At 40.2% G+C, this 72,089-nt stretch overlaps 2 protein-coding genes across 5 annotated transcripts; one reads left to right on the top strand and one right to left on the bottom strand.

Moving 5' to 3' along the window:
• The first annotated feature begins 395 nt into the window (after positions 1-395).
• usp9 (ubiquitin specific peptidase 9) lies at positions 396-33,674 on the top strand. 4 transcript variants are annotated; one of them, XM_083890400.1, is made up of 47 exons: positions 396-522; positions 5,533-5,807; positions 6,965-7,110; positions 7,563-7,642; positions 8,290-8,402; positions 9,543-9,761; positions 10,456-10,571; positions 10,681-10,932; positions 11,019-11,154; positions 11,249-11,401; positions 11,606-11,710; positions 11,873-12,079; positions 12,172-12,308; positions 12,857-12,895; positions 14,107-14,240; positions 14,353-14,443; positions 15,214-15,327; positions 15,434-15,662; positions 15,940-16,035; positions 16,135-16,346; positions 17,795-18,035; positions 18,268-18,417; positions 18,673-18,793; positions 18,898-19,028; positions 19,250-19,528; positions 19,658-19,783; positions 19,940-20,077; positions 20,353-20,519; positions 20,651-20,759; positions 20,854-21,000; positions 21,117-21,263; positions 21,359-21,566; positions 21,658-21,878; positions 23,064-23,251; positions 23,334-23,507; positions 23,580-23,721; positions 23,828-24,584; positions 26,023-26,146; positions 26,231-26,456; positions 26,576-26,705; positions 26,843-27,028; positions 27,322-27,631; positions 27,772-27,928; positions 28,465-28,677; positions 29,336-29,365; positions 30,664-30,762; positions 31,466-33,674. In XM_083890400.1, the coding sequence occupies exons 2-47, from the start codon at positions 5,700-5,702 to the stop codon at positions 31,748-31,750; spliced, it is 7,893 nt and encodes a 2,630-aa protein (XP_083746526.1). In that variant the 5' UTR covers positions 396-522; positions 5,533-5,699; the 3' UTR covers positions 31,751-33,674. The 4 variants fall into 4 exon arrangements, with proteins under 4 accessions (XP_083746526.1, XP_083746525.1, XP_083746528.1 ...); XM_083890399.1 differs by having other exon boundaries at positions 494-642; XM_083890401.1 differs by lacking the exon at positions 396-522 and adding an exon at positions 711-732.
• A 2,989-nt stretch (positions 33,675-36,663) lies between these two features.
• On the bottom strand, positions 36,664-39,616 carry rpl8 (ribosomal protein L8). The gene is made up of 6 exons (XM_083890113.1): positions 39,567-39,616; positions 38,879-39,017; positions 38,633-38,774; positions 37,518-37,736; positions 37,317-37,432; positions 36,664-36,862 (listed from the first exon to the last, which is right to left on the bottom strand). The coding sequence occupies exons 2-6, from the start codon at positions 39,014-39,016 to the stop codon at positions 36,704-36,706; spliced, it is 774 nt and encodes a 257-aa protein (XP_083746239.1). The 5' UTR covers position 39,017; positions 39,567-39,616; the 3' UTR covers positions 36,664-36,703.
• Between the last annotated feature and the right edge of the window lie 32,473 nt (positions 39,617-72,089).

A 72,089-nucleotide genomic window follows, 5' to 3' on the forward strand; every position in this document is an offset into this window, starting at 1 on the left:
ATACACAGACATTGCATGTTATCGGCTAAATTCACATGCTCCAGTTTTGTCGTTCTCCATTAATGTTTATGACAACTCCGTACGACAGGAGGCGCTATAGTCAGACGTGCTCAGTTGCTCCGCCTTTCCTCCATTTGGCTTTCACTAAACTCCGGATCGCGATGAGTGCTGGAGCCGGAGTCACTTATCCGAATTTAAAGGGGTTTTATGCCTTTCCATTCAGCGGCGGTTGTGTTTTCCGAACTGCGCTCGGCTGCGGCGCAAATTAGCACACAGACAACGGCAGACCGCTGGAGTTCATACTGTCGCCCGGCCTGTTTTTTTACTGAGCAGCATTTATGCCCGACTGCGCTTCCGCCATGTTGAACCGAATCAAGTTGTGAGTGACTGCTGGGACCTGAAGTGACAAGCCCTAGAAATCGAACTAGACAGGGTTAGGGGGGCTGTTACCGCGCCGGTGACGCAGGAAAAACACCCAAAAGCAAGAGGGAAACCGTAGGAATTAGACCCTGTTAGTAACAGGTTCGTATGTACTCCGAAACTGTCAGCGACAAAGGCCACGTTTATGTAACATACGACGACACCGTCGTTCAATGCTGGACGTAGCCCGTGAATAGAGGAGGAAGTCATATCAAATTCCTGGTGAGTTGTTAGCCAACTAGCTCGGTACGCTGGTTGGTGATTGTTAGCCGACTGCTGCTAGTCTTAGCGTCAGCTGGTGGTGGATGAAAGGTAACATAACTGCATTTGTCTCGCTTTTGTCATTCGGCCACTAACTGGGTTATCTCCGGTAGCAGATGTTCGTTTAGATTGTATCGGTGTCAACGCCAGCAAAGTGCAATTGTCGATCTTATCAATACGTGATGTTTCATTAGCTCACCCCGCTAGATTCCCCCGAAGCCAAGATAGCTACGCTAGCTAGCGAACCCGCAGATTGTCCTCGGCGCTGTATACGGACAGCAGAGGAACATTTCCTTCAAACGTATCATGTTTACAAGTTATTGAAATGTACTTGCACTCTCATCGTGGTAATTAATATGTACAATTACAGTGGGTTCATTGAAATCACATGGCTGTTAACAGTTTTTTCCAACTCAGGCTTATAATATTTTGCTTGCAATGTTGTTGGGAGTTAAGTTATATGTCACCGTTAGATGTTACAGGTCAGGTAAATTCCAGGAAATAGACGACTCCCCTGTCATTAACACATTTAATGCAGTCGTCAATAGCCAGCTATGTTATCTTATTCCGGACGCTGGGAATGCCGCAGAGCAACATTAGAAGCCTAATCACAATGTGTTAGATTTATAAATGGGAAATTTATTTAGCAGTCAATTCAATTCTGCAAACCCCTGGTCAAAATACAATCTTTGGCTCAATGTACGTTCGGGCACTTTAGCTAGCGGCTACCCAACTACTGCTGTTTATCTGAATTGCTCCTTGTTAGCACAGTGCATTGTCGTCATAGGTCGTTCATAATAACGCCGGATAGCGTAGTGATCGATTAAACGTGACTTTTAATTATACGTCAACTTCTCCGTGTGCTTAACTTAGTCAGTTTGACTACCCAAGCTTTGTTGGGCAAGTGAAACGTCAGGCCCGACTGAATAATGAGGCCTGCGTGTCTCGGCGTAGTGGGCTTTGGACGAGGCCTTCACTGCTCTGCTGTCTGGGCGGATCGCCTTGTAGGCTAACATAATGTTGGTTGCCGCAGCTAGCTAGCTGCTTATGATAACTGAGTAAACCAACTGTTAATGACCGAAAAGGTGATGTGTGCGTTGATGGTTACGTAATGTCACGGTGTCCTGCATTTTGGTCATGCAATATCTTGATAGTTAAAATGGTTGGTTCTTGGCAACACAGTATGAGATGAGCACCGTCTATAAACTGGTGTCTAACACACAACGTCAAGGTTCCGAAGCCGGTTCAGTCCAAAAGGCCGCAGTTGTACCTAGCGCAATTTTTGTTTTAATGGATTCTGTTGTTACCGCGTACGTGTAAGATTTTTACGCTGCTTATCAGACATAACATGTTTTCGGTGCGTCATGAAAATAATCCACCCTTTCCCCCATCTAGATGTCGGTTAGTGAGTTAGTGGTTTTACTTTTGGTTACATCGAATACACTGTGACATTTCGTTCATTGGAAGCTGAAGACCGTTTTAATAATGGCTGTAATGCACCGTTTGTACTGACAGCTGCGGCCTTAATTGCTGAAGCTGAAAATAAGTGTCACTGTACACCTGTAAAATAGGAAACATACTGGTTTCACTACCCTTTAGATACACAACACTCCATCTGCTGAAAAAGCTAATTACTTCACCAAATTCTCATAAAAAATCTTATGCATACTCACTAAATAGTGATTTGATGACCAAAAGACACTAAATTGTATTTTGTGTGAACTTGCAGTTGCCTTGCAAAACAGACTGATGCCTTAAGCTGCAACAATCATGTTTGTCATCCAAAGCGGTCGAAAATGAGCAATTGCTTTTCAGTAAGTTTTTATTGTTGTGTTTTGGGCTATCTGTATTGCACATTTGCATATTCATCAACCACTCTACTTCAGGTCTGGTGTTATTCAGTCAGCTGTTGATTTGGTCAACTCTTAAAAATGATGGGCAGAAATGCAAATGGTCTGTTTATAAATTAGTATACATTTAAGTAATATACTCGTAAACCCCTGTCCTCTGACGCTTGGTTGGATTTTATAATGTGATTGTTGGCTTGACTGAAGCTTGTGTTTGTCATTGCGTATGTGTTGATTTTTCTATTGTGTTTAAAAAAACAAACAAACAACCCTTCTAGTTGTATTGTATATTTAATTGTTAAAAGTAGCATCTTATTGTCTTCAGCACAACAATCACTGGGGAGGTTTCTGGAGGAGTCTGGTGTCAATGCCAATCTCTGAAAGTAATGTTATCCTTTCCCTCCTCGATTTGAAAAGTTTTAGCACCAACTCGACACCCAGGTGTTAAGTTTAATGATTGAAATCAATTTGCAGCTTCCTGTAAATCACATTTTTCCACATTGTTTGTTTTATTGTTGTCCAAAGGTAAGCTTTGGACTTTGGAAGTATCACAAACGCAAACAATTTTCTATATTGATTTTCTGATGATGGTATAGCATTTTATCATAGCTGTGTATCCACGTGTCTGTTATTGCATTTTGATATGTTGCGTCTGTGACGTTTGTTTTATTTCTTCACTCTTTTGGACACAAACTGAAGTATGCAGCCTTTATATTGATTTGCAGGAAGAAGCTACTTTAAAAGAGATATAGTTTTCAGGTTTGCTGTTGGTCAGTGCTGAATTGACTGGCTGTATTCACCTGTTGTCATGTTGACATTTAAAGGGCAGTTTTTGGGTTTTCTTGGTTTTAATGCTTCATCCCCATTGGTTGTAATTACGTTGCAATTGTTAATTAGGAACAGCAAGACTTCACTGAAGTGAGGTCAGGCAGTGCATTTGGACAATCGGTCAACCTCTTTTATTTATCTACTAATTGATTTTGGATGATTTGTTTTTGATTTTCTTTTCTTTATCTGGCTGTCATTTAGACAAAATGTGACCATTTTAATTTGTTTTACAAAATTTGAAAATCAGTATTTAAGTTTTACCTGTTGTTGCTTTACATATCTAATGATTCAGTCTGATGCTCAATACAGATGCACAGTACAGTCAGTGCTTGCAGTTTATTTATTATCAATTATTAATTGATATAGGGTTCCAGATCAGTTTTTTGTATCGGATGATACCCAAGACTCAAATATCATTTGGACTGAAACGTTTGGATTAATTTATCCCTTGTCCTCCCCCTTTGTTGAAATAGATAACAAAAAAAACATTTGTTTCCTTTAAATAACATTGCTTCGCTTTTGATTGGCAAAGCTGGTTTCATTTTCCGAGATCTACACCCTTACAACATAGTAGAAAATGAAGGCTGAAATGTATGATTACAAGTGGGCCAAGGTATGTCATACCCTCTCATAACTTAAAGATAAGGATAATTGTGCAGGTTCAGCTTAAATAAATGTAAATTTTGCTATTGGATTTGCTTGTGTTTACATTGTCTTTTTCCAGATACAAAAGCTCCCTAATCTTGCGAACACTTAACTCTGATTTCATGACAACAGCAGAATAGACCCTCAAATTAGCAGCTCTATGTAGTGAATCAATTTTCAATCGGAAATCGTTTTGAATCAAACATTGATTTTAATCAATCCTTGATCCAAGGAATTTAATCGTGAGATTCACACCTCTAGTAGATGTGGTTTCATTATCCAGTTCTCATCAGTTACTTTTGCAAGTTCAAATTTGTGATTGAAAATGATGGACAAAATGCCAAAACTGAGTCACGGATTCAGCAAAGAGATCATGCAGTTTTTGACCAAGCAGAATCACATAATATGCATTAGCAATTATTTTTATTTATTAAGTAGTGTTTCCGTGTATGTATGTTCACATCCTGCCTCAACAGATTTGACATGGTATTCAGTGGAATTTGAATTGACTTTGGAAAACCAGTGACATGGTTTTAGAGCATAATGTTTCGTGTTAATGGTCTTGGGTTGCAGTTATGAAAATGTGTCGGCACTGAAATTGAAACAAAAATACTGATGATGTCATCCAGTTTTCACATCTGCTGTGACAAAAATATAGTTGGACTTAAGATAAGGGCAGCTTTATTATTGTAAGGCTAGAGGTGCCACTAGCCACTGCAGTGTCTTCATGTTGATCATTTACTTTGTCTTGGGATGTAGATGAGATGTAGAAATATCTGTTGGGGTCTTTTTAAATTTCTGTCTATTGTTGCCCTTTCACACAGCAGCTGCAGGTAGCACAGACCCATAGATAGTCATTGCGAGAGGCATGAGACGGGTTTAGTCTAGGGGTGGCGCTAGTTTACAGGATGCAAGAGGCAGGTCATAAACTTGCCAACTCAATCTGTCAATGCTGCTGGCATTTACCTGCTGTTTTCACACATTGGGTCAATTGGACATTACACTGACTACAAGGCAGCTGGCAGGCTAAAGAAGTCCTGTAACGTTCACTTTGGGTATATTTGTTCACACATGCTGATCTTACTCAAAAGTTTTAGTGAATGTTGGGGTTGCAGTACATTTTGAAACCAGCTTTAGCTGTATAATTCTTGACCTTTGAGACGTATTCATGTTAATTAGCATGTCAGTGCAAGGGCCACATCTAGAATTGTAAATGTAAAACTAGAGGGAGCACCTATGGAGTGCAAGCCTCTGCCAAGGGTGCTCAATTTCCCCACATTGTCTATAGGGAAACATGGCCAAAAACTTGACCTCTTTGCCAGAATTAATAATGCAGTTGCTTACCTTATTAGGGTGTCTTTAGTTTTGTGTTTTGGTAGGTTGAAAGGGAATGTGGTTTGCTAAGAAGCAGAGCCCAATTCGTAATTAGTTATTTTCATTGATAATGTATGTTATATTATTCATCATCGTGTTCTAAGGAACTTAATGACCAACTGATAATTCTGACCTTTACCCCTCCTCCTGTTTCTAGGTTATGCAATGGTCTCAGCAGCACATCCAGATCTCCAGGTGCTTGTGTCCCTCTCTTGTGTGTTCGGGCTCTCTTCCCTCTGCTGTACAGCTGAGGTGGCTGTGATTTCCCACCTGGCCAGCGCTCCCTAAGAGGCCAAGATTGCCAAGATCTGCCCTGTGGCGAACATGACGGCCACCACGCGTGGCTCTCCGGTGGGGGGCAATGACAGTCAGGGCCAGGGCCAGGGCCAGGCACCTGATGCTCAGAGCCAACCCCCACTGCCACAGAACCAGGTCAGCATCATCTTTCCAGCACCCACCACATCTTTATTCATTTTCCTTGAATATTTAATTCTTTCCTAATGTATTTGTTTTAAGATCAGTTACCATAGCTGACATCTGCATTCTTTTAATTAAATGAGAAAGGACAGGGTTCCTCAAACCATCTCTATTTTTGTTATATTCTACAATCCAGCACAGTTTTTGCAGATATACTGCTCATACCTAACTGCACACAGGTGCTCAAGGGGATGAAAAGGGAGGGGAGGAGGCAGCGGAAAAGCAGAAAGAAAGAGAGTGAAGGAGAAGCATCAATGAACAGAGCCTCTTGAGTGATGGATAAAGGGTGTGTGTGTTTGTGTGTGCATATGCAGGCCTGTGTTGGTTAGAGATGAGCCGTGGTAAGACGTGAGAGGCAAGCTGCCTATGTAGGTCAGCCAAGCAGAAGGAGCCACACACCCCCACATTTCATATCTCTCATTTTATGCATCTCTTTTGAATATCTGTAACTGTCTTTACTCTCCCATACACGGCTGCTAAGGCCACCATTGATGTTCAAGAGGAGATGAGCATTTAAGAGAGACATGGTTACAATGATGCCTAAAATACATTCATAAATGCACTTTGTCTGTGTTTTATTTTATTTTTTTTACCCTCTGGCATCCATAATTTCTGTGTGACGGCAGTTTCCGAAATACTCCCACATACTGACACTTTTAAACAACCATGTCAACAGTTTCTTCTTGTTTATCCCAGCCACATGGAGAGGAAAAGAGCATTACTCTGTCTACACAAAGTTATGAGGCTTTGTTTTGGGCATTTCAGGAGAGACACCTGCTCTTTATACCAGCATGTATACACAGTTCATGATAAGAACAATAGAAACCCTAACCCCCACACAATTGTAAGCCTGACACCTTCACCAGCACACATGGCTCTAGTAACAAGTGTATTGCAATATAATTGCCTGGCTACAGTACATTTTGTCAACTTTTTTGACACATTCTTTTGAGTGTAGTTAGTTTTCTTGCAGCTCAAGTGAAAAATGGTGTATGATGTCTGTTTTTTTAAGGTCGTTTTAATACCTGGTCTTACATACTTTTATTGGTATATTTCAATAGTGTGATGCAGCTGCATAGATTCTCTGATTTTGATTATCTGTGATTTTCCAGACATCATCTCCTAACTCATCTAATGAGAACTCCCCAGTAAGTCCACCAGATGAACCGGGTCAGGGGGACGGGACCCCTCAGCTGGAAGAGGAGGAGCCCGCTTTCCCTCACACTGACCTAGCCAAGTTGGATGACATGATCAACAGGTATTTTCTCACACAAAATCTCATATTTTTAGGCATTGCACTTCTGCATTTTCCAGTGGAAAATGGCAAGAATTGCTCAATAAATTTGTTCAGCAGTATTGGGGTTGCAAAATGGCTGTTAATCAGTTCAGGCTGAGTTGCTTGACAGTGGATATTCAGCTTAATATGGACTAATTTATCTTTAAGATGGATGATTTTGTTCAAACTGAAGTCCGTTTTTGGATAATGTCCTACAGTTTAATTAATTTAATTAAATCTTCTCTCTATGTTACATTAATTACTTTCCTCCCCTTTATTTCCAAGACATTTTACTCAGATGTGTTGTCAGGGTGCCTGATATACAGAATTTGTTACCTTTTTTAAAGTTCTGTTCTCATGTTTTTGGACCGTTATTTCTGTGTGAAAGGTACACACAATTTTTTAAATTCCTTTGCTTTTTTTTTTTCTTGTAGGCCTCGTTGGGTTGTTCCAGTTTTGCCAAAAGGAGAGTTAGAAGTTCTCTTGGAAGCTGCTATAGACCTGAGTAAAAAAGGTAAGATTCTGCAGTTAATAAGTACAATATCTGTGATGTTATCTGTATTGTAATCATCACCGTTTAGAGTGAATTTGGCAAAAAAAAAAGGCAACCATTTTTCAGGCCTCTTTCTAACTTTGGGTGAAAGGAACTAAATCTTTTTTAACAAACTGGCCTGTGCATGTGACCGCCATCGACATGCTTCACCCACAATATACATTTTATTGACAATATCAGTGTCTTGTGGATCTGTAAAGACAGCTTTTAACATGATTGATTACATTTAAATATCACTGCATCCAGTGCCAGCTGTTGTTATGCTCTTGGGATGCCAATCAAAAAGAATGTGTGGATAAGAGTGGACAGTACACAAAGACAAATAGCCTGTAGCCCCCCCCCCCACACACACACACACACGACCCTCTGCTCCCCATCACCCAAGGCATTTAGGGAATGTCTCTGCCCTGATCAGGATCACTCTGTATATAATTGTGTGCTTCTAGCAATGTAAATTGCCTTGAACGGTGCTGTATAAATATGCTTGCCTTGCATTTAGCTTTGTAGCTAAATGTTTTTTTTAGGTTTATACCAAAGAGTGTCTGTCATTTTACAGTGTAGCTTATTGTATGTGTATGGTATTTAATAGGGGATGTCTTTCTTTGCAGGACTGGATGTGAAATGTGAGGCATGTCAGAGGTTTTTCCGTGATGGTCTGACCATCTCTTTCACAAAGATCCTGACAGACGAGGCAGTCAGTGGCTGGAAATTCGAAATTCATGTGAGTCTTCATTTTTGCCATTTTACATATAATAACAATGGCTTCTGAAGGCCAAAGCATCCCTTAAATGTTATACTTGCCGGGCTGGTTGTGTCAGCATTTAATACCAGATGATGTAAATGTTGATTAAAAAAAAAAAAAATACATTTTCAGTTTTGGAAAAGCCTTGCTCAACATAGGATAGCAATGGTTGGAATGTGGCCCTGCTTTCTGTTCCAACAGAGCCTCATTACTACTATTCAATGGTCATCTTAGCTGTATTTGTTGTTTTGACATCTTTATTATCTTTTATCTTTATTTTTGTTGTTTTGACATCTCTTATCTAATTCATTGCATGCATTCTTCAAACCACCTGGAATTTGAGTTATTTGTTAAGTTTGTGTTGTGCTAAGGAAAAGAGTCAACAGAACCTCTGATCAATGACCTGTTAGTTAGAAGCAGCCAAGGCTGTCTTGTTGTGCTATATTAACAAGATTGAGCTCTAGAACCTTTTCATGATACACCACTTTGTCACTAAACTTCAAATAAGGTTGACTTGTGTTGATGAAATCTTATATATTTTTTTTAATTATTAATTAATATAATTATTATTTAACCTCACATTTTACTGTCTATTGCTCTTCAGTGCTATTGTCGGTAATGATTTGAAAATGGTAGGAAAGAAAAATCCTTCTGGAAATCTCATGAGTCAGTCTCATTGATATGTGGTAACCTCAGACCTGCAAACCACTCAAGCCATGCAAGAGGAGCAGCTGATGGCATTTTAGTAATAATGGTAGTGAGATGGTCTTGTGTGTTTCCACCATTTAAAATGAGATCGCATTAAAGGCAATTGCAACTAAATTGATTACAACTGCCTCATCATATTTTTTTCTGACAGCCCTAATGCACCAGATGAGAATGATCATTACATGTGACACACACCTGACTTTGGTTTTGATGCTTAAATTTTAAGGTTTTCAATCAGTTTACCACAACAGCCACTCAGCAGGAAATGAGTTCCCTTTTATAGAACCAGTAATGGATCAGTGTTTCCCTGTTTGGCCAGTTGGCCTTTGAATTCTTAGTGCTTTTATTTCACTGTCTCTCTTGTCATCTAATTGTTAACATTTGTGTTCCCAAAAAATCCCTGCTCCTCAGAGGTGTATCATTAATAACACACACCGGTTGGTGGAGTTGTGTGTGGCCAAGCTCTCTCAGGACTGGTTCCCGCTACTGGAGCTTCTGGCCATGGCCACCAACCCTCACTGCAAGTTCCACATCTACAATGGCACACGGCCCTCTGAGACCGTACCTGCTGGAGCCCAGCTGGCTGACGATGAGCTCTTTGCCCGACCACCAGACCCACGATCTCCTAAGGTGAATGCCTGACCAACCCCCTTTTTTAAGTTAATGTCTCTTCCCATTATTTAAACTTTGCAAGTTTTAATTTTTCTTTGTGCATAATGTTATTTACCAATTTTATTATGTTTCTTGACGATTATTTTGCTGTGTTGAAAATAAACAATCATCTTTAGAAGGGAAGAATCCTCAGAAACGAGGCCGTTCTGGAGGAGAGTCATCTCATCTTTCTTCCTTGTTGTCAAAATCCATAGAATTGGCATTTTAGTTTTACCCTGGAGGCCGTTTTGAGGCAAAGACGGCCCTCTGTGTAGTAGTCTGGTATTGAAACATGTGGAACTTACAGTCCATTAGACACTTAGTGCTCGTGTCAGAAAGCAGATTGTATGAAAGAGAAGGTGGATGCACCAGGGAATAGGAATCGTATAATGAAAGTGTGAGGAATAAAGCGTGGGCGTAGGGTCAGTGTGAACACTGCTGCTGCTCTGGTTGCCTGTCTGCCTTTGTTGGCAGGGGGCCAATAACTACTAAGGGTTCCTTAGTAGTTTACTGCAGTGCAAACTACTAAGCCTCACATTATTTAGTGGCTAAAAAAAAGAGCATTCTTAAGTCCCTCCCCGATGACCTAGTGCCTCATGCCCTGATGAGACAAGAGTGATCTGAATGTTCTTTTTACTTGTTAAATGTTTTTTCTGTCGTTTTCTATTCACAGGGCTGGTTGGTGGATTTAATAAACAAATTTGGCACGTTAAACGGGTTTCAAATATTGCACGATCGCTTCATGAGCGGCCAAGCACTGAACGTCCAGATCATCGCTGCACTTATCAAGTGAGATTGTTGTCCCTGTTCTACACCATGTTAATGGGCTTTCCTTTACATTTTGTGGTCAGTGGTACGCAATGGTTAGTTGGTTGATTTTTCGTTCCCTTTTTTGCAGGCCTTTTGGCCAGTGTTATGAGTTCCTCACATTGCACACGGTAAAGAAGTACTTCCTTCCAGTCATTGAGATGGTTCCTCAGTTTCTGGAAAATCTAACGGATGAGGAGCTGAAGAAAGAGGCCAAGAATGAAGCCAAAAATGACGCACTGTCCATGATAATCAAGTCTCTGAAAAATCTGGCGTCTCGTGTACCAGGGCAGGAGGAGACCGTGAAGAATTTAGAGATTTTTAGGTTAAAAATGATTCTTAGGTGAGTGGAAATTAAATCATGTCTTCATTTGAATTACATTTGAGTCATCAAAGTTTTTTAAGTTAACACTCAATTTCTTTCACTAGGTTATTGCAAATTTCTTCTTTTAACGGAAAAATGAATGCACTAAATGAAGTTAACAAGGTGATCTCCAGTGTGTCTTACTACACTCATCGACATAACCCAGAAGAGGAGGAGTGGCTGACTGCAGAGCGCATGGCGGTAAACTTACCACAGCTCTATATTTTTGTACTCCAATATGAAACACTCTTTCTTTAGAATCAACTTCTCTCTGTGTTGCTTCATACTATCTAAGGAATGGATCCAGCAGAACCACATCCTATCCATTGTGCTCAGGGACAGTTTGCACCAGCCACAGTATGTCGAGAAACTGGAGAAGATCCTTCGCTTCGTTATCAAAGAGAAAGCTCTTACAATGCAGGATCTGGACAACATCTGGGCTGCACAGGTACACTGATATTGACAAGAGTTTGAAAAGCGCCTGTAAAGCTGTTACTTTAAAATTTAACAATGCAGTGTTAAATGAGATTCAAAATCTAATAAATGAAAACGAGAACATCCACATAACTTGCATGTCAAGTCAGAGTTTACTTTTCTGTAACTGACACAGTGCAAATAACCAAACAGTGTTGTTGTTGTTGTCCATATACAGGCTGGTAAGCATGAGGCTATTGTGAAGAATGTACATGACCTCCTGGCCAAGCTAGCATGGGACTTCTCACCTGAGCAGCTTGATCACCTTTTTGACTGCTTCAAGGCAAGTAAACGCATATAATCGAGCCAATCACATATTATGATACACTGAATCTTTCCGTTCAGTTCTGAGTTAATGAAATTTCAATTGGATTTTTAAATCACAACAGCATACTGTTGTAGCATTAAACTTTAACCTCTGGACTTGGCTTTCCCTACTGTGCAGGCGAGCTGGACCAATGCCAGCAAAAAGCAGCGAGAAAAGCTGCTGGAACTTATCCGACGCTTAGCTGAGGATGATAAGGATGGTGTGATGGCTCACAAAGTCCTTAACCTGCTGTGGAACCTGGCACACAGTGATGATGTACCTGTAGACATCATGGACCAGGCTCTTAGTGCTCACATCAAGATATTGGATTACAGTTGCTCACAGGTACTTACAGGGGTGATTTAGGTAGTTGTCATGCAAAATAACTGACAAAAAGCCGTTTAAACAAATGATTGATGTTGAATTTTCACTCACAGGACCGAGACACTCAGAAAATTCAGTGGATAGATCGCTTCATAGAGGAGCTGCGAACCAATGATAAATGGGTGATCCCTGCCCTGAAGCAAATCAGAGAAATATGTAGCCTCTTTGGAGAAGCGCCTCAAAACCTTAGGTAAGGCCATGATGAAAATCCATTCACTGCATTGCAAAAACAAGTTGTTAGTATTTTCTTTTTTGCATTTTCACAAGAGCTTAGACATGTCAATTATAATGCTTTGTGCCCAACACGTTAAGTTCCCTTAATGTTTGATGTCGACTTGAACATCAATTAACCATCAGTACTAATCAACCAGGTTGAGCATTACACCATATATTTCCAAAATGTTTCCAACTGATATTAAACACTAAACCAAACTTTGCTCTCAACCAGCACACTTTGTCTATTCCAGTATTTTCCAATAGCACATCATACTCTCTTTGGTCATGAGACCTTATAAATGAAGCTTTACGAATGGTTAGCCACAATTGATTTTAGTTATGATGTTTAAGACCAGGGATTTTTTTAAAGGACACTGACATGAGCTGAAAGGTGCAGTTACCCTGTCCAATGAAAATTTATTTGGGATCATATTGTTCAGTGTCAATTGTAAATTGTTTTGAAGTAGTACTTTTTCTAGTCACTGTAGAAAATATGTAGTCTACATGCCTGTTGTTTTTCAGAAAGAAAATGCCAATTAACATACAAACGAACTTAGTGAGGTAAGTTGAGAGCTAATTCCAGGGTTCTACCTATTTCTGTGTTGTATCAAGTCTAACTGTCTCTTTAACATATTTGTAATGTATATTATATGAAATGTAAATCTTTGCCATGAATCTGCTCAAGCAATTCTTTCTTGGGTGTCATCTCAAATGACTGCTGCTCATTTGAAGCCCCTTCTCAAAGTCCTGCACACGTATAAGCCAGCCAAGCAAGAGAAATACATACTTTCATTCTAACTTATACCTAAGCATGTGGCTAGAGATGTTGCAGTGGAACATATAAATAAATTAGAAACCATGTGTTAACAATCACAGTAATAACTCTTAAGTTATATTGGCATCATGTTTACTCGCATCACTTACTAATTATAAAGTCGTATGAGTCATGCATGTCAATTCAGTGTAATTGGCAGTCATAATAATTATTGTCAAGTACATTTACACACTTTATGTCATGAGCTCACACGGTTCAGGTTCTGTTCAAATTGAGATGTGGGCATAGATTTTATTTGTGTTCCTTAACCATATAAATGTGGTTTCTGAATTTCTGAAGCTTGGTATCTCAGTAATGAACATGAACCCAGTGCATATACAGAATAGTTCTCAAAGCTAGTTGGCTGTGCAGTGAACTGAAATGTCCTTTGAGATGGAGCCCAATTTTTTCTGATGCCGGCGCCTTTCAGCTCAAATCATTAAAAGCAAGTCAAAATCAGGGGTATTTCATGCCTTTGACCCACGTTTTCTAACATTAATTTAGATTTTTCACTGGCGAAGCTTTGTCTCCAGAATGTTTAGTAGTTGTTAAGCTCTGGTGTAAATGGCTTCTAATTACAAAATGTAACAATTTTACCTCATCAGTAATTTTGATACTTAAATTCATGATTCAGATTCCTTTGTAGCACTGTATAGTAGCCTTTAGCCATTAAAATGGAATAAAGCATCCTTCAGTGTGGGAACAAGGCAGGAAATACTCTTTATTGATATGACTCCTTCTGCTAGTTATCCTATGACATGCAAATGTACAGTACACACAAAAAGATGGAAAGCTGCTTTCTTTATGTATTGATAGAAATGAATGAGAAATCTGTTATGCTTTTGTTTCTCTAATCAAACATTGTTTTTCTGAAGGTGTTTATAGTCAGCTTCATTCACACTTTTTTTTTTTTCTTCTTATTGCTTCCTCATGTACTCTGTTGTTTCGTTTTTTTCAGTCAAACCCAGAGAAGTCCTCATGTGTTTTACCGGCATGACCTGATCAACCAGCTACAGCATAATCATGCTCTGGTGACCCTAGTAGCTGAGAACCTCTCAGCCTACATGGAGACCATGAGGCAATTCTCAAAAGGTACTTTGTCAGGGCAAGAAATGGTTCAGTGAATTAGTCAGATATTTGATTTTCATAGATGCAGCAACTGGATTCTGGATGTGTCTGACTGGACATATGTTTGGCTTTACAGAGGAACAAGCTGAGTTTGACCCCCAGACGGTCAGGCCAGGAAGCCGCTACAGTCATGTCCAGGAAGTACAGGAACGGCTCAACTTCCTGAGGTATATTCAATCAAGTATCGAGGCGGAGTTTGGCTTTTGCTGTGAGGGTGGCAAACGTTTTTTTTAAAACATAACCAACAACCATTATTTAATCACAAATAATGCAGCCGAACAGAAACATGTTTTCCAACCAACAACTTGCCCCTCCTGCCACTCTCCAAACTTGGCCTTTGATAACCTAGGGTATGATCATTTCCCAAAATCTGAGACTACAGCAAATCATATCTTTATTGTTACTTTTACTTAACTGACAAAATAATCATCTACAGTAAATTCCTTTAGAGCCACCCAGTCATCATAATGCTCATTCAAAGTACAAATTCAGGTAATGATTTAAAAACAGTTTTGTTTGTTTATTTGAAAAGGGATGTAAGCTGGAACGTCAGTATTCAATTATTTAAAGTAAAACAAACAAAAACTTGCCCCTCAAATTTCCATTCGATATGTGCATAACTGAATTCAAATCAGTATTCATGCATTGTTACATAAAAGTGAGGAATATGCAGCACTAAAAGTGATGCTTGTAATATCGGCTTTATATTCAGTCACTCTACAGTATCTCCAGTCTTGTCTGTTATCCACTAAGATGCTTGACTGAAGTACCTTGTCCAAGGACAATTGTGGATAATTACGAAGGAGCAAACACCACTCTGACTTCACTCCGCCAGTTATGATGAATGTCTGGGAAGACTGACCTTCACAAGCATCTTTTCTCTAATCTTCAAGCCACCAGTGTCCACTATTGAATTTGTTTCTTGTTTCTTTGTCAGGTTTCTGCTAAAGGATGGCCAGTTGTGGCTCTGTGCCCCTCAGGCCAAGCAGATCTGGAAGTGTCTGGCTGAGAATGCAGTATTTCTCTGTGACCGTGAGGCTTGCTTCAAATGGTACAGACTCTTTTGATCACCTCTTGCCTTTGACTTGAATGAGTTGTTTTACTTTTGTTCATTAGCTGACGTCTCATATTCGGAATACTGTATTCATTTCCTACAGGTACTCCAAATTGATGGGTGATGAGCCAGACCTGGACCCAGACATAAATAAGGACTTCTTTGAGAACAACGTTCTGCAGTTGGACCCATCTTTGCTGACGGAGAATGGTATGAAGTGCTTTGAGAGGTTCTTCAAGGCTGTCAACTGCAGGGAGGGCAAGCTGGTAGCAAAGCGTAGGGCCTACATGATGGATGACCTGGAACTAATTGGCTTGGACTACCTCTGGAGGGTGAGTTTTGTTTCAGGAGATGCTCTTAAACAAATGTTTTTGTTCATTTGCAAAGAGAGGCAGTTTTTTTCTTTTCCTTCACAAATCTAATTATTTCCAATACTGTGAATTGGGTGTCTATTTAGTTACCCCGAGGGTTATTAAAGTCTAAAGTCTGAGTTTCCGTACTCACAAAATTTGCCACTGTAGCCTTTTGAGTGTCATTTTACACCAAGGTGTTTTGATCCGTTTGTGACAATAGAATATAACATTAAATTTATATTCTCCTCTTAAACAGGTGGTCATTCAAGGAAGTGATGACATTGCCAGCCGAGCGATAGACCTGCTGAAAGAGATCTATACTAACCTTGGACCAAAACTTCAAGTCAATCAGGTACAGCAACTGTCATGTTTCTGTTAGAGTCGAAGCTAAAAGTTAAAATGATTTTGTGATATGACATGTGATTGTTGGTACAATGTTTCCTCCCTTTAGGTTGAAATTCACGAGGATTTTATCCAGTCATGTTTTGACCGTCTGAAGGCGTCCTATGACACCCTATGTGTGTTGGATGGAGATAAAGACAGCATCAACTGTGCCCGTCAGGAGGCCATCCGCATGGTGCGAGTTCTCACTGTGCTCAAAGAGTACATCAATGAGTGTGACAGTGACTACCATGAAGAGAGGACTATACTGCCCATGTCCAGGTAATAAAATGCATAGTAACACATCGCTGTACATCAACTGGCTAAAGACAACAAAGATGTCTACAGTGTCATTGGTTTCACTAGTACGTTTACATAGCACAGTTTAGTTGAGCTAAGGCCTTAGTCTGACAGGCAATCAGAACAACTTGCCAAGTCTAAGAATACATGTGGAGGGGAAATCGATTTATTGGCCACCTATGGCTGAATCCGCCTCCATAGATGGCACTGTATCTCCCTATAAGCGAGTGCATATTTAATCAGTTTCCTGTTGACCCTTATGTCTCAGAAAAACAAGCGGTGAACAGTGAGCTGGGTCACCACTAGGGGTGGGAAAAATAATCGATTCTTCGATGCATCGTGATTCTCTCCAGAACGATTCCAAAACGATGCGGATAAGTTAATAATCGGAATTTAAAAAAATATAATTACTTCGCCTGCTGCAACATTCTGTTCCCTTCACTCGATGCAGAGCCAGGGTTTCCCACAGTGTATTATAAGCCAAGCGGGCCGCCAGGCTTTACTTGCCCCCCCCCTGCCAGGCTTTGCGTTGCTTGTTTATTTATTTAAAATAGATTTTTTTTATACACATACCGGGGAACAAGAGCGCACGTTCCCCCATGTAATCCGCGCAGCGCACGCTTGTCCAGGTGCCGATTGAAACCCAAGTCACACTATCAAGTGCGTCATTATTACGGTTACATCGTTTCTTGTCAATAAAGATATTATATTTAGGGATGCACCGATAATTCGGCGATCGAAACAGAGCTACAACACGGTGGAACAGCACCTGTTAAAAGCTGGAAAGTCTCTGCGCAAAAGCGAAACTTGGCTGCGTGCGGCACAGATTATGAACTCCCCGCGACATTCACTTCGCACCAGAGAACATTCTCTCTCTTTGAACAGTTAACTAAAGACATCAGCTCATCTGATGCATCTGTTATTCCCGTAATTGCAGCGTTACAGCGTCTTCTTTCACAAAGATTAAGACCATGGAGTGAAAACGATGAAAAGTGCGCTCTGCTCTTCAGAGTCTGTCACCACGATTCACTCAGATCACCTGCACTTCATCGTGACTGTACTCCATCCTCGTCATAAAGATCTTTATTTTTATGTGGGGATAAAACACGTAGAGAAAGTGCGCAGAAATAAAAGGGCCGTTTGTCCGCACCAGATGAGGCAGATGAGGGGGCACTACCACTTTTATATTTATGTTGCTTTATCTTACATTTAACAGAGTAGCAAAGTATTAAAGTAAAAAATTGTTTGCTTCGCTAATCGGTTTAGAATCGAATCGTTGACCTCTGAATCGTAATCGAATCGTGTGGTGCCAAGAGATTCCCATCCCTAGTCACCACCACTGTTTTTGTAACTATCAACTATTAAGTGTGAATTTATCTACTGAGATGAACAACATGGATTCAAATCTCTTTATTCCATTTCTCTTTCAGAGCTTTCCGTGGGAAACATATCACATTGATCGTACGCTTCCCCAACCAGGGGCGGCAGGTTGATGACTTGGATATCTGGTCACACACTAATGACACAATTGGCTCTGTTCGGCGTGGCATCCTCAATAGGATCAAAGCTAATGCTGCTCATACAAAGATAGAGCTCTTCATTGGTGGAGAGGTTGTTGATCCAGCTGATGACAGGAAGCTAATTGGACAGCTAAATTTAAAGGACAAAACGGTGAGAGAACGTGCCCTTTTCTGAAAGGGCTGTCTCTTTTTTTGTACATGTATCAAGTGCTTTTTTTCATGCTTATTTATAATGCATGCAAATGATATGATTCCAGCCATTGTGATATTTTTAGATTGTAAAACTAGAATCATGTGTATTTTTAAAGTCAAGTGCTCAGTGCTTAGTTTTCTACCCATTAGATCAACATTTAAACTGTCAGTCACTGTCTTGTTTTGGATAGCTGATCACAGCCAAGCTGACCCAGGTGAGTGCCAACATGCCTTCAAGCCCAGACAGCTCCTCCGACTCATCTACTGGCTCTCCTGGTAACCATGGTAACCACTATAGCGACGGGCCTAATCCAGAAGTGGAGAGCTTTCTTCCTGGTGTGGTGAGTCTATGGCACAGATATTACATCAATTGTATACAAAACTATTTTCGTGTTATCTCCATACAGCCATAATGCATTCTGGAGACGGCAAGAAATTGGACTATTCCTTGAAATTTGCATTTTAAAAGTGAAAACGTCAAACTCAATTTTGGCCTCAGGGCTTTTGTTGAAACTCTGAATTTGAAACCGTTTTAGGCATTTGTTGATCAATATGTGAGCAGCAGTATTTGAAACACCCTATGCTATATTTTACAGATTATGTCGTTACACCTGCGCTACATCTCTTTCCTGTGGCAAGTGGCCGACCTCGGCTGCAGCCTCAACATGCCTCTGCTTAGAGATGGAGCTCGTGTTCTCATGAAACTTATGCCCCCAGGTATACATGCTTCTGTACTTGAAATGTGTTTTTAACCAGTTAATTTAAAAGATTTGAGTACACCCTGACAATGGTTGCTCAGTGCCATGTTTTTGTATCCACAGATAACACTACAGTGGAGAATCTGAGAGCTGTTTGTCTAGACCACGCCAAACTAGGCGAGAACAGCCTCAGTCCTTCACTGGACTCTCGCTTTTTTGGCCCTTCTCCCTCACAAGTGCTCTACCTCATTGAGGTGAGTTTTGGTGTATCTTTGTTTCACAAGCTGTGATACTGTGCTGAAACCCTTATTTTTGCATTCATATCCTAATTAGCATAAAATATTGTGTCTCATTTATTTTTATTGTGATCTCGCTGAGTAAATCCATGTTCCAAAATAAATGTAAACTTAAAGTCCAGAGCTTCTGTTTCAGTTCATTTTTAAGGTGGTTTACATTATCTTTTTCTATGCCCCAGGTTGTATATGCTTTGCTGATGCCAGCCATTGCCACTCTGGGTGAGGATGCAAGTGACTTCCAGTACAACTTCTTGAAGAGTGGCGGGCTTCCCCTGGTGTTGAGCATGCTCACCAGGAACAACTTCCTCCCAACGGCAGATATGGAGACACGACGTGGAGCATACCTCAATGCACTTAAGATTGCCAAGCTCCTCCTGACTTCAGTGGGGTTTGGACATGTGAAGGCTGTGGCAGAGGCCTGCCAACCCAATGCTGAAGGAAACATTCCTGTTTCTCCGGTTAGGCCACACACAAAACTCACACAGAGACATACCTGTAGATCGTTCTCTAATATTTGACTGCCGTTCAGATGTTGACATGTCGTCCATCTTTCTCCACACTCATCGTCTGCCTTGTATTGTTTTCAGATTAACCAGGCCACTCATGACCAGGCCCTGGTCCTCCAGAGTGCCCTGCAGAACATCCCTAACCCTGCCTCAGAGTGCATGCTGCGCAACGTAGCCATCCGCCTGGCTCAGCAGATTTCTGATGAGGTAACAAAGATTTAAATAACCTTGACTAGCAAGGATAAATAATTTTAGTTAGATATTGTATGACATTTTGTGATGTAATGGTTACAATGTAAATCGTATTAAGATATGTTATGTTGGTTGTGTTGTAACGTCAATTTTTATGGGACTTTTGTCCAGAATTTCTTTCAGACATCAAAATACCTCCCAGACATATGTGTGATCCGAGCAGTACAGAAGATAGTGTGGGCTTCAGGCTGCGGTACAGTGCAGCTCGTCTTCAGTTCCAATGAAGAAATCAGCAAGATATACGAGAAGGTAAATATTAGTTGGTTATTTTGAAAAGTTTTGCTAAACATACCCTGACTGCCAAAGAGACAAACTTTTTCAGAAACCACTACAACTATATTTAGTTGAATAAGAAGGGGGGCATGGGAGTAACAATTCAAAGTCTCTGCTGCACAGCAGTTCATAATATATTTGTTATAAACCTGTTGTAAAACCTCAGAGGCAGGCATGACTGTGAAAAACTTGGTGCCACATTGCCCATTGTTGAAAGCTGTTTCATTTCTTCCATTTTTTTTCTTTATTAGACAAATGCAGCGAAGGAGCCAGATGGGGAGGATGAGCAGGTGTGTTGCGAGGCCCTGGAAGTCATGACGTTATGTTTTGCCCTCATGCCCACGGCTTTGGACACACTCAGTAAGGAGAAAGCCTGGCAGACCTTCATCATCGACTTGCTGCTACACTGCCATAGCAAGTACGTAAATTGCTTTGCTTTCCAACCAACTACTGGACCATAAATGACAGAAATGGAGAGGACCTCATCATTATGTATACAGTTATTTGTAGTTTGAAGAGAATGATGATGTTCCTATCCTACTTTGATAGATCTGTTCGTCAGATGGCCCAGGAGCAGTTTTTCCTAATGGCAACTCGGTGCTGCATGGGCCATCGACCCCTCCTCTTCTTTATCACCCTCCTCTTCACTGTGCTAGGGGTAAGTGGTTATATGTTTCATGTCCTTTTTCGAACTTATGATTATATGAATTATAACAGTATCATTTAACTTGATTGTCCATGTTAATGTCCAGAGTACGGCCAAGGAGCGGGCCAAATATGCTGGGGATTACTTCATTTTGCTCAGACATCTGCTGAACTATGCCTACAACAGCAACATCAACCTGCCAAATGCTGAGGTGCTGCTCAACAACGAGATTGACTGGCTGAAACGGATAAGGGTAAGGCTGCATATTTACCATATGTGTCTTTGATGCCTAGATATTTTGTGCAGTGGGCTGTAGTCTGCCACTTAAAAAGACAAGAAATAATAATAAAAAACATTTGTATTTCAAAGGATGAGGTTAAGAGGACAGGGGAGACAGGTGTGGAGGACACCATCCTGGAGGGCCACCTTGGAGTCACCAAAGAACTTCTAGCCTTCCAGACACCAGAGAAGAAATATTACATTGGTTGTGAGAAGGGAGGAGCAAACCTCATTAAGGTACAATCAACATACTGTATGAAAAATAAGTAATATAAGGAGGAAAATGTCCTCTTTTTGATATGAATAACTAAATTTCTTCTTCTCTTGGTTAGGAGCTGATTGATGACTTCATTTTCCCAGCATCAAACGTCTACCTGCAGTACATGAAGAGTGGGGAGTTCCCCACAGAGCAGGCAATCCCAGTATGCAGCACCCCTGCTTCAATCAATGCTGGCTTTGAGCTCCTGGTGGCACTGGCTGTCGGTTGTGTTCGCAATCTCAAACAGATAGTGGACACTCTGACTGACATGTACTACTTAGGTAGGAACATACCAGTGAAGAAATTTAAAGCTGGATCCTACTGCTGTATTTTCTAATTTACGGTTTTTGTAACTGCTCACTTTCTTTCCAGGGTGTGAAACATTGACAGAGTGGGAGTACTTGCCTCCTGTGGGGCCACGGCCCAACAAGGGCTTTGTAGGTCTGAAGAATGCTGGAGCCACCTGCTACATGAACTCTGTCATTCAGCAGCTGTACATGATCCCTCCTATCCGCAATGGCATCCTGGCCATCGAGGGCACAGGCACCGATGTGGATGATGACATGTCGGGGGATGAGAAGCAGGAGAATGAGGTATTGATTGTGTTTGTGCTGCAATATTTTGCTCAGGGTTCCCACGGGTCCTTGAAATCCTTGAAAGTTACAAAAAACATCAAATTATTCTTGGCCCTTGTAAGGTTTAAAAAATTAAATAGACATGGTTCATTGAAAGTGCTTGAATTGTGTGCAAGAAAGAAGTTAAAGTTTGTCTTTTGCCTCGGTGGACCGCCACAATTAATTTGAAATGGAACAAACAAGATGTGATTAAAGTGTAGACTCTCAGCCTTAATTTGAGGGATTGAATAAAAAAAATTCATTAATTTTTGAGAAATTATAAACATTTGAATAAGTTGTTGTCCATTTTCAGACACTCAAATGTAAAAGGACAAATTAATACTTGGTTGAAAATCCTTTGTAGTCGATGACTGCCTGAAGTCTGAAACACATGGATGTCACCAAATGCAGAGTTTCCTCCCTCCTTGTCGCCGTCAGTTTGCGTGTTTGCAGGGCTTTCTGCCTCCATTTTAGTCTCTAGTAACTGAAAAGCATGCTCTGTTGGGCTGAGGTCAGGTGACTGACTTGGCCACTGAAGAACGTTCCATTTCATTACCTTTAAAAGCTCTTGTTTTGCTGTTGCAGTTTTGCGTCATTATTCATCTGTAATGTGAAGTTCCATCTTGTCAATTTTGTAAATTGGCTGAATCTGAGGTGTGGTATGCTTTGAATCCTGAGCTGGTCAGTTTCCTTCTCCACACTTTTATCTTTAAGTTAATCTTTGTTTCATCTATCCAGAGAATCTTTTCCAGAATTCTGCAGGCTTTATTTTAAAGTCTTTCTGTTGAGTGTTAGCAGTAGTTTGCACCTTGTTGTAAACCCTCTGTATTTATATTCATTAATTCTCTTGATTGTAGACTTTGACAATTACACGCCTATCTCCTCAAGTGTGTTATTGACTTGGCTGGATGTTGTAAATGTTTTTTTTCCTTCACCATCAGAAGAATTCAGCGATCATCCACTTGTCTTTTTGAATTTGAGTTCACCAGTGGCTTCCTTCTTTCTAAGAATTGACCAAACTTTACCAAGCATTTACAATGGCTTCAGAGACCTAAACCGCTTTCTTCCTCCCGAGATGATGTCATGATAGCTGAAAATGAATTGACAAGTGTGGGCTCAGTAAGACAGGTTTTTATGTTTCATCTGCACATTTTGTCTTCACAGAGTAATGTGGATCCTCGAGATGAGGTGTTCAGCTACCACCATCAGTTTGATGATAAGCCCTCCAGTAAGTCGGAGGACAGGAAAGAGTACAACATTGGGGTCCTTCGCCACCTACAGGTCATCTTTGGCCATTTAGCTGCATCCAGACTGCAGTACTATGTCCCTAGGGGATTCTGGAAGCAGTTCAGGTATTTCAAAGCTTCACTTGTTTGGCAAGATTGGCACTGGTTTTATTTAAAAATATCTAAGTGAGTGTTACATTGTCATTAGGTTATGGGGTGAGCCAGTGAACTTGCGAGAGCAGCATGATGCTCTCGAGTTTTTCAACTCTTTGGTGGATAGTCTGGATGAAGCTCTGAAAGCCTTGGGCCACCCCGCTATGCTCAGTAAAGTGCTTGGAGGATCATTTGCTGACCAGAAGATCTGTCAGGGATGCCCCCACAGGTGAGTGCAGTCTTTTTGCAACTGTAAAGCATCTTGCAGTTCTTTTTCTTTAGTAATTGTTTGTGTTGTCAGGTATGAGTGTGAGGAGTCATTCACAACGCTCAATGTAGACATCAGAAACCACCAGAACTTGTTGGACTCCATGGAACAGTATGTTAAAGGAGATCTGCTGGAGGGAGCAAACGCCTACCACTGTGAGAAGTGTAATAAGAAGGTGAGAATGGCGGACCCACCTCGTAGCTAGCCAATTTGCTATGATAAAATAGGAGTCATTTTTAATAATGGACCAGAGAGATAATAATATTTGATCTTCTTGTCAGGTGGACACGGTGAAGCGCCTGCTGATTAAGAAGCTGCCACCAGTCCTGGCCATCCAGCTGAAGCGCTTTGACTACGACTGGGAACGGGAGTGTGCCATCAAGTTCAATGACTACTTTGAGTTCCCCAGGGAGTTGGACATGGAGCCATACACTGTAGCTGGTGTGGCTAAGTTGGAGGGCGATGACGTCAATCCGGAGAACCAGGTGATCCAACAGAATGAGCCCTCTGAACCCACACCTCCGGGTAGCTCCAAATATCGTCTGGTGGGAGTGCTGGTCCACTCAGGCCAGGCCAGTGGTGGACATTACTACTCCTACATAATCCAGAGGAATGGGGGTGATGGAGAAAGGAACCGCTGGTATAAGTTTGATGATGGTGATGTGACTGAGTGCAAAATGGACGATGAAGAGGAGATGAAGAACCAGTGCTTTGGAGGAGAGTACATGGGGGAGGTGTTTGATCATATGATGAAAAGGATGTCGTACCGGAGGCAGAAGCGCTGGTGGAATGCCTACATCCTTTTCTATGAGCGAATGGACTCATTGGACAAGGACAGTGAGCTTGTGAAATACATCTCAGAGCTGACCATCTCCTCCACCAAGCCACATCAGGTCAAGATGCCTGGTGTCATTGAGTGCAGTGTCCGCAAGCAGAATGTCCAGTTCATGCACAACAGAATGCAATACAGCCTGGAATATTTCCAGTTCATTAAGAAACTTCTGACCTGTAACAGTGTCTATTTAAACCCTCCTCCAGGTAAGCATCATTTCTGTGTTGGATGTAAAGTGGGTTTTTAAATGTAAAACATATACAATGGCCCTTAATTATTAAAATAATGTAGATTAGCTGTTCAATCTATACTAAGATGTTGAGTCAAGGGTGTTGAAGCAATGCAGAAATATTCCATGTACAGTGTTTATCCTAAATTATACTATTAACAAGCAACAGACAAAACGGTGAATAAGAGACGGATCCGTTGTTTTGAACATGGGAGAATACATCATGGTATTTAACAATACACTTGTTGAATAATGCTTGAAATTATTATGAAATGAAACACGCACACCGCAACAGCAACTTAATGCAACACTGACGACATGCACAAGGCCATGTAGCCAACAATATTACATTAAACGAGATACTGGTGTTTTATATATTCCAGCTCATGTCCCTCCTCCAGCCATGACTCTTAAATATTAATTGAATGTGAATTTCTAGTCCCTTACAAATATTGTAGCTGCTTTTTTAGTTTCATCTATTTCTCATATGCATTTCTCAGATTTACATTATGGCCTGCTGGGAATATGTTAAACACAAATGAATTATGAATGCGGCTTGCACCAACAAGGGTATATTATTAAATTATATAACAAGGAATTACTGTTTTAGTGCAGACTTATCACTGAGGTGTTTTATCTTGATGTAATAATTCAGATAATTATAAATATGCCTCAGTGTAAGTTTAACTGATGTGTACACAACCAATCCCTCACTTTGAGACTCCTCCCTTGCTGTAGCAGTGACATTTTTCTATTCCATCTGAAAAGACCCAACTCCTGACCTAACATGATGACCTAGTATGATGTTATTGATTGGCTTTACTCAGACAATTGACGCATTGTTTTGGAGCTTACATTCTCTGAGCCCCAAAGCTGCTGTGTCATTCTGAGCTGATTGTTACCACTAGCTGTGCAGCCATTTGTGTTAAGTTTCATTTCAGATTCTGCTTTTAGAAAAACAGGAATGGATCGAATGATAATGTCAATGCTTCACTGTGTTTTTCTGGAATCCAGTATCTCTTATTACACAATATGATGTATCCAAGTAGTCGTTATGTAGTTTGACTATCACATTTGTGATTGTGGTGACTCTACACAGTGATTCACTGGAGTAAGAGCAATGATAATAAGTTCAAACTTTTAGTTTTACCTAACTAGCTAGTTTTACCACAATTGTTTTATTTGTAATCCTCTGATTAGGTGACACAGTTGCACAGGACAAATTAAAAATAAATTCAGAATAAGTAGCCATGGAGCTCAAAGTCTGCTCTATGACCTCATAGTGATATTTTATTGCAAAACCAGTGTGCTCGTTTACACTTCCAAAAAATCTGTTCTGCCCCTTGCAGGCTGCAATGTGCATTTGCCATAATGATTGTCAGCTGATGTTGTTGTGTTAACTTTTTTTTTATCAGGACAAGACCATCTTCTGCCAGAGGCAGAGGAGATTGCTATGATAAGTGCTCAGCTGGCTGCTAGGTTCCTCTTCAGCACAGGTTTCCACACCAAGAAGGTAGTACGGGGTCCTGCCAGTGACTGGTAAGCTCTGTCTGCCTCTGAATCTTTGAATTCTTCCCTTATTTTGCCAGTCTCCAAAAATATTCTCCTCGTATTCCCCTGTAGGTATGACGCACTCTGCATCCTGCTGAGACACAGCAAGAATGTACGCTATTGGTTTGCACACAACGTTCTGTTTGCTTACCCTAACCGGTTCTCTGAATACCTGCTTGAGTGCCCAAGTGCTGAGGTCCGTGGTGCATTTGCCAAGCTCATTGTCTTCATCGCACACTTCTCTCTGCAAGATGGCCCCTGCCCCTCTCCCACTGCCTCACCTGGACCCTCAACTCAGGTTAGTGTCTGTCTATAATAATTATATAGTCTGCATGATATACAGTGAAAAGTTAAAGAAAGTTGCCCAGCAGTTTCTCACCATTTAAAGCTGTGTTGTTTTCCGTGTTTGTATATCAGGGCTGTGATAACCTTAGTCTAAGTGACCACCTTTTAAGAGCTGTACTCAACCTGCTCAGAAGAGAGGTTTCTGAACACGGCCGTCACCTGCAGCAGTACTTCAACCTCTTTGTCATGTACGCCAATCTGGGTAAGGAGCACAAAGTCATTACCCACCTGTCATGTACGTCTGTTTCCTGTGAATCGTTTTCCGGTTTTTACATTGTATGATTTGTATTATATGGCTTAAAATGCTACTCTCTTTGCTCACTACTTCTTTCCCTACAGGTCTGGCAGAAAAGACTCAGCTGCTAAAGCTGAATGTCCCTGCAACGTTCATGTTGGTTGCTCTGGATGAGGGTCCTGGCCCTCCCATCAAATACCAATACGCTGAGCTGGGTAAGCTCTACACTGTGGTTTCCCAGCTGGTCCGCTGCTGTGATGTTTCCTCGCGCATGCAGTCCTCTATCAATGGTGAGTGTGTCCGAGTCTTTGGCCGCAAAAATGTGATATGAGCTCAGCTGATGTCGAACAGTAATGACTTGTGTAAGAGTTGTGTAGTGGTGTTGACAGTTTGAGCCCAATGAAGAGATTCATCCTTGCTCAGGATGTAGTGACTGACAAACTAGCTTCTCTGAGTTTCTGTTTTGTGTAAACGGAGCTTGGAGCTGAGGGCTTTCAGAGATTAAGAATGAAGACACTGGCTAAATGGATTTATTATGCATTTCAGGTCAGAGTTTCTCTAAATGTCTTCTCTACCCTTTCAGGTAATCCTCCTCTTCCTAACCCATATGGAGACACCAACCTCACAGCCTCAGTGATGCCTGTGCAGCAGCTGGTGGCAGAGATCCTGTTTGTGAGGACAAGCTACGTGAAGAAGATCATTGAAGACTGCAGCAACTCTGAGGAGACGGTGAAGCTGCTTCGCTTCAGCTGCTGGGAGAACCCTCAGTTCTCCTCCACTGTGCTCAGTGAACTGCTCTGGCAGGTGGCGTATTCTTACACCTATGAGCTCAGGCCTTACCTGGACTTGCTGCTACAGATCCTCCTCATCGAGGACTCGTGGCAGACACACAGGTCAGACAAATTGCTAAACTGTCCATTTAAGTTTCACAGTTCCCAGTTTTTTTTTTTTACAATCAAATTTCTATTAAATATTTGAGCAGTTTTGAATGCAATCGGCTTCAAATTTCCCCTTTCTCTCTTTGTTTGTGCAGGATCCACAATGTGCTAAAGGGAATTCCAGATGATAGAGATGGGCTGTTTGACACCATCCAGCGCTCTAAGAACCACTACCAGAAAAGGGCCTACCAGTGCATCAAGTGCATGGTGGCTCTGTTCAGCAACTGCTCTGTGGCTTATCAGATCCTTCAAGTACAGTACTCACTCATGGACATATCATTTATGCATGAATTAAATCAGGGTCTCGTATATGAATTTAGCCATAGCTGGTTGGAATAGTTTGGTTTTGTTCCATACATATTTTTTGCGTTTTCATTAGGAATAGTACCAAAATAACGACCCCCAACCGTTCCATTTTGGTACCCTTCCCCATGTTTGGTACCCTTCCCTTGGGCACAGCCCAAACCATGACTACCAAGTAAAGGCACTGTTCTCAGTCAAAACGCAAACCTGACCCTGGGCTTTGTCGTTCCAAACTGAACCATACCGTGATGGAAACATGGCAGTTGTTACTGTCTGATAATGTGGGACGAACGGAAATGGAACCAAACTGTTCTAGAGATAGTTCTCTTGTATTTATTTTTCCCCATACTCACAATATCAGTACATACATCTCTACAAACTATAAGTAGATTATTATTATTACTAATATTAGTAGTATTTCTGAAAAGATACAAGGCCTCCTGCATCATAATGTACTAATCATAATGTTCTGCATGTGCTCACAGAGTAATGGTGACCTGAAACGAAAGTGGACGTGGGCAGTAGAGTGGTTAGGGGACGAGCTGGAGAGGAGACCATACACAGGGAACCCTCAGTACACCTACAACAACTGGTCTCCTCCAGTTCAGAGCAATGAGACCTCCAACGGATATTTCCTGGAACGCTCACACAGTGCACGTATGACTTTGGCAAAGGCTTGTGAACTCTGTCCTGAAGAGGTAATGGAATTGACTTTGTAATTTCTTCACATATACACACACTGTCTGAGATTTATATTGTCTTTACGTGTTAAGGATTGTGCTTTAAAAAGCCAAACTATTATCAAAGCTTTGTCTAATCTGTAAATAGACATGTGATTAAGTGATGTACAGTAAAAAGCATTAGACTTATTGGATCAAGTCAAACATCAGTATGGAGTTTTGAATTTTCTGTTACATACAAATTCAATCAAATAATAGATGCATTCATTTTGAAAATAAATGAATTCAAAATTGCAGAAAAACATCTGACCCACATTATTTGAACATGTAAACAATGATGTTAAGTGGTGAAAGTAACAGAAAAATCACACGTCAATACTGAATGACACAAGTCAGAGGAGTTTTAACCTGGAGCTGATGTTTACCACATCATGTCAGGACATGAATTTACCTTTTCAACAAACCAATAAATGTAAATCATATCCACCCTGAGCTATAACCTTGTTTACTGACGTGTTTACTATGCTGAAAATGTTTTGTATCAATAGCTGCAGTTCACAATGCATTCAGATATTTTCTTTTTTTGTTTGTATTTAACTTAAAAGAATTAACTTGTATTTTTATGTTGACAAATCCAGTCAAATGACACACTTCTCCTGTAATATTCCATACACAGCTCAAGTGTACTCAGGGAAGCCCAGGGAAGGTCAGTATTCCAGGCACCACGACATTAAGGAAGGAAATGAAACAAATTTTTACTTAAAGAACGGAGGCTATTAAAAGTTGACCAGTGTTAAGGCAGAGGCTAGGAACATGTGCCATGTTGAGTCAATTGTTGACCCAATTTTTATGTTGAATTCCTTTGTTTTTGGACACAATTATAATATAAGATGCTAGAATAAGGCTTTGTTTTTACAAACTGCTGGAACGATAAATGGTAGCAGTAATCGGTTACCATTTTGGGCCTCTAAAGCTTCACTATAAATAACCTGTGAATTTCAAGAGGACCGAGGTGTTTTATACCTGGTTAGCACAGACGCATCATCAGCAGTGGCAAAGCTGTTACTATTAAATTACTTTTTCCTTTTGCATATCTCACTGTTGGGGCCTTTGCACAATAGCCATTTTGACACGGTGCAAAAATCACATGTGAAAGTAAACAAATGAATGATGGACGAGTTCCTTTTTAGCTTTCTCAGTTTCATGCTGGTTCACTGTTCAGTTCATGTATGTCAGGACATCACTGAGTCACTGTTGATGTGATCAATAACATTGGTGCAAAAACATGTGAAAATGGCTGCTGTGCAAAGGGCCTGTAGCTGCTGGTGAGAGGAGGCAAATGTTATACATTGCAAATGGCTTAAGAAAGCCTGTAATTCAGCTGCACAGATCTTTGCTCTTCTGTTGCCCAGTCCTACTTACTTGCCAAAGCAATATCCAACAGTACATACTAGGTTTGTCTTCCATCCCAGTTTAATGCTGTGGTTCCCTCTGCATCTGTATGAAAACCTCGCTTCAGTTTAACTTAAATGTTAATTATGACTGCTAATGAAGCAATATTTGTTATTTATATGTTATACTGCATTTTACTACAGTAATTCATTAGATTTTTGCTTACAATTCAACTACAAAAAAATACAAATGGCCGTTTTGAGCACCCAGTTTAGAGATTCATGAGCATTCGATTGCTTTGTAAAGATTACCAGCAGCTCTTAGGTGTAGAATCCGCACACACACACACACACACACACACACACACACACACACACACACACACACACACAATCAAATTTCATTTAAGCCTCGTTTGCTAGATAATTAACTTGGACATTTGACTTTTTCCCATGCAACCATTTCTTACTAAAATGAAGAAGCTTAAAATCACACAAACTGCTTTGTTCAAATACCGAGGATATTCCTACTTTATACACACTTACTGTTGATTGTTTATTACTCTCAGTGAATGTTGAAATGAATTGGTGATATTTCTCTCACATCCTGCAGGAGCCAGATGAACAGGAAGCACCTGATGATCAAGACTCTTCTCCACCTGAGGACACGTCTCTGTACCCACATTCTCCTGGAACCACCCAGTTTCAGCAGGTGCTCAGTGATGTACTCTTTACTGACCCATAAAAGAAGAACCGAGTATGAATATGAAAGAGAGATGTCGTCTCACATTGGCCTTGAGTGGTGCCAGTAACCATGGGAACTATTTTTTTTTTCATCAATGGCCTCATGCAGTACTAAGTGCTCACACAAAATCCATTTGTAACTCTTTGATAGTGAAGGTGTGACATAGAAGATAAGAAGTATTTTATTTGTTTGTTTTCTTGTACAAGGATGAGCATGAACTAATGCGTCATACCACATAGCCTGAAAGCGATTTTGTTTGTCTTCCCACACAAATGAGTAAAATCATGCTACTGATGTCATATCCACCATGCAGGTAATGTAAGCTACACTAAGAATAAAAAGAAAGACTTTTAGAGTGCAGACCGTGTTTGAAAGGAGGCTCTAAACCAGGGTTACTCACTCCTGCATGTTTTACGTTTCCCTGCTCAAACACACCTGATTCAAACAGTCAGCTCGTCAGTAAGCTCTGCTGAAGCCTGACAACGACCCATTTGAATCAGGTGTGTTAGAGCAGGTAAACACCTGAAACATGCAGGACAGTGGTTTCCCCAGGACCAGGAGTGAGAAACCCTGATCCAAACTGAGACACACCACATGTATACGCTGTATAGTTGTTTTTAAGTCGCTCATTATTTTTTCTGCTATCGTCTGCTTCCCTCTGCCAAAACAGAACAACCATCCCCATGGGCAGCCATACACCGGGCCTGCTGCTCAGCACATGAACAACCCCCAGCGTCCTGGTCCCGCCGCTGCCCCGACTCCCGGCCCGACCCAGACCCAGACCCAGACCCCGACCCAGACCCCGACCCCAACCCCAGGCCCTGGTCCCACTCCTGGTCCAGGCCCGCGAGCACAAGAGAACTGGGAGAGCACCGAGGAGGTCACCCCAGCCCCAGCCCCCGCCACCACCTCCACCACCACGACCACCCCAGCACCTGCCCCACCTAAGGAGTAACATGCCCTCCCCCCTCTGCTGTGCCTCGAGCCTCCATCGTCCTGCTCTCCTTCCTCTCATCCTTTGGTCAACAGAGCTCCACATCGGCCTCTATCTATTTCTCTCTCTCTCTGGCCCCAGGGCAGGGCAGAGCCAGGCCTCCCACCCCCACTCCAGGCCACGTCTCTCTCCTATCAGCATGAGGGAGGTGCTCTTCCCTGGCCTGGGGCTGCCTGAGCGTGTGACATCGGCCTGCTGGTGGCTGCAGAGGCCAGAGAGCGGACAAGAGTTCTAATAATGAAAAACATATTTAGTCAGAGCTGACGATGCTGATGCGCTTGTCTACACGACGAAAAGGTGTACATAGTATCTTAATGTTTTTGACTGTTCAGGTCCCCCAGTAGCATAACTCTGTGTGGTTTGCTGTTGGGAGATGTTGCAGATGTTATGAAAAAGAAAAATGGATATTATAAAAAAGAAAAAAGCCCAAAAAAACTGTAAAAAGACAACAACTCCTCTTTGTTTTATCACCCATGCTCGGCAGTAAAGTTTGTTCTACCATCGGACGGTTACTGGTCATTCAACTGTAGAAAGACGCATTGTTATTATCATAATTAATATTATTCTTAAGCTCCTTGGCAACTTAATGACCCAAATCAACTCACAGGCTGTGGTTGGTTTTATTGTGAGATATGGAGTGGTTGGGTGGACTTCTACGGTGTTTGGTTGATGTGAAAAAGCAGTGATGCAACATTGTTCTGAAACTTCATTGCCTTTCTTTTTCTTTTCTTTTCTTTTTTTTTTCTGGTAATTAATTCAATCCTTTCTGAAGCTCTAGTTAATATGCTGTAACATTTAGCATGGCTTCTCACCAGAATAGTGTAGCCGAAGGGAGGGAAGACTTGTGATCATAACAACCTGAAGCTGTTCTTAATCCACATCTCTGGAGGGGTGTTGTTACCCTCAGGTTTTTTTGTTTGTTTTTATTTTCTACTCATCTACCCTATCTACAATGAGGGCAATATTTTGAATCAATGTATGAATAAGTGGCTTTTCAATTGCTCATCATAATCCTACAACTTAACATTTGGCAACCACTTCTGATGGGATAGACAGCTTAGCTTTCATCTATAGGAATTCTGAAAAATGAAACACATATGCAACAGAATCGCTGCACTGGGCTATCTGGTGTATAATAGACTGTGTGTGGTTTGCTTCTGTCTCTTCAATAGAGCCTAGTCGTAGACAGATTTGTTGCCCGTCGGCTTCCTCTCTGTCATGGAGCTGGTTAGGTTTGCCGTCTGGCTGCGGTTCGGGATGCAGTGTCTGATCCTGAGCGGCAGTGAGACCCTCGTCCTCTCGCTCCATGGAGATCAGGTCCCATCAGGTTGTACCGTAAGAATAGCAGCTGGTTAGTCATGTTGCAACCACGAGCTAACTTGTAATTCTGTAGGAGTAAAAGGTAAACATCAGTAAATACTGTATTTAATTGGTAACTTGAATGCGTGTATTTTTTGAATTTTTCTTTTTTTTGTCTAAAACATACCAAATACTCCTGCAAATGAAAATATTCTGCCCACCGTATTATATTTAAATATTTTGCTCTTATTTTATAGAATTTATTTTGTTGTATTTCACTAAAAATAGAATTTGATTTAAGAGGAACATTTTTGTCCTTGTGTTATTTTTAAAGAAGATATTGACTGTACAGAGTTCTGCGCCCTGTTTTTTGCCGACTTTTGTTTTGGCCATGGTGTGACGTTGAATTCTGGAGCTACAGTCGCGATGTGGACTTTCACTTTGTGAGGTTTTTTGTGCACAGAAATATAACAAAAAAAAAAGCATTGCGCCCTTAGCAAATAAAGAACATGGAATCTTGCCTGCGTCTGATTTTACTTGTAGATCTCTGAAACGAGCAGCAGCTGATTTTCATTATTTAAATTTTTTTTTTCCTTCATGTAATTAAAAGACGAATGTCATTTGTTTTGTTTCATAAATGGGGCATTTTCAAGGCACTTTCTTCCAATTGAATTCAAAACCTCTAGATGTAACGATATCAAACATCCACTTTGAAGGTTACTTAAGGGTCCATTGTGTACATTTTTGATGGAAATATTTTCATTTGACAGAAACTGAACATAAAATAGCAATGCTTAATTTTTATAAATGTATAGTCACCTGATTGTATGACTTCTGTTTTTCATTACCCCCAGAATGAGCCTTTTATACTTATGTTGGGAGCCAGGTCAGCTCTACGCTCCACAGCACTGCACAATTATTCACCGTATTGTCACTTGAATGCACATCTACCAACTCCAAGTCATATATACTTGAATGCTAAATGGATATAAGCATTATCAGGCCACATGTGTCAAACGGTCAGCTCGTCAGTTAGCTCTGCTGAAGCCTGATAACGACCCATTCATTTGAATCAGGTGTGTGTTGGAGCAGGGAAACACCTGAAACATGCAGGACTGTGGCTCCTCAGAACCAGGAGTGAGAAACCCTGCCCTATATCAAGGTATGCATGATTATTAAGCAGATTCTTCACCTCGGACAAATAACAGAATGTCTTTCATGCAGCGCTCTTGAAGTAGCTTAAGCTATTGAGGCAAAAATACAGCACAATCAAAGGTTCTGTTTGAACAGGGTCGCTAGAAAACACAGATGCATATTAGCTGCTAAAGACTCGGGGAGATTTAAACGTGTGTAAAAAGTGTGCCATATTGCAGAAAGGCAATCTACCTGTCTAAGGTATCGATGCTCAGAGACATGGCCCAGGTGAGGAAGGCTGGAACACTACAACTGAATAAGACTTAAAAGTTGAACTGGTTTGCTGGGCCAAGAAATATCTGAAGACTGATTTTTCAAAGGTTTTATTGAACGATGGCTGGATCACTAATGAACACAGAGCTCTGCTGTAAGTCAGATGTCAGCGAGGGGGAGGTGGGGTACTGGTATGGGCTGCTATTATCAAGGCTGACCTATTGGACCTTTTCGGGTTGAAGTTTTTAAAACATACTTTCGTCAAGCAGTGGTACAGAAAAACTCCTGTTGCCAGCAAAGGCCTCATATATGACAGAATATTGGACGTAGCCCCATTCCTCACCTGACCTAAACCCTACAGAGAACCTGTGGGCCTCTCTTAAACGTGAGATTTCCACTGAGGGGAGAAAATGCACCTCTTTGAACGATTTAAAGTGCTTCCAAAAAATTGTGTGGTATAGGATAGGGCATCATTTGAAGTGAATATAATGAACACAAGACCTAATTTTGAAAATGTCCTGGATTAAATTCAAGATTCTTTATTTGTCACATAAATTGAAATACCTTTACAACATACAACAAGCAGTGAAATGTACTCCGGACTTCGCTCCAAGACTGCACTGACACTCAATTTAAGAAATGTTGGAACATAGGGTTTCAATCCATCCATCCATCCATCCATCATGTACTGCTCTAACCTCCACCGGAGGGTGCCATAGGGTTTCATTTTGAGACAAATCTTAGAAATGTGGGTACATAGGGCTGAACCCACTAGGGAGCAGGAGTGGGCAACATTGAAATGTATGCCACAAGCGAAGAGTGTTTTCCTGCTCAAACACCTGATTCAAATGGTCAGCTCGTCAGTAAACTCTGCTGAAGCCTGATAACGACCCGTGTATTTGAATCAGGTGTGTTGGAGCAGGACAACATGTAAAACATGCAGGACAGGACGTCCCCAGGATCAGGATTGAGAACCTCTGCTCTAGAGTTGTAAAAACATGAGGACGTGACCGACTGGCTGTCATTCATTTGTGGCCTCTACAGCAAAATCTAAATGTATTTTCTACTATTGTTTCTAAAAGAGTTCCTTTTTAGTGGAGAGAGGTGATGTGTTGCCCCATATGATGACCTTGTTGTCGTTGATATTCAGTGCTGTGTAGACGATCTCTGTGTGAAAGTGATGCTGTGGTGTATACCTGTGTGAGAATGTGAGAAATCATATACTAGTGGTGGCTGCGCTCCCCAGTGCGCAGTTGGTGCCCTTTTGCACCCTTGCCCTTCCAAATCTACGCTACTGTCGATGTGTGCACATGGGTCAGACTTTCCCACAAATTTCCAGTCAAGTTTTTTCTCTTTTTATAAATTCCAAATTCCTCCCAGCTGTGGTTCAAAAGTCACAGCACCCTGATTGTGACTGAGGTTTGTGCTAAATTGCACTTGCTTTGTATGTTTCAGGGTAAAGAAAATAGGGTAGTTTTAAAAGTAGTTTCAAAAATGGTTTCTGTTTGTGTGTTTAGAAACATTGGGTGCTGTTTCCACATGTATTTTGGTTGCCTCTAAGTTGAATACCATTAGTTTCTTCTGAGCTGTTGTCTTCTGGTTAGATTCTAGGTTTTGTTGAATAGCGCCCACTGCCTGTTGACCATACCATTTAATGTTGCTATCAAAACCACTTTTCTTCTTGGTCGAGTACATTTTACATCAATGCATTTACGCATACAGACATGGTCGAGGTGATAGTAAACATCGACATAAATTATTGATTTGACATAAATGTGATCATGCTCTGTATTGGGTGAATACAGTATTAGTGTTCTAGATATTCTACTTCACCTACATTTATCTCATGGAGGAGATTGATGTTTGGAAACCATTTAAGCAAATTCCCATGTCAACTATTCAGCCGACTAACTCGCAGACAAGAGCTCCAGCTGTGAGCTGAATCAAGCCCTAAAAGCTCTTATACTACAGTGAAAGTTTGAATACTATAAAAAGTGGTTGATGCCATTTAATTGACGCTCTCTTTACCAGAACCACCTGCTCTTTCATTCTCTTATGTCGTCGGTCAATATCACAGCAGTTCTGCAGTTCATAAAATCCTGCAGGCGCGGGTCACTCCGGTCTGTGAGCACTTCAAATGTTCTTTTGAATGAGAATCCAGTAACCAATTTCTTTTTGGAACATGTTTTATTATCAAGAAATTCAGATTTAGTTCTCCTTCTCCTGGACGGTCTTTGTTCCACGCAGTCTGCCTGTACGACGGGCAGCAATAAGACCGACCTTGCGACCAGCTGGTGCGTCCCTCCTGATTGTTGAGGGTTTGCCAATATGCTGATGGTTACCACCACCGAAGGGATGCTCAACGGGCTGCAAGGAGACAGATAACGAGTGTTAGTCTGGGAAACCAATTTCTGTAATTGTATTACTGCAGTGTCTCAGTGAGGCAGGGAACATGATCCATCATGCTCCTCTTTCAGTGTTGACAATGTAATCATCCAAGTTTAATTTTATCGCCCTTTTTAAACCTTAATTACACAAAGTGCTCGAAGAAAAACAATTGCAGACATTGATATGTAGGATATAGCTGACAATGATTTCAGGTTTCTCACTCCTGGTCCTGGGGAGGCACTGTCCTGCATGTTTTAGGCGTTTCCCTGCTCAAACACACCTGATTCAAATGGTCAGCTCATCAGTAAACTCTGTTAAAACTTGATAACGACCCATTTATTGGAATCAACCTAAAACATGCAGGACAGTGGCTCTGCAGGACCAGGAGTGAGAAACCCTGTTTTAGCACAAGGATCAAGACAGTTTCACTTACGTTCATAGCCACACCACGGACACGTGGCCAGCAGTTCCTCTTGGCCTTGTATTTGTGGTAGGCACGACCGGCCTTCAGGATGGGCTTGTCAATACGACCACCGCCAGCAACCACACCTTGAAACAGAAGGGCCTGGGGGTCAGTGCACGGATCACAGATGCCACATTTAACTGATGTGAGGAAGACGTCAAGGATTCTTACCAACAACAGCTCTGTTAGCAGAGGCAATAACTTTCTTGGCGCCTGAGGGCAGCTTGACTCTGGACTTCTTGGTCTCTGGATTGTGGGAGATGACTGTGGCGTAGTTTCCTGAGGCACGGGCCAGTTTGCCCCTGTCACCTGGTTTCTCCTCCAGGCAGCAGATGATGGTTCCCTCAGGCATTGTGCCAACGGGCAGGACATTACCGATGTTCAGCTGAGCTGTGGGATTAAAAGACAGTGAGTCACAGCGTAACACTTGATATTAAGATAACCAACGACACCTAAAATTCCTAAAACCATAATGATGTCATTAAGCGCCTTATCTGAAACAGGCCAATTCCCAGAAAATTATATTTACCAATACTCTGAAGCAACACAAATGTGAGAAATTCACATATTAAACAACTAGAAGTCATAAAACTAATTATATACCAACTATTTGTTAGTGCAGTGCTAAGAAAAACTGAAGTGAGCATGAACAAAGACACAAAGCCAAACTCGCTTTACGCTTTAACTTAAAATTTAAAAATTGACTAGATGAAGATTCAAGGTCACAGTATTAACTCAAACATCATAATCCAGACAATCTACAGTTGTTTCGTCACCATCCATTTCACAACAACGTGTTGTTATTCAACATGTCACTCTCATGTTTGGATTCCATTTAAAGTGAAGTAGACCCCCTATATTTAACACCACTTTCTGATAGATCATCAAGTGTCAAAGCTAAAATTTCACATTAGTATCAACAAGCTACTCATGAATTTCACTCACAACTTGCACCGGTTCAGAACCGAAGAAGTCTCGTGGGTTTGGGGGGTGAAATCTTCAAATACCAACCCTGTCAACTTGGCCATAACTACACTCTGGAAGCGAAACACTAAATTGAAATAGTTAATAGAATCAAAACAGAACTTGTCTGTCTGCTTTCTGAGCACTTTCCAACTCGCTGGTGCTTCTTACATCCCAAACACGTCAACCGTTGTTGCACATGATCACTACACACTTTCAGCAACACTGTTCATCCAGATCACATCAAACTAATCATAAACATTTAACACCTGTGTTTCAGGTCAACAACTTGATCAAGAAAAGTGCATTTCTCAGACCCTTACCCTTCTTGCCGCAGTAGATGAACTGTCCGGTGTGGATGCCCTCAGCAGCAATGAAGAGTTCCGTCCTCTTCTTGAAGCGGTATGGGTCACGGAACGCCACCTTGGCCAGGGGAGCACCACGGCCGGGGTCATGGATAATATCCTGAGAGGGCAGACCGACCATGAGAGAAACATCACCGACATGCTCAAGACAACCAGTGCAGCTTCAATCTACCAGAACAAGTAGGTGTAAAAGTCCTCGTTTACCTTTACGATCCCCTTGATGTAACCATGGCGTTCAGCGAAGTCGATGTGACGGAGTTTGGCAGCACCTTTCCTGTGCTTGACATGGGCTTTGAACACAGAGCCCGCACCTTTTCTCTGTCCCCTGATTACACGTCCCATCCTGCACAGAACCAGAATACTTTATTATTCAAAGTTGTTTTAAAGACATACGTCATCTTACTACGTAAAAAACTAAGTGTTATAATAAACTTCTCACACGTTCCCTGCTATTGCGAAGTTCTCGGCTATATTTAGCCTAGCTAGCTAACCCACTTAGCATCACATTTAACGTGAGGGAGCAGTCGTGTACAGTATATAAAGAGACTCACAGACCAACTACAGCTTAAACACATATACATGTTAACACAAAACTATCCCCAGCTTCTATTTAAAGCCCCATATCAGACACAACATTGGCCCGTGTGAAGCGTCAGAACAGGCCGGGCCGGCATCCGCTACACACTGCTGCCTCTGCGCCGTGTCATCAATGAACTACACTTTAAAACGAAAATAATTCTACAAAAACACACGTCTGCAGCTAAAATAGTCAGTGGGCCTCATTGTTAGACATTTAAAGAACACATACGCGTGACGGTACGACGCGGATGGTGTGAGAAAATAAAGATTTAGAGCAGATTTGTGGAGAGGAATCGGACATTTGGTATCATACCTAAACTCCGTTGACGGAAAGAGAAAGGGCAAAAGGAAGTGGCAGGTTTTCTTCCGGAGAAAATACACAGGTGCATGATGGGAGTTGAAGTGTAATCAAAGGCAACACGATGACGTAACCAGGAAGTGAGTAAATAACAACCTGTGTCTTACATTTTAGTCATTTATCGTATCATTCATTACACAGACGACACTTTAATCATTTATTAATCTGTGTTTGTCCAATATACACCAACATTTAGTCATTTACTTGCAGAAATATTTCCCGTAAATATCAATACATAAATATTAACACATTTACTGAATATGAACATATAAACTCACTGTTATTTTATTTTATAAGATTTTATCATCGAATGGGAAACTACGAAAGCGTATTGCATACACTACGAAAAAAAAAAAAAAAAACTCCTGTTTTTCTCGGTAATTAATTTTCGGTTTGATTTCTTGAATATTTTTTTTTCTGTTTTTCTGACTAATTTTTTTCTCCAGTTTTTCTGACTAATTTTTTTTCTGTTTTTCAGAGTAATTATTTTTCTGTTTTTCGTGCATATTTTTTTTACACAAATATAGCGTGTGTACCATAGCAAGAGTTCTCGATAATTCTGAAAAAAATAACTCTGAAAAACAGGGGAATAAAAATTTGCCCGAAAAAAATAATTTTTTTTACTCTGAAAACAGAAAAAAAATTACTCAGAAAAACAGAAAAAAAAATTTGACAGAAAAACAGGGAAAAAATATTAGTCAGAAAAACAGAAAAAAAAATATTTATAAACATTTTTAAAAAATTTAAAAACAAATAGTTAACGCCATAATGAACTGAGGCATCTTTAGATACCCTAACCATGCCACATACTCAATAATATTATGGATTTTTTAAAAATTGTTAAATATTATTTTATTAAAAATTCCGATGTGTTTTGGTCCCCCAAGAACTGAATCTTAATAAAGGATTAATTTAAAAGCTTTAAGTTTATTGCTTCCTGTCGCCATATTGCAAAGCTCCTCGTATCCCTCCCTCCTCAGTAAAGACGATTGATGGGGAAATAACTGACCAACTATGAAATACTTCCATAAGGGGGCAGTAATGCAACACTTAAACTTTAAATAAGAAGACACCAATAAGGGAGAAACAGGTCCTGGGATTTTCACAGTAAAACATACGCATTCACACAGAGAAAGTGAGTTAGTACAAGCTTTGTGCTGTATTTGTACTGTGTTATTGTCATAAACAAACAAGTTGTGTTGTCGAGAGATCACTGTTTCATAGCATTTCATATGTACAGTATGAAACAACAACCAGAGAAGTCTTATTGTTACTTCTAATGGCAGTTTTGTATAATAAATATAAAATGTGATCAGTGAAAATGACAATATCATGAAACTCTATATATGTTTGTAGAGCTTAAAGGGACAATGTGTAGTATTTATGGGTTTATATAACACAAAATCCACTTTTTTATACATATTATGTGCTCCTGCATTGTCTAGTCCATTGGTTCTCAAAGTGCGGCCCGGGGGCCAATGGCAGGCCCGCAGAAACATTTCTGGCGGCCCGCAATGAATTACAGTTGATAGTTTTAATCCAGGAGCTACTAAGCTTGTTAAATGTTTATTGGACATTACTGGATACAGACCAATAAGTGTAAACAAAAATACTGGGTATTTACCTGGTTTCTATATGGTGAATTTTAGTGTATTATTGTGTTATAAGCTGGTAATAAGCAGGTAGCTACAGCCCCCAATTACTAGCTATTTACCCAGTAAATATATGGTAACAGAAATGTGTTACTTGGTATTAACCTGTAATTAGAAGGTAAGAACAATGGCCAAAATACTGGGTAATTACCCAGTAAATTATAAAGCGTTATTATATTAATGCTTGAATTACATTATATTAACGCTTATATTACTTAACGCTAAACTGTAGAACTGCAATCTGGTCATTTTTCCTTTGGCGGCCCTCAGTCCAATGTTGGGTTCCTAAATTGGCCCTCAGGTATCAACACTTTGAGAACCCCTGGTGTAGTCGCTGTATAATAGTTTTTGTTTCATTTTCGTAGTGTTTCAAAAAGTCATGTAAAATAACATGGTCGCGGGCCGTGGTTGCATAGCCACTGTTAGCAGAGAGACGCCATGTTTCTACAGGAGCCTGTAAGGACAAACGAGAGAGAACAAATCAAGCGTCTCTTTACTTGTAGCAGAAGTCCCGCCTCCTCTCTCTCAGCGAGGACGACATTTGACCGGCTGAGGACACCGTAGCGCTCAGGGAAGGGAGGGGATGAAAAGAGGAGCAGTTCTTTGTTGTAAATTTCAGCCTCTCCTCTAGATGGCACTATAAACTACTTACTTCACCTTTAAAGACATATCTTTAAAATTGTGTGTGTGTGTGTGTGTGTGCAGTGTTTATGCGTGTTATACCTGTGGGACTGTGTAAAACAATGCAGCAGCATCATAATAACTGAGCCACATATTTATCACCTGCAGTGTCAGCCGTGTGTGTGTGTGTGTGTGTGTGTGTGTGTGTGTGTGTGTGTGTGTGTGTGTGTGTGTGTGTGTGTGTGTGTGTGTGTGTGTGTGTGTGTGTGTGTGTGTGTGTGTGTGTGTGTGTGTGTGTGTGTGTGTGTGTGTGTGTGTGTGTGTGTGTGTGTGTGTGTGTGTGTGTGTGTGTGTGTGTGTGTGTCGTCATTAATCACAGCAGCGTTGTTGCTGCAGCAGGACACTCTGACCTCAGGAGGAGGAACAATCTGTTGCTCAACACCTTTTCTTCATCTGTGGTGAGAAGAAGAAACACAAAACATCATCAGATACAGAAGGAGACGATCGGAATTCAATGGTTCATCCTCAGCGATACTCTAGCATTTTCCTCAGCAGATATTATGAAACACTATATCATGTGTTTGTACTAATGCAGGGATTCTTAAAGTGTTGATACCTGAGGCCAATTTAGGAACCCAACATTGGACTGAGGGTCGCCAAAGGAAAAAAAAAACCAGAAAGAAATCCCATTTGTAATAATTTAATGACCAGATTGCAATACTACAGTTTAGCTTTAACTAATATAAGCGTTAATATAATGTAATTTAAAGGTGCCATATGTAAGAATGTGGCCAAAAACAGTTACTACATTCAAATTCAAAATACAGAGGTCTTTTAGGTTTAGTTTTCTGACTTTTGCAGTAATACCATATTATTTGCAAAGTAATATCAGTGAACAGTTTCACATTGAAACTAAAGATTATGCGCGACACATACAGCAGTTTCCTGGAACCAGATTATATCCTATTGTCACCATAAATCATCACAGCATCATTATATTTTTCAGAAAAACACATATAAACACATTGTCTGCACTAATATGACAGTTAATTTTTTTATATGGACACAGAAAAGGATTTTAAATATTTGGCCAACTATACAGTATCTGCATGCAGGTTTGCTGCCTCCACCCTTATTTTTTAGAGAGTTGTCAAAGCTTACAGCTCGTTCCTGTCATAAGTTTAGTTGTTGGTGGTTTAAAAACCCCTGAAGACTGCACTGCACAGGCTGCCACAGTTAAAGCGCTAGTTGATGAATGGTGGACAGGAACACGTCTGTCTTGAAGAAAAGAATGTCTGTTGGTGGAGTTCATAGAAAAAGGGTCAAACGGACCTGCTGATCCTCAGCGTCTGCTGCTCATCATCTGTACACTTTCAGTCATACGCTGCACTCATGTCTTCTGACTTCTAACTCTTTACACTTTACAAAGACGAACAAACAGAAGTTACACTGAGACTCAAGTTTAAACTTTTAAACATCACAGACGGAGAAGCGGCCGTGGGACTCGTGGGAGGTGACCACTGACCTCTGACCTCCCACTGGTGAAATAACCCTGTGACCTTTGTGAGAAGGAAAATGCAGAGCTGCAGATGTGACAACAGAGCTCCATTCTGCTGTCCAGCAACTAAACACCCTATATCACGCACATGTGTGTGTGTTTGTGTGTTAGGCTCTTTATCATTACTATAGTTAGCGTTGTCAGATCTGGGACAGAATAGAACAATAGAGCTAAAATACACTAACAACGCACAGGAAAAAAAAAACTGCTCTGTATATTTTATAGTTTCATCTTCTATTTTCAACCAGAATTTGTGTAGCAGCGATTCTGTCGTACTCCTGCTGCTGCTGCTGCTGCTGCTGCTGCTGATGATGAGGAAGCTATGAAAGACAATACATGTAAGCAGAAAGAAAAAGTATTTAATGTTTTTACATAATGTGGGCTGACTTCTGAAAGCTGACAATTCACAATTACAGAAGATAAAACTGCATTTAACTCTCCTAAAACAAGATTGAACAAACAACAAACAACAAAGGACACTAAAAGAAAAAGTATGCATTATATGTTGCTTTAAGTGTCCATTGTGTAAGAATATAATGTTACATTACATTATTATGAATGTATTTTATATTTTGCTGTACAAACAGCATCAGATTGAGGTGTGTGTAAAGTAAGACCCTTCCTAAAATATAAAATACCTTATTCTATTCTACCTTATACTATACCTTATTTTGGATGACATACTATAGTATGACTTTTTGTCAAAATTTGAAACAAAAATTTTGGGTACATTTTTTGTTTCAAATTTTGGACCAAAAATTTTGGGTACATTTTTTTTTTCAAATTTTGGATGACATACTATAGTATGACTTTTTGTCAAATTTTGGACCAAAAATGTTGGGTCAATTTTTTTTTTCAAATTTTGGATGACATTTTAGTATGACTTTTTGTCAAATTCTGGACCAAAAATTTTGGGTCAATTTTTTTTTTCAAATTTTGGATGACATACTATAGTATGACTTTTTGTCAAATTTTGGACCAAAAATTTTGGGTCAATTTTTAAAAAATTTTTTTGGATGACATACTATATATGACTTTTTGTCAAATTCTGGACCAAAAATTTTGGGGGTCAAATTATTTTTTTCAATTTTGGACGACATAGTATAGTATGGCGTTTTTGTCAAATTTTGGACCAAAAATTTTGGGTACATTTTTTTTTTCAAATTTTGGATGACATACTATAGTATGACTTTTTGTCAAATTTTGGACCAAAAATGTTGGGTCAATTTTTTTTTTCAAATTTTGGATGACATTTTAGTATGACTTTTTGTCAAATTCTGGACCAAAAATTTTGGGTCAATTTTTTTTTTCAAATTTTGGATGACATACTATAGTATGACTTTTTGTCAAATTTTGGACCAAAAATTTTGGGTCAATTTTTTTTTTCAAATTTTGGATGACATACTATAGTATGACTTTTTGTCAAATTCTGGACCAAACATTTTGGGGGTCAAATTATTTTTTTAAATTTTGGACGACATAGTATAGTATGGCGTTTTTGTCAAATTTTGGACCAAAAATTTTGGGTACATTTTTTTTTTCAAATTTTGGATGACATACTATAGTATGACTTTTTGTCAAATTTTGGACCAAAAATGTTGGGTCAATTTTTTTTCTCAAATTTTGGATGACATTTTAGTATGACTTTTTGTCAAATTCTGGACCAAAAATTTTGGGTCAATTTTTTTTTTCAAATTTTGGATGACATACTATAGTATGACTTTTTGTCAAATTTTGGACCAAAAATTTTGGGTCAATTTTTTTTTTCAAATTTTGGATGACATACTATAGTATGACTTTTTGTCAAATTCTGGACCAAAAATTTTGGGGGTCAAATTATTTTTTAAAATTTTGGACGACATAGTATAGTATGGCGTTTTTGTCAAATTTTGGACCAAACATTTTGGGTACATTTTTTTTTTCAAATTTTGGATGACATACTATAGTATGACTTTTTGTCAAATTTTGGACCAAAAATGTTGGGTCAATTTTTTTTTTCAAATTTTGGATGACATTTTAGTATGACTTTTTGTCAAATTCTGGACCAAAAATTTTGGGTCAATTTTTTTTTCAAATTTTGGATGACATGCTATAGTATGACTTTTTGTCAAATTTTGGACCAAAAATTTTGGGTCAATTTCTTTTTTCAAATTTTGGATGACATACTATAGTATGACTTTTTGTCAAATTCTGGACCAAAAATTTTGGGGGTCAAATTATTTTTTTAAATTTTGGACGACATAGTATAGTATGGCGTTTTTGTCAAATTTTGGACCAAAAATTTTGGGTACATTTTTTTTTTCAAATTTTGGATGACATACTATAGTATGACTTTTTGTCAAATTTTGGACCAAAAATGTTGGGTCAATTTTTTTTTTCAAATTTTGGATGACATTTTAGTATGACTTTTTGTCAAATTCTGGACCAAAAATTTTGGGTCAATTTTTTTTTTCAAATTTTGGATGACATACTATAGTATGACTTTTTGTCAAATTTTGGACCAAACATTTTGGGTCAATTTTTTTTTTCAAATTTTGGATGACATACTATAGTATGACTTTTTGTCAAATTCTGGACCAAAAATTTTGGGGGTCAAATTATTTTTTTAAATTTTGGACGACATAGTATAGTATGGCGTTTTTGTCAAATTTTGGACCAAAAATTTTGGGTACATTTTTTTTTTCAAATTTTGGATGACATACTATAGTATGACTTTTTGTCAAATTTTGGACCAAAAATGTTGGGTCAATTTTTTTTCTCAAATTTTGGATGACATTTTAGTATGACTTTTTGTCAAATTCTGGACCAAAAATTTTGGGTCAATTTTTTTTTTCAAATTTTGGATGACATACTATAGTATGACTTTTTGTCAAATTTTGGACCAAAAATTTTGGGTCAATTTTTTTTTTCAAATTTTGGATGACATACTATAGTATGACTTTTTGTCAAATTCTGGACCAAAAATTTTGGGGGTCAAATTATTTTTTAAAATTTTGGACGACATAGTATAGTATGGCGTTTTTGTCAAATTTTGGACCAAACATTTTGGGTACATTTTTTTTTTCAAATTTTGGACGACATACTATAGTATGACTTTTTGTCAAATTTTGGACCAAAAATGTTGGGTCAATTTTTTTTTTCAAATTTTGGATGACATTTTAGTATGACTTTTTGTCAAATTCTGGACCAAAAATTTTGGGTCAATTTTTTTTTCAAATTTTGGATGACATGCTATAGTATGACTTTTTGTCAAATTTTGGACCAAAAATTTTGGGTCAATTTCTTTTTTCAAATTTTGGATGACATACTATAGTATGACTTTTTGTCAAATTCTGGACCAAAAATTTTGGGGGTCAAATTATTTTTTTAAATTTTGGACGACATAGTATAGTATGGCGTTTTTGTCAAATTTTGGACCAAAAATTTTGGGTACATTTTTTTTTTCAAATTTTGGATGACATACTATAGTATGACTTTTTGTCAAATTTTGGACCAACAATTTTGGGTAAAATTTTATACGGCATAGTATAGTATGACGTTTTTGTCAAATTGTGGGTCAATTTTTATTTTTTTTCACTTTGTCAGCAACCCAGTCCTCAGTATGCAGCAAGTACAAGAATGTGTGTGTGTGTGTGTGTACGTGTACTGCCGGACAATCAAACATCCCCTCAGTGTCTCTCATATATTCGATGGTCTCTCCCACGGTCACCATGGGAACGGCGAACAGGAAGGATAAATTTAAACTTTAATTAGGCGCGGTATTTATTTACCCACACAGACATGCTCTGTGACCTCTTTGTTTATCTATCTATCTATCTATCTATCTATCTATCTATCTATCTATCTATCTATCTATCTATCTATCTATCTATCTATCTATCTATCTATCTATCTATCTATCTATCTATCTATCTATCTATCTATCTATCTATCTATCTTTAATCAGGCATCACTGTTGCTGCACTCAAAAAAAATAAACATTGACTTTAATTAAATGTATTTTGTCAACAGGTTCCACGTAAATGTATTATGTTAGTTTAAAGCAAAAATGTTAAGGTCTTCTAACTTTATGTCTTTGTATTACATTAACACAATGTGAATTGACCCAACTAGATAAAACTACTTATTTAAGCTTATCCAATCAAATTAAGTTATAAATAATATAGTTACATTTGTCCTTTAAACATAATACATTTAAGTTCAATTAATTAAAATAGGTTTAAAATACACTGTAAAAAATGTCCGTAGATTTTACAGTTAAAAACTGTCAAACCATGACAGAAAAAGACCGTAAACTTAAAAAGACTATAATACAGTTTTTGTAACAGTGAATTACCGTAAGTATATGTATTTCCCAAAACAGTAATTTTTGCATATTTTTTCCTGTAAAAATGACATTTATCTACTGTTAGATAATCTTGCACTGTAGTAATTATGGAAATATCCCGTAATATTTTTAAGAGCCAAAACTGTATCTTTTGCAGGTTTTTTTTTTTGTAAAAAATACATTTTTATTACTGTTAAACTTATTAACCATTGTGTTAATTACGCAAAACCTTTACTTATACAGTACAGTAGGCATAGTTATTTATATGGTAGAATATGGACAAATTCTCCAACCTTTACCGTGATAGAAGAAACAATTTTACCGTATTATGGTAAAAAACTGGCAACCATAGCTGCCAGTTTTTTACCGTTAAAAATAAATGTTTTTTTTGTTTGTTTTTTTTAATGAATAAAGTGTTATTTTATGTTAATACAGGCTGTTTATTTCACATTACACATTATTTCATGGAGAAATGCTTTACTTATACAATATTTTCACATTAAATATATGGGAAAAACAATCAAAAAATCAACAACCTTTACCGTAACATCAGCAGTAGTTCTATCCTTTTACCGTAATGTAAGAAAAGGTTCTACCGTATTTATTATGGTAGAATTCTGGCAACCACAGCTGCCAGTTTTTTACTGTAAAAACAACAGTTTGTTTTTTTAGGTAAAACATAGAAATAATATACAATGCACAAAGCAACTCATTCACTTTTTTGAGTGTGTGTTTCTTCTTCATGTACCTGAATCTCCAAAATCTCCCTCTTCCTGTCTGAACCCTTTACATGCTCTCTTTCCGTTTACCTGTTTCTGGTTGGACTAACCACCTTAACTTCTCCTTCCTGCCCTTTGCTTCTTTTCCTATATCTTCACCCATGACCTCCACAGCAGATGTTGACATTCAGTGGTGCAGGAATGTGATGATGGACTAAAACCCGGGGCTCGATCCCCTCTGGATCTTGGACCTCCAGGTGTGGTTACTGCCTGATTGGAGTGATAAGACGTTCTTCATTTAGTAAGAGACTCTCTCGCCTGTGGACAGAACAGCTGTTTTGCTCCACAGAATCCGTGGGTCTGTGTTGCTGTGGCGATGCCTCCAGTTACGCCAGCTGTCCTCTACTTCCTGATGTCAACATTGCTATTGGCAAATAGGATGAAAACAACAAGGTTTTTTCATCAACATCATCTCAACTGTGTGTTTGAGTGTGTGTGTGACTCTGCTGCAACTTTATCATAATCTGACTTCATTATTTAATCTGATCAATATATTTACTTTACAAGAGTCAATGCACATAATTCTTATTAAAAATTAGACAAAATGTTGTTATGACTAAGATGACATTATGATAATACCTTAAAGGGGGAGTAATGTCTGTGTCTAATTCAGTTTCTTTACTTTTTTTTTACTCTTATTTCGTCTGACTTGCTTTTTCAGTGTGAGTGAGTGTGTGATATGACAACAAAGAGATCATATATGTCTTTAAAACCATAACAATGAGCATGAGAGTAATATGATTCCAGTGACATTTACTAGAACTATAAAACACACATACAATACACTCATTAATGCATCAGCTATAACCATCTATGATAAATAGTTGACAACACAAATGGAGGAATGTTCCTGTCGAACACATACTTGCGTTAAATCTTTAAACATGTGTCAGTATTATCTTTAACTGTATATTGTTGTTTTACACTCTTATGTTGGTAATATTACTGATGTAAAGGATGTGAATACTGCTTCATCTTCTTCAGACAACAAAGTAGAAAACATACAGGTTTCTGCAGCCATTCTCTTATCTGGACAGCCTCAACATAACCTTATCACTGACCATAACCTTAACCAGTTCATGCCTAACACTAACCTCAAACCAGGGGTGTCCAAACTTGTCCAAACGAGGGCCAAATTTGATCATGTAAAGATTTCTGGGGGCCAATAGTAGGCTTTAAGACCTTTTTTTAACAGCCAAATTTACACATAAAGGCCATGTTTTTTAATAGCTTTATTGTCCTTGTCACATTTATCATCTTAGATGTGGAGATGTAACCTAATCTAAGTCACGCTGGAGTGAACAAATGAAACAATTCTGCATTTCTTTCACATCTGAAGTCAGATATCATAATAATAACATAATAAGATAACATGTGATTGAGGCCGATTTTCAGCCCCAGTCCCTCCTGGGCCATAAATAATACAGCATAGAACTGATGCTGAGGGCCGCACAAAATCTGACCGAGGGCCGTGATTGGCCCCCGGGCCAGACTTTGGACATGCTTGCCTTAAACAGACCACAATTCAAATCTTAGCTAAACTTAACCACTTCCTTAGACATGAGGTTCTGCCGCATTAGATACAGGTTTTCTATCAGGTCTAACAATATGCCATAAAGGGTCTTAAAGAGGTAATAAATACAAGTAAATGCACACACACACACACACTGATGTCAGACATATGTCCCATTATCAATAAAAATCTGATGCAGTTTTTTATAGATTTTCCCTCTGAAAGAAAATGACCTCACTGTAACTGTGGTTTCTGACTGGAGATCCTCGGTCCCCACCCCCCCCCCCCGCAGGACGTCCACTTACTGACATTCTGTCTCACTCCTTGTTTGTTTATTTTAGACGAGCAAATAAACAGCAGGATATGATTTTTAAGTAGTGTGTTACTATGGAGATTACACACACACGTGCACACACACACACACACACACACACACACACACACACACACGCACACACACACGCACACACACACACACACGTGCACACACACACACACACACACACACACGTGCACACACGCACACACACACACACACACACACACACACACACACACACACTGTGCACAGCTGTCAGCTGGTACAGAAGACTTCCTCATTGTTTAGGGGGCAGATGAGTGAACATAAACATGTTAGAAGAACGTTCAACACTATGTTTTAAATGTTCCAGATGAACAGTTCAGAACTAAAAATAAAACTGAACAGAAACAAAGGAAACAAAAATAGACCACTACCTGTTTTCCTCTTTTTATTCAATTACATTGAAAAAAACAAAAAAAAATTAAATTCTCTATTAAAAAAAAATATAAAGTTTGCAAATTATCTCTTAACTTTAGTTTGAACTTATTTATGTGTTGCCAGTTTAAGTAAATGTTTTGAAGTTTCTCAACCATTTTATTTTTACAGTGTAGGTTTAGAGGTTGTTATTACATATGTTAGATCAAACATCTACTCAGTTGTTATTATTTTACCAAAAAGTTGGTTTAGGGTTCGGATTGTTTTTTTATGTGATAGTTTCAGGTGACAGTATACCAGAGGTAGATGAGTCATCTACAAGATTAAACATTCCTACTGCACTTGTAAAAAGTAAACACATAGGCCTGTAAAACATGTATGTCATGATCATTTTGATGAATGAATCTGGAGCTCACACATATTTAAATGCAGTGCTGACAACTGTGTTCATTCATCATTATTTTTCCTGTTTTGTTTTCATACAGCAGTATATGATGCTCTTATTCTTGTTCCTGACTGATTTTGCATCGTTGCCTTATATATGGACTGGTTTTTTCGTTTCGACTTTGGATCGCCTTGTTGCATCTTTTATACATTTGTGCCACACACTTGTGAGGTCATTACAACCACAGTTATTCTCATTTAATTATCCATTAATGTGCCTCTACTTGGGCATATATTGAGATTTGAATCATTTTGGCTTGTTGCCGATGTGGGACAGAACTTCCAAGGGCTGTATAATAATTAAAAGTTAATTTTACTGGTCACAGACAGTGTTATGGTATAGGGTAGGAGCTGGTATCAAGGCCACATTATACTTCTCCGACTGCGTTTGTGTTATCCGACTGTCCGTCGTGGTGACGGACACGCGCTGGAATTTTCTGCCCGATCAGTAGGGGTCGCTGCGCAAGGTTGTTGTGCTTCAGGCTACAGTGAGCAATGGCGTCCGAGAAAGAAAGAGAGAGAAAGACTGTTGTTGTTGAAACAGTTGCCGTTTCTCACTTTTCTGTGTGACGGAACGCAGTTTTAAGATAATTTGAGGCGAGAAATTGTCCATTTAGAGTCTAAACATGTGCTGTGTGTGTTAAGATATGACATATTTATAGTTTGGCAGCGGCGTTATCGGCGGTGATCAGCTCCGCCCTCTGTGGACGCTCGGTGCTCACTGTGAGCCGACACAGAGCAGCTTAGCTCGGCCTGTCCTGAGGACCAATCACAGCTCTTGCCGTCTCCGTTGTCCCTTGACGGAGTGACGGACACTTAAAAAATATTTTGTGCAGTCGGAGACGACGCAGAGACTCTAACCTACGCAGAGCACTTTACGCAGAAGTATAAATTGGGCTTTAGGCAGTTGCACTAATTCTTGACGTGTAATTGTGATGCATAATGTAAACTCTGTGCCCTCACACCTACAGAAAGCATGTGTACTTTTTGTGGCATGTTTGTACAGGATGTGTGTGTTTTTTTTATTTTAATCCCCCTCAGACAGTAGTGAAGGACATAACTCTTATTTTGACAAGTCAGCATTCAGCCCGTTTTATTTTGATATCCTTCAGCAGAGAAGGCCTTGACAGAAGTGAACTTCCTGTGACAACAGAGGGAGGGAGTAGAGGAAACAGAAAATGAGTCAACATCTGTCGCTGAGGGCAACGTGCTCCTTAACCTCCCTAAACATGGCTGAGCGCCAGTCAGTGTCAAAAAGCAGAGAGGAAGCTCAGTGCAATCGTCATGGTTACGGGAGACTTTTACAGCCAAGACCAACAGAGAGGAAGCAGCAGTGGTGACCTCAGACCTGTGACTCACCAAAAACTATATGTAAAAAAAGTGACTCATATGGGTTTTTCCCCCCAACGTTTACAACTGAATATGACTGAACTGTATAGGTGTCACTTTCGTGGACTGATATGACAGTGTGTGTGTGTGTGTGTGTGTGTGTGTCATGTGACAGCCATGCATTAAGGTCATCATGTGATTCTGTGATTCCTGAAGGACTTAAAACAGAGCCAGGTCATTTCACTGTCGGCCTGCTCAAAAAACACAGTGTGGACTTCTTCAGTCTGTCTTCAGTCATGTGTGTAAAGTCCTCACAGTCCTGAGGTCACATGACAGGAGCACACGCACAAAAACAACATCAACAAATGCGCTACAATCTTGATGCGATTAATTTGTCCATAATTTGATCAACAGTAACTGACTGATGCCATGATCTGAACCATTATTCGTTATTTATTTGTAACAGTTTGCAAATGGACGTAACATCACCCATAAGATTGAGTTGTCTGGCAACCTCCATAGCAAAACCACACTCCAGATGTACAAAAGCCTCGGTCTGTTGTAATGAAAACACATTACATACATTCAGGGTATTGTACTGTCAAAAATCTATTATTTATTTTCTTATTTTACATTCAATTTATGCCATGAATGATGATAATGCAATGATTTCACCTAGACCAGTGTGTAAACCAGGGATTCTCAAAGTGTTGATACCTGAGGCCAATTTAGGAACCCAACATTGGACTGAGGGCCACCAAAGGAAAAAAAAAACAGAAATAAATTCCATTTGTAATCATTTTAATGACCAGATTGCAGTTCTACAGTTTAGCTTTAAGTAATATAAGCGTTAATATAATGTAATTTAAAGGTGCCATATGTAAGAATGTGGCCAAAAACAGTTACTACATTCAAATTCAAAATACCGAGGTCTTTTAGGTTTCGTTTTCTGATGTAACTGGCAACCCGTGGTTGCTCGGCAGCTGAGACTCTACTGACTGCAATGATTGCTAGACGGCGGTAGGTGGCGCCACATGCCAAAACATGATTTCAAAACATAAACATGATTTGCAGTCTGAAAAATATTTTGTCTGTACTGTTGTTGTTGGTGAGTTCAGTTTGTTATGAACATTATTCCTGAGTCTCTGTGACATATTAAGAGGATTTTATGGCCAGTTGATTTAGATTTATTACATAATGCACCTTTAAGCATTAATATAATAACGCTTTATAATTTACTGGGTAATTACGCAGTATTTTGGCCATTGTTCTTACCTTCTAATTACAGGTTAATACCAAGTAACACATTTCTGTTACCATATATTTACTGGGTAAATAGCTAGTAATTGGGGGCTGTAGCTACCTGCTTATTACCAGCTTATAACACAATAATACACTAAAATTCACCATATACAAACCAGGTAATGTACAAGGTACCAGGTAATGTAGTACAATATATAAATATATTAACACTGACTATAAAAATAGGTTTAAAAATAGAATGTAGAATGTACATTATAACCGGTCTGCAGAATATACACAGTATGCACATGGTATTTACAGTGTAAGGAAACAAGGCTGAGTTATTAAATAAGGATATTAAATAAGGATATGGATATTGCACTGATGAGAAAACTACAGTATAAAAAACTTGACAGTATGAAAAATGACAATATATTGCACTTAAAAAAAATTTACATTATGAAAAAATATATACAGTATATTACACCAATGAAAATTAACAGTATATTGCACATGGAGAGTGGAGAGTGTGTGTGTGTGTGTGTGTGTGTGTTCTTGTACTTGCAGCATACTGAGGACCAGTGAGGGTTTTTAACCAACAAAGTGAGGTCAATTTTACGGAGTGAGGACATTTTGGCCGGTCCTCACTTTGTTTTCATTTGTTTTCACAAAAAAAAAATCACATTTTGGACGACATAGTATAGAATTATGTTTTTGTCAAATTTTGGACAATTTTTTTTTATTTCAAATTTTGACCAAATTTTTTTTTTTCAAATTTCGGACCAACATTTTTTTGTCAAAGTTTTTTTCAAATTTTTGACCAATTTTTTTTTTTCAAATTTTGGACCAATTTTTTTTTCAAATTTTGGACCAATTTTTTTTCTTTCAAATTTTGGACCAATTTCTTTTTTCAAATTTTTGACCCAAATTTTTTTGTCAAAGTTTTTTTCAAATGTTTGACGACGTAGTATAGTATGACGTTTTTGTCAAATTTTGGACCAATTTTTTTTTTCAAAATTTGGACCAATTTTTTTTTTCAAATTTTGGACCAACATTTTTTTGTCACATTTTGGACCAAAAATGTTTTGTCAAAGATTTTTTCAAATTTTTGACGACATAGTATAGTATGACGTTTTTGTCAAATTTTGGACCAAAAATAAAAAAATATCGAAAAAGTTTTCCAGCCCTTTTTGCTCTGGGGCTCCACCTGCAGACATTTTATGGTACTGCAACCAGTAGTTCTTTATAGATGTCATTCATGAAGTAGATATTTGTAATTGTGTTGATTTAAAAAGTGGAAACTTTGTCAGCAACCCAGTCCTAAGTATGCAGCAAGTACAAGAGAGTGTGTGTGTGTGGGGTGGGTCTACTTAGAGCAGTACTTGTTGTACAGTCTAACAGCTGCAGGGAGGAACGACCCGCGATAACGCTCCTTCAGACATTTTGGATGTTTAAGTCTGTGACTGAAGGAGCTGCCCAGTGCTGTGATGGTGTTCTGCAGGGGGTGGGAGAGATTGTCATCAGAGATGAAAGCTTGGTAGCCATTCTCCTCTCTCTGCAGTGGACTGCAGTGACATGGTGAGGCTGCAGTTTGGAGTAGTTTGGATTTTATGACGAAAAACAGACGTATGCATCTGCATCGTATAACGCACGCTGAGTGTCAAAGCCACAAGAGACAGAATCTAGAGGACAGACAGGATGAGATAAAGCATCGTGTCAGTGAGAGGAGAACTTCACCTCCAGCTGAGTCTGTTAATGAATCATCAACAGTTGGAAACCAGTCAGAGAGCAGTGGGAGACCACACAGCTGTTAATGAGTGTGTGTGTGTGTGTGTGTGTGTCTGCAGTGTGAGTGTGTGTGTGCAGATAAAGCCCCAGTACGACATCACACTGCAGTCTCTGTCTGAACGCTGACATCATTTTCCATCCTAAACGAGGCTTTGGATAGAATGAATGAATGAATGAATGAAAGAGGCAATGAAATAACATGTGAGACTCCACTCTGCAGTTTTAAATGATTTCATATACTCTTCTCTATTTCCTCACCACATACTGACCCAGAGAACGACATACTGTGTATTAATCACTGTAGATGTGGTTAAAAACGTGGACATATGCACTCGTCGCTGTATGTGGGCATATGTGAGTTATGAGTGCAGAGATTTACGTAAATGAGGGTTTTATGTGAAATGTACGGTGGCCCTGAAGGTCAAAAACACAATATGTTTGTCCTCTTTCAAAATATTCCTCTATTAACGTTATCTCCTCCTCCATTATTTCCAACGTGGTTTAAAACCTGTGCACGGACACAGCTGAGTAATCTTTTCTGTAACCTGAAATGTTGTTGTGTTTTGACCTTCAGGGCCACCGTAGAAATAATAATAAAAAAGTGTTTGAGTTCACGTGCACATGAACAACTCAATTCGACTTTATTATATCGATATATAGTATTATATAGATATATAGAGATAAAACCCAACAGTTTACACAATGACTAATCACTTGTCATCGCAATTGAGAAAGACTTCTTTTTAACAGGAAGAAATCTCTGACAGAACTGTTTCCAAATATCTTGTTTCAGTTGCTTTGGGGTGAAATGACCAGTCTGTTTTTCTTTTCTCCCTCTGACTCTCTACTTCCTGTTGTAACTCCAGTACAGTATTGTCCTAACAATGCACCAGAGGCTGCAACACAGTGTGTGTGCCAACATTGTCTTTGTCCGTACAAAGCATTTTTTTGGTTTTCCGCAGAATGTGGGACACATTTAGGAATTCCTTGATTCAACTTTTAAGACTCCAGCAGTTTTTAAATCAATTATTTAGTCAATTTTTCTCACCCTGACAATTAAATACTTAACTTTGTACTTCACAAGGTTATTCAACAAGACATGAACTTTTAATTAAAATTGGTGTTTTGGTGTTATAAAGGTGTTCTAATGAGAAAATTAACACATCACAGTGAGCTTTGGGTTTGCGCTGTTCTTTCGTCAGCACACACACACACACACATACAGAAGCCTCATTAAGGATGATTTTTTACTGTGAATCCGTTATAGCTTCCATCCCCCAACGCACACACACACACACACACACACACACACACACACACACACACACACACACACACACACACACACACACACACACACACACACACACACACACACACACACACACACACACACACACACACACACACTCACGACAGGAGGTCACTGATATGAAGCCAACAGCTGGAGAGAGCACACACACACACACACACACACACACACACACACACACACACACACACACACACACACACACACACACACACACACACACACACACACACACACACACACACACACACACACACACACACAAAATTGTCCCACTCTGGTATCCTGCCAGACAGGAAAAGGTGTGTGTGTGTGTGTGTGTGTGTGTAGTCAGAGATAAGCGGGTCAGGACCACAGAGAGATATAAGGGAGGAGGATGAACCCCCCCCCCCCCCCCCCCCCCCCCTCCACACAAACTGGCCCTAACGACTTTTTGGACCAATCAGATCGTCTCTCAGCCTTTAGCTCGTTAACAGACATGGTCGTTATCAGTTTCCCTCCAGGAGAGATTTAAGCAGCAGCTCATCAACATAATTAATTGGTGCTCGTTAGCTTAATGAAGCCACAGGTTAACAGGCAGGAAACAAAGTCCTCGGTGTTCATTTAAGACTGACACTGCAGAGGAGTTCATTTAACGCTCTGAGAGTCACATCAGCTCGACGTGTAAACACATTATAAACTGTTCGTGAAAGATTTGCTCTCATTGATCACGTGACAGTGTTGGAAACAGCTCAACAACAAGGTAAAGGATGCAATAATGATCCAGTCCATAATAGCGGATAGGATGAGGTTCTTTTTAAATCTCACAGTCTTTCGACTTGGTGATGGTTTAGTTTATAGTTTGAGTTTTATTGCTTCAAATATTCCTGAATGTGATGTAGGTCTTCACCAGCACTTCTACAAACACAACACGCTGCTGATTTCCCCGTTATAGTGATCTGTGGACACCAGCAGTTTGTATCATGGTACAGTCCTCTATGGTACAGTCCTCTAACAGGATCAGATGTCGCTGGTGGGTGCAGCTGCCAATAACAACCAAATTCTATTGGACAATAAAATTTGGATATTGTAATAAGAACTATTAAAGGGACACTGTGTAGTATTTATGGGTTTATATAACCCAAATCCACTCTTTTATACATATTATGTGCTCCTGCATTGTCTAGTCGCTGTATAATATTCTTTGTTTCATTTTCGTAGTGTTTCAAAAGTCATGTAAAATAACACGGTCGCAGGCCGCGGTTGCATAGCCACTGTTAGCAGAGAGACGCCATGTTTCTACCGGAGCCTGTAAGGACAAACGCGAGAGAACAAATCAAGCGTCTCTTTACTTGTAGCTGAAGTCCCGCCTCCACTCTCTCCGCTTCGTCTGCTACGGCCGCGGTAGCTCCGCCCTCTCCCTCGCCTCACGAACCTCATCTGCTGACACGGAGAAAGACGACGAGGACGACATTTGACCCTCTGAGGACACCGTAGCGCTCAGGAAGGGAGGGGGTGAGCAGAGGAGCAGTTCTTTGTTGTAAATTTCAGCCTCTCCTCTAGATGGCACTATAAACTACTTACTTCACCTTTAAAACGATGGAAACCACATGTATTTTGTAGGGATGGGACGATACCACTTATTTGCGTCCAATACCGATATCACAAACTCGAGTATACAGATACCGAAATGAGTCAGATACAGTCATTTTAGACAATTTATGAACTATGAAACTGTTAACAACACATTTGTGCTGAGTCATGACATGACTAAAATGCTTTGGCTGATTTTTATTCACATTTTAACAATCTGTGTAAAGTGAAGCATGCGATATATAGGATTCTTGAAGGGCATCAGAATTTACATTTGTATATGTTCAAGCCAATATCCATCAGTAACGATTCACATCCCTAGTGTTTTACATTTTTAGTAAATGTGAACTCGATGTGAATCACCCATTGGTAGTGATCTGTCGTTTTGACCAATGCAGACATGGGCCTGATTGAGAGCTTGTCCACTGCACATCGTCCACCTGTGTTGATGTTATAAATCATGTGAGTTATAAATCAAGTGAGAAGTAGGATCATTTTCTCATGGACTTACATACAATGGACCTTATTGGGGTCACGTCCTGGTGGTCATTCAAGAGAATACAGGTTTCAGGAACTTTGTGTTTTTAGTGAATATAACCTGAATGAAGCACACTTGAAGCTCACATAGAGTGGTCCTGTTGCACATATATGTTAGTTATGGAGGTCTACTTACATACATTAACTTGTTTTTTATGCTCAAAAACCTCCGAGTTGCTGTAAACGAGCCGATAGAAATCTCTCTTTTCTGACGCTGTTTCCCAGCGGCAAATTTTTCAGGCTGAACTCTCACACCCAGAAGACAGAGTGTGTTGTGATTGGCCAGCCAGCGTAGAGCCTTCCCAACTGTCTTGTGATTGGCCAGTACCCGGAAGTGACATATTCAGCACACCCGCTCTCAGAAGCACAGCTCCCCCCTCTGGAACGGTGGATGCACTGCTCCTCATTATCAAAACATTGTTTTAACAGTGTTTAAAAATAGCTTCTTCACGACTCCCCGCCTCAGTCCCTTTGACGACCTTTGACCCGGAGTCAGACCCAGAGTCAGAAGACACTGTTGCTCGTGAAACACCTCCACAACGGACGTTATTCTTCTTCTGTGGTTCAATGTACGCAACCGGATGTGCCCGGACTAGTGCCAGGAGCAGGAGGATCTGCTGTTCAGGAGAACCACTGTTTATGTAACCGGACCAGGTTTTTTCCGAGATCTCGCTGAGCCTGAGATTACAATAAAACACAGTGTTCTCAGCAGTGACTGAACTGTTTGTTAAGAACCTTCAGGGCTTCTTAAACAACGTAATGACGCAGATACACACTAAAAAACAGCGTTAATTGGAACTTCCGGTCTAGGTCCACTTTAATAACCAATGCTGCTGCCAGCCATAAGGGGGTGAAATAAATGTTGATTTGGTTTCACTTCTCAAGTGAAGTCTATGGTTGGACCATGATGTACCTACACATCCTTAATTTAGACAGATAATGCTCTTACCTGACTGTGTTGGTGTGAACATACAGTGACTAAACGCTGCAGACTCTTCCTGTTGAACCAGTACCACAGTCATTCTGCACTGGCTGACCCTCCAGGGGGGGAATAGTGGGTCATCTGTGGGAAGTCCACTTCCTGGCAAGTACAATGGCTGTTGTTTCAGACAGGATGTGACATCATCATCAAGGACTTTGGGGACAGGATGGAGCTGATGTGGGTGAAACTCAAGTCTCCTCCCATCAAGTGGAGATATACAGTGTCATATCAGTTCACGTGTTTGCTGTTTGACGTCCGGGCGACTGTTACAGCCGAGGTCAGAGACGCATCCAGAGCAGAAGTTTTGTGATTTGTGCTTCGCTGAAGGATCTTTCATTGTTGCAGCTCGTCTGCCAAAGTAGATAGATGGTGTCGTATGTTATCAGGTCATGTTTGTATTGGGAGAAATCCTGTTTGCAATATTTCAGTCATTGATAAGAGGAACAACGATGATGAGAGCTAGGTTCATGACGCTTACATATGACCAAGATGGCCAGTGTTTTATTAAAAGTAGGGTTGGAAATCCTGGAAAACTGAACCCCAGATTTCAGTTTGATTGATGCATCACGATCCAATTAATTTGGACCGTTCATTATGATTGGATGGAGTTTTTACAGGCCTGTCCACTCCACAGGTGATTTAAAGTGGAACTAGACCGGAAGTTCCTATTAACGCTGTTTTTTTGGTGTGTATCTGCGTCATTACCTTGTTTATGAAGCCCTGAAGGTTCTAAACAAACAGTTCAGTCACTGCTGAGAACGTTGTGTTTATTGTAATCTCGGGCTCAGCGAGATCTCTGAAAATCCCGTAATAGTTACGTAAACAGCGGTTCTCCTGAACAGCAGATCCTCCTGCTCCGGGCACTAGTCCGGGCACATCCGGTTGCGTACATTGAACCGCAGAAGAAGAATAACGTCCGTTGTGGAGGTGTTTCACGAGCGACAGTGTCTTCTGACTCTGGGTCTGACTCTGGGTCAAAGGTCGTCAAAGGGACTGAGGCGGGGAGTCGTGAAGAAGCTATTTTTAAACACTGTTAAAACAATGTTTTGATAATGAGGAGCAGTGCATCCACCGTTCCAGAGGGGGGCGCTGCGCTTCTGAGAACGGATGTGCTGGATAGTACTGGCCAATCACAAGACTCTGTCTTCTGGGGGTGAAAGTTCACTCTGAAATCTCGCAGCAGAAAAACAGTGTCAGAAAGGATTTCTATCGGCTCGTTTACAGCAACTAGGAGGTTTTTGACCATAAAAACAAGTTAATGTATGTAAATAGACCTCCATAACTAACATATATGTGCAACAGGACCACTCTATGTCACCTTTAACATATTTTTTATTTCTGTGACGATGCATTAATGAACCTTTAATTACATTTTTAAAACAGCATTGAAAAGTTTATACATGTGTAAATAACCAAAACAAGGCAAAAGAAAATTATTGTTTTTTTATGATTAACATTTTTATTTTCATTATTTCAACAATACAATAACATCCCGCCCCAATATATTCCAATATTTGTCTTTTTACTGCTTATTATATACTTTGCAGGAGTTTAAAATCTTGTGTTTATTTATGTTGGTCCCACACCACCGAGTTCTTTTCCTGCTGCTAGTTCATGTTCAATGGTCAAAAGGAAGTTGACAGATGTGAGCTGGTCCCAGCTGAGCGATCACAACTCTCCTGCAGTGCTCATGTGTTGTTACAGGTTTGAGCGTGAGGAGCATCAATCCTAAAAACTCTGTTTAGTTACACGTGTGAAGGCTCAGGCATCATCCTCCTGCGTGTTCTGAATCTTAAAAGACTAAAAAATACTGAACACACACACACACACACACAATATGAAGTCAGACGCAAACCAGACTATCTGCTGTTCAGAGTGACAAAAGTCTGTTTAAATGGTGAGACATAACAACGTGTGGGACACTCAACTCTCAGTATAAAGGCCACATTATACTTCTCCGACTGCGTATGCGTTATCCGTCAGCGTCACCACGGAGACGCCTCGAGCATTTATACTTCTGCGTCGTGGTGACGGACACTCGCTGCAATTTCCCGCCCGATCAGTAGGGGTCGCTGCGCAAGGTTGTTGTGCTTCTGGCTACAGTGAGCAATGGCGTCCGAGAAAGAAAGAGAGAGAAAGACTGTTGTTGTTGAAAAAGTGGCCGTTTCTCACTTTTCTGTGTCACGGAACGCAGTTTTAAGATAATTTGAGGCGAGAAATTGGCCATTTAGAGTCTAAACATGTGCTGTGTGTGTTAAGATATGACGTATTTATAGTTCGGCAGCGGCGTTATCGGCGGGGATCAGCTCCGCCTCTGTCAGGACGCCCGGAGCGCACTGAGAGCCGGCACAGAGCAGCTTAGCTCGGCCTGTCCTGAGGACCAATCGCAGCTCTTGCCGTCTCCGTAGTCCCTTGACGGAGTGACGGACACTTAAAAAATATTCCGTGCACCCGGAGACGACGCAGAGGCTCTTCGACAGGTTCTGCGTCGACGCAGAGGACTCTGCGTAGCTACGCAGAGCACTTTACGCAGGAGTATAAATTGGGCTTAAATGTGCAGTGTTGTATGTTTTATATGTCTGCAGCAAGTCTGGTTTTCTGTTTTCACTTTATCCTCCACATGAGGGTCGTTGGGGGGTCTCAGCTGACATAGGGTGAAAGGCGTGGACAGACACCCTGCACAGATCGTCAGAAAATGTGACCCAAATTTTTTGGTCGAAAATTTGAAAAAAAAAATGACCAAAAACTTTTGGTCGAAAATTTGACAAAAACGTCATACTATACTAGGTCGTCCAAATTTTTTTTTTTAAATTTGACCCAAAATTTTTGGTCCAAAATGTAAAAAAAAAATTTGACCCAACATTTTTGGTCCAAAATTTGACAAAAACGTCATACTATACTAGGTCGTCCAAATTTTTTTTTTAAATTTGACCCAAATTTTTTGGTCGAAAATTTGAAAAAAAAAATTGACCCAACATTTTTGGTCGAAAATTTGACAAAAACGTCATACTATACTAGGTCGTCCAATTTCTTTTTTTAAAATTTGACCCAAAATTTTTGGTCCAAAATGTAAAAAAAAAATTTGACCCAACATTTTTGGTCCAAAATTTGACAAAAACGTCATACTATACTAGGTCGTCCAAATTTTTTTTTTAAATTTGACCCAAATTTTTTGGTCGAAAATTTGAAAAAAAAAATTGACCCAACATTTTTGGTCGAAAATTTGACAAAAACGTCATACTATACTAGGTCGTCCAATTTTTTTTTTTTAAATTTGACCCAAAATTTTTGGTCCAAAATGTAAAAAAAAAATTTGACCCAACATTTTTGGTCCAAAATTTGACAAAAACGTCATACTATACTAGGTCGTCCAAATTTTTTTTTTTTAATTTGACCCAAAATTTTTGGTCCAAAATTTGAAAAAAAAAATGTGACCCAAAATTTTTGGTCCAAAATTTGACAAAAACGTCATACTATACCATGTCTATGTATTTAATTTTTTAAAACAAATTGAGTATAGCATGTTATAGCAACCTAAAGAAGTGATTTCAATGAATACAAAGTGAGGACCGGCCAAAATGTCCTCATTCCATAAAAATGACCTCACTTTGTTGGTTAAAAACCCTCACTGGTCCTCAGATGCCACAAGTACAAGAACACACACACAACTCCTGACTTTTGTCACCACTTATCGTGTACGAATAATCACACATTTCCTGCAAATGTCATTAATGAATTCATCTGTAATAGCTGGTGAAAACCTACACCTGAATATGCTCATTGTTTGTTTTAAACAGTATGCAAATATTTTCCACGACATTTGCAAACATGAAGGTCTACATCTATTTATTTATTTTACTTTTTTTGGGATTTGTGCATAAGAGACTGTGTCACTGTGTTTATAGTTATTTTATCTGTGTGTATGTGTGTGTGACAGAGAGAGAGAGAGAGAGAGAGAGTGTGTGTGTGTGTGTGTGTGTGCGTTGGTGTGTGTGTTTGTGTGTGTGTGTGTGTGTGTGTGTGTGTGTGTGTGTGTGTGTGTGTGTGAGTGAGGGAGAGAGTGTCCGAAGGCATCTTTTTCAGTAACAGCTTGTGTTGCCTGTGGGACAACACACATACACACACAAACACACACACACAGTGTAAATGCTGCAGGCCTATAGCTCATTAGTGATTCAACATATGGCGACACGCACGCACGCACACACGCACACACACACACACACACACACACACACACACACACACACACACACACACACACACACACACACACACACACACACACACACACACACACACACACACACACACACACACACACAGAGAGAGAGAGAGCGTAAACACTCTTGTAAGTAATTGCCGTTGTATTAAAATCAAGAACGGCTAATGATGTGAACCCTGGTCCTGTTCTCTGGACTTTTACAGTTGGGACTCTTTGGTGCTTCTATGATCACATTAGACCATCGTTAGGTTTATCAATACTCTCCATCAGTCAATCAGTCAGGTGCCGTTGTAGAAGTCACTTTCTTGTCCCATGTGAGAGGCTTCTTCAGTTCCTCTGCCTGCTGAGAAAACCCAAGTATAGACTTCCTTTTTTTATTGAATCTATTTTTGGATTCCCTCTCCTCCGACCCCCACCACCCTGTGCTTCCACCCTCTCCCTGAAACATCCCTTAAGATGCTCCTTGTCTCTCTGAGAGTCCGGACTGAAAACCGCTGCAGTCACAGAGCTCTGTGTAATAGTATAATAATATAGCATTGTGATTTTCTATAACTTTTATAAGCCGATTTCTCTTTTGTCATCTGGGTGCTGTTGTGGACACAGGTCACAGTGAAGGTCACATTATACTTCTCCGACTGCGTAATGCGTTATCCGTCTGCGTCACCACGGAGACCACTCGAGCCTTCATACTTCTGCGTCGTGGTGACGGACACGCACTGCAATTTCCCGCCCCAACCAGTAGGGGTCGCCGCGCAAGGTTGTTGTGCTTCAGGCTACAGTGAGCAATGGCGTCCGAGAGAGAAAGAGAGAGAAAGACTGTTGTTGTTGAAACAGTGGCCGTTTCTCACTTTTCTGTGTGAGGGAACGCAGTTTTAAGATAATTTGAGGCAAGAAATTGTCCATTTAGAGTCTAAACATGTGCTGTGTGTGTTAAGATATGACGTATTTATAGTTTGGCAGTGGCGTTATCGGCGGGGATCAGCTCCGCCTCTGTGGACGCTCGGTGCTCACTGTGAGCCGGCACAGAGCAGCTTAGCTCGGCCTGTCCTGAGGACCAATCACAGCTCTTGCCGTCTCCGTTGTCCCTTGACGGAGTGACGGACACTTAAAAAATATTTCGTGCAGCCGGAGACGACGCAGAGACTCTACGACAGGCTCTGCGTCGACGCAGAAGTATAAATTGGGCTTTAATCTATATCAGAGTTGCTGAGGTGTGAATTGGTTTTCTACCTCCTGTGAAAGGTGTCAGAGGCACAGTTTTAGATCCTGGCCAAGCATCCACATGTGAAGTGACTGCGCCCCAGTTTCTACAGCTGCATGTTGATGTTGTTTTCTTGTGTTTGCTCCCTGTGTTCACAAACATCAGTAGGTTAGCGGTTAACTTACACGAAACACACTTGTAATGACTACGATCACAACAGAGTACGCACAATCACACACACACATACACACTTATATACACACACACATAGGCTTGAGCAACTATTCTGAGGACACTGCACTGACTTTCATTCATTTGGATGGCCTAAACAAAGCATAATCCTTAACCTAAACTATAATGCCCTACACTAACCTGAACGGGGTCGTACCTATGTTCCCCGGGTCCCTTGTTCCCCGTTTTTCCCAAAAAAGGTCCTATGTTCCCCACTTTGTATGTGACAGGGGAACATGGGACCCTTTTTTTGAAAAAGGGTAGGGTTAGGGTTAGAGAAAGGGTTCTATGTTCATGAACATAGAACCGGGGGAACATAAGTATGGTCCCACCTGAACCACAATTCAAATCTTAGCCCTAAACTAAGCCAGTTCTGAGGTTCTGGTCTCATTAAGACCAGGTTTTGGTCTCCATAAGAACTACTGGTCCCGACAAGGTCAATGTTTATGCCAGAAAAGGCCCTATACAAGTACACACACACACACACACACACACACACACACACACACACACACACACACACACACACACACACACACACACACACACACACTGGCCTGATGGAACCAATTAGCAGACGTTATCATGGCCTGGAGATGTCACAAGCTGTTCAGACACCCCGACCCTCCCCAGCTCCCCCTGAGGGGTCTGTGAGTCTGTGAGAGAGGGAGGAACGGCCAGAGATTGTGTGTGTGTGTGTGTGTGTGTGTGTGTGTGTGTGTGTGTGTGTCACTGCACATACATCAGTGCTAAAATATTTACAGTCCTCCCTGCTTTACAGTTTATTTTACTGACCTATATTCATGTGAGTGAGTGTGTGTGTGTGTGTGAGAGAGAGAGAGAGATCAGAGAGAGAGAGAGAGTTGTCATGGCTAACTAACTGTCAGTGACCTCAGCCACAGGAACATGTCTATATAAGGCAGTAAACGCAGAGCTTCACTGAGCTGCTAATGTTCAAAATGTGTTTTCTCTGATATGTGCAGTGCATCTGTTTACCACCATCGCTAAGGAACGACTCCAGCATCTGTTTTTGATGTACACATATGCAACTGAGAACAATAAAGCTGTAATGTGGCATGTGGGAACGACTTAGGACACCCCGGATTGCCATGACTCTCTCTCTCTCTCTCTTGGTTAAGTCATCGGGACAAAAGAATAATTGTGTTAGAAAATGCCTGACTCATTTTAAGTCAAAGGAACCAGGTTCTGTCCACTAAAGTGCGTTTTGGAGAACTTAAATGTACGTTTTTCTCCTTGACATTATACCAACAACTCTGCATTTCACGTTTAAGTCAGTTCAGCAAGTGACAAAGAGTTTTGAATCCATCACTGCTATGATTTGCACATCTAACTGGTTTCATCTCTACGGCGAATGTCAGCCAAGGCTCCTGGTATTCTGAGGTCTGTCTGCCAAACTGACAGAGAGACGCCAAGTTACCAAGTTATGTCCAAATAAAATTGTTGGAGAGCAATAAACCTATTTGTTACAAGAGACAGGACTGTCCTCTTCAGAGTCTGTGCTCTCAACACATCCACTGAAGTCCGTGCGTGTTACTGAAGACAAATATCAGTAAAAGTCATGGCATTTTTCAGAGCTTCTCTCCTCAGCTTAATTGTCAAATCTCTGGATAATGTGAAAAGGATCTCATGAAAGAACACAGCAGGGAAAGGTTGATAATAATTAATAATCTCACTTTTTCTCCCCAGGATTCGGCTTCAGTGTGTCCAGTGTCCACACTAACCACTACCCGAGGTTTCAAGCTCTGAAAATGGAGTTCTGGCAAAACCCGGTAACGTGTACTTACTTATTGATTGGCTCTCATTGGACACGACTTGAATATCAGTGGTGAACAAAAGCCTCTGTACAAACTTCCACAGACTCCTTATTTTCACCATTGTTTCTTGTGAGTAGTAATCCCTGAATTTTAAGTGAATAATTATAGAGTGGAGAGTCTGTTTCATGTTTCACACTGACACTGATAATTATGTTTTCAGGTGGGTTCGTATGGAATAAAGGGCCTAATGGTTGGTGCAGTGGTTAGCACACCTGCCTTTGCAGCAAGAAGACGTGTTGCGTGGGTTTTCTCTTGGTTCTCCGGCTTCCTCCCACAGTGCGAAATGCATGCAATATGGGAATTAGGTAAATTGGACACTGTGTGAATGTGTGAGTGAATGGTTGTTTCTCTGCGATGGACCGACGAACTGTCCAGTGTGTGACCCCACCTATCGCCCTATGTCAGCTGAGATAGACACAGCACCCCCCTGTGACCCTCCTGTGGAGGATAAAGTGGTAGAAAATGGATGGATGGATAGTATGGAATAAGATTACTGCTGATGCAGAGCTAAAACACTCATCTGGATGCAGATTATTATTATTTTTTAAATCAGAAGATACTTTTTTTCAACTGACAACATAGTCATATGTAGCCGAAGCTAATTGGCTGGTTGTGGTCTTGATATTTTGAGGGACTGATAAGGCCTTGTTGAGATCTTGTGTCTGTGACCTGCTTGAGATACATGTTAATTCCATGTCTGACCTGTTCAAGGCAAGAATCTGTTGTTAAAAAGAATCTGCTTGACCTTTTTTATCCTGTTAATGGTCCAGCGACTGCCTCTGCATGTCCTCATTATATTATCAAACAGACAGTTTCCAGCCAATCAGAAACAAGTATTTTCTGTGATTGTGAGTGAGGCAAACGGCGGAAAACGTACATACACTGAATCAAGATGCACTGTGTGTGTGTGTGTGTACGTGTGTGCGTGTGTGTGTGTGCATGCAGTGGAATAAACAGTCGTTTCCTTCCACTTTCTGTAATGTCAGCAGCCACGCCTTCGTCATCCTCTTCTCCTCTTGACCCCACACACACTGCCCCTCCTCACACGCACACAGCTGACACACACACACACACAGCACACACACACACACACACACACACACACACACACACACACACACACACACACACACACAAAGATCAAAGCCCTGTATCTGGATGTGATCTGACTGATCCGCGATCAACTGATGTGAACACAGCGGGGATCACCCGTCTAATAGCATACCACAGATAACACACACACACACACACACACACACACACACACACACACACACACACACACACACACACACACACACACACACACACACACACACACACACACACACACACACACACACACACACACACACACACACTCTCTAATCTGTCAGTGTGTTTGTTTTCATGAGGATCTCCATTGGCCAAAGAAGACAGACACAAAGACTTAACATTCTGGAGGCTGCACTTTGTTGAGTTGTTGCAGTTTATTAATGGTGATTAAGCTGCTGTTTGAGGACGACATAACCAAACACAGACAACACTTGTTAAGAAGGAGGAATGACAGCCTCACTCACCAAATCATTGTTTTATGGTCATAATGTCGTCCCATACAATCAATATAGATACAGGTACGTGATAAAGTGATCAGGCTGAAATTGCCATTAGCTAAAATGAGCAGATATTCGAGATGAAGCCACTAAAAAAGAGCCATTAACATCAGTCTCATTGCCAATGAATGTGGCTTCTTAAACACGCTGGAAACAAATCAAAGTTTGAGGAAGAATAAAACAACAACACAATGGAGCTCAGTGACAATGTGGCATTTGTTAGCATTCTGTGTCTTTTACTCCAGTCCTGTGTCCAAACTTTTTTTTTCTTTTCATTCAGGCACATGTTGACTAATGAGAGCGTGTTGGACTGTTTCATCTCACGCAAAAAAATATACAGTGAAAATGCTCCTTCTTTCAGTATCTCTATCTGCTGTACATGTTACAAACCCAAAACTTCCTGATTCTCTTTTAAAGGGTATTATGCCCTATTAACCCAAGTTAAACTAGGTCCTGGTGCCCTAATGAACATGTCTGTGTCATGCTTTAGTCAAAATATCATAAGGATGAAGCACAATAGCAGTTCAATAACCCTACCAAAATCCATATACCCCATAGTAATGTCCGTTTACCCGTTGTTACTGCGTTTCACCGTAATGCATAGTGAGTGACCACGATTTTGGCTTCTCGCGATCATAAAAACATTAAAATCGAAGAAAAACGATTAATGCGCCGCGCGGCGTGTATGTGAATTCCTATGCTAGAAAAAGACCCTGAACGCACCAGTGTTACTGCGGCTGCAACTGACGTGTGTGGATCAACAACACGAGGAGAGAACGTGGAAACACGACAGAAAGGCAGCCTTTGGTTTAGAAGAAATGTAGGACAACATCTACATCTTTCTGCAGTGCTTTCAAACGCGTGCTCCTCATATCACTGATCCACACACACCACTCGCTAACCGCAGGCATGTAACTGGTGCGTTCAAGGTGTTTTTCTAGCATAGGAATTTACACACATGATCAACAACAAAGGGCTTGTGAAGCTTGTGAACATTTTTTTCATAAATAAAATATATCCTCTGGACACAAAAATCCTCTGAGGCTAGAAGTTTGTGTAAAACACTGTGCATACGCTGTGCAGCCGCTCTTCCTCCCTCGCCTGCACTCTCGTATTTCACAGGGACAAGGGGGAGCTACGGTGGAGCTGTGAAGTACTCTGTGAAGTACTCTGTGAAGTACTCTGTGAAGTACTCTGTGAAGTACTCTGTGAAGTACTCTGTGAAGTACTCTGCCTGGCGGGGTGCCAACATTCACGGTGAAATGTCCGTCACTGTCGTCACTTGGTCTGGAGGTGTAAACATCTCGTGTTTTATCGCCTATACTTACACAAAGTGGAACCACTAAAACATGACTGAGTCTTGTTTTTCACATTTTGGGGACTGGTATGGCCAGTCAGGCACTGAGTCCCAAATATAAGTACTAAAAGATTAAAAAGTTGATTTTGCACAATAGGGGACCTTAAAACTAAAAGCACCCTGGAATTTCAGTTCCCTGATTCCATTCTTTCTTCTTTTTTTTTTCCTCAACAAAGATTTATGGTGAAATATGCAGCACCAATGATGCACAGCTTCATACTGAATAGTCCTAGTATTTGCTTGAGTGCAGAGTGTTTATATTATTTAAAATGATGCTTTATGATCTTCAGAGTTCAAACCATATTATGCAAAACATAGCAGAAGTTACTGAACTACAGAGCTGCTGGCGTCACGCACTGCGCACACAAACTGGCGTTAGTGTAGCACTGGAAATGACGCCAGTCCCGTTAATGCACTGCCATTTGACCTGAATGGCAGTTAAACATGGCTCCACTGATTTAAAAAAAAAAAAGTTTAGACCACTGGGAGTGAAGTTAAAGAGAAAGAAGTTGGAGATGACATGAGATATTACTGCAGCCTTACAGGCCCCACTGAGACGCTTACGTCATCATTTTTGGAAAGCTCTGTTTTCGGGACTCACTTTGGAGTCAGAGCCGAAAAATGTAAGTGCCTTTGTGTATACGTGGTCTTCAGCATGTGAGGAAAGAATGAGAGGGAAATGAAAAAGAAGAGAGGAAGTGTCAGAGCTCATATTCATGCAAACACACACACATACAGCGAGCACATGACTGCTGACGACTCATCTGGTGCTTTCTATGTACTGTATGTGACAGAGAAAGTGATTTCTCCGCATTGATCTGTTTTTACTGGACTTATGAGTGTATTTACTGAATCTGCTGCTTTCTATTACTCAGCACAAAGGATCAGAGAGAGAGCTCTTGTCTTTTGTCTTAACTGTAGAACTTTATCTACTTCCCATCTTCTGTCCTGCCGTCCGTTGACCTCTGACCTCTGACCTCCTAATTGCTGGTCGAGTGGAGGTTCACTGTGACCTCAGTAAAACATCACACAGCTGAAGGGACATGCTGAGTTAAAGAACTAACGTTCACACTGCAGTTATTGTGAACTCATGTCACGGACAGGACAAATCAGATGACAGTAGCTCGTAAAAGCCTTTTGTAAATGAGTGATAGTGTACAACAATCTGTCAAATCTTACCTTAACTTAGTCACAACCAGGTTCATGTATCAGATCTGATGAGTGAAGGATGCATCAGACAGTCCATATCTAATTCAGCAACCATCATAGCATGTTCGTATTAGTAAGTCAGAGTTTCCCCATTTCACACATTCTTTCCATTTTTTGTTCAGGAATTTGTTTAAAAATGACTTAAGATATGACTTTATTAAATATGGGAGTTGTGAATTCCAATTCCTTGCTTAATCCACAATCTCAAAAATGCGCACTCCCTCTAGTGCAAGTTCTGTCCTGATTCTCAGAAAAATTAAGTTGAGGGTCAAGTTTAAGGCCTGTATCGCCCTCAATATTGAGATTTTCCGAGACCACCCTTGGGAGCAAGGGCTACCCAGAATGCATTGCGTGTTTTGACAGAACAAAGATGGCGCCGAAAGCAGCGAAACGAGTACGATACAAATGAAGTATTTTCTTTGTTAATAGAGATATA

Source organism: Microchirus variegatus (genome assembly GCF_963457635.1).
Source record: "Microchirus variegatus genome assembly, chromosome: 5".
NCBI classification, from domain to species: domain Eukaryota; kingdom Metazoa; phylum Chordata; class Actinopteri; order Pleuronectiformes; family Soleidae; genus Microchirus; species Microchirus variegatus.

Excerpts from the sequence above, each read along its gene's own strand:
- usp9 (XM_083890400.1), top strand. The coding sequence starts at position 5,700 with ATGACGGCCACCACGCGTGGCTCTCCGGTGGGGGGCAATGACAGTCAG. Across the intron at positions 12,896-14,106 it reads ATACAAACGAACTTAGTGAG|TCAAACCCAGAGAAGTCCTC; the intron begins GTAAGTTGAGAG and ends CGTTTTTTTCAG. Across the intron at positions 16,036-16,134 it reads CAAAACTTCAAGTCAATCAG|GTTGAAATTCACGAGGATTT; the intron begins GTACAGCAACTG and ends TCCTCCCTTTAG.
- rpl8 (XM_083890113.1), bottom strand. The coding sequence starts at position 39,016 with ATGGGACGTGTAATCAGGGGACAGAGAAAAGGTGCGGGCTCTGTGTTC. Across the intron at positions 38,775-38,878 it reads ACATCAAGGGGATCGTAAAG|GATATTATCCATGACCCCGG; the intron begins GTAAACGAGGAC and ends CTGCCCTCTCAG. Across the intron at positions 37,433-37,517 it reads TGCTAACAGAGCTGTTGTTG|GTGTGGTTGCTGGCGGTGGT; the intron begins GTAAGAATCCTT and ends TTCTGTTTCAAG.